This window comes from Babylonia areolata, chromosome 7 (genome assembly GCF_041734735.1).
Source record: "Babylonia areolata isolate BAREFJ2019XMU chromosome 7, ASM4173473v1, whole genome shotgun sequence".
NCBI lineage: Eukaryota > Metazoa > Mollusca > Gastropoda > Neogastropoda > Buccinidae > Babylonia > Babylonia areolata.
Genome location: NC_134882.1, coordinates 32,270,256 through 32,342,344, shown reverse-complemented (window position 1 = coordinate 32,342,344; position 72,089 = coordinate 32,270,256). Strand labels below are relative to the sequence as shown.

At 39.1% G+C, this 72,089-nt stretch overlaps 4 protein-coding genes and 1 long non-coding RNA gene across 5 annotated transcripts in view; 1 reads left to right on the top strand and 4 right to left on the bottom strand.

Annotated features, from left to right (window-relative positions):
• LOC143283968 (ras-related protein Rab-33B-like) overlaps positions 1-3,379 on the top strand; it is a 6,784-nt gene extending 3,405 nt beyond the window's left edge. The window contains exon 2 of the mRNA XM_076590448.1: positions 1-3,379. This exon is cut by the window's left edge and continues 206 nt beyond it. Coding sequence (XP_076446563.1) covers positions 1-310 — 310 coding nt within the window. The 3' untranslated portion in view covers positions 311-3,379.
• A 7,157-nt stretch (positions 3,380-10,536) lies between these two features.
• On the bottom strand, positions 10,537-14,610 carry LOC143283969 (uncharacterized). The gene is made up of 3 exons (XM_076590449.1): positions 14,581-14,610; positions 13,669-13,926; positions 10,537-11,081 (listed from the first exon to the last, which is right to left on the bottom strand). Exons 1-3 carry the CDS (start codon positions 14,602-14,604, stop codon positions 10,683-10,685), a joined length of 681 nt encoding a protein of 226 aa, XP_076446564.1. The 5' UTR covers positions 14,605-14,610; the 3' UTR covers positions 10,537-10,682.
• Positions 14,611-31,675: 17,065 nt separating this feature from the next.
• On the bottom strand, positions 31,676-37,160 carry LOC143284232 (uncharacterized). Its single transcript, XR_013055508.1, has 3 exons — positions 37,110-37,160; positions 36,380-36,475; positions 31,676-35,015 (listed from the first exon to the last, which is right to left on the bottom strand). It is a non-coding gene; the product is annotated as an uncharacterized LOC143284232 (long non-coding RNA).
• A 1,090-nt stretch (positions 37,161-38,250) lies between these two features.
• On the bottom strand, positions 38,251-48,840 carry LOC143283827 (dolichyl-diphosphooligosaccharide--protein glycosyltransferase subunit TUSC3-like). The gene is made up of 8 exons (XM_076590201.1): positions 48,681-48,840; positions 46,645-46,814; positions 45,791-45,908; positions 44,298-44,380; positions 43,138-43,195; positions 41,259-41,399; positions 39,109-39,198; positions 38,251-38,325 (listed from the first exon to the last, which is right to left on the bottom strand). Exons 1-8 carry the CDS (start codon positions 48,750-48,752, stop codon positions 38,251-38,253), a joined length of 807 nt encoding a protein of 268 aa, XP_076446316.1. The 5' UTR covers positions 48,753-48,840.
• Positions 48,841-52,258: 3,418 nt separating this feature from the next.
• Positions 52,259-68,666, bottom strand: LOC143283967 (kelch-like protein 8). Its single transcript, XM_076590447.1, has 10 exons — positions 68,528-68,666; positions 66,489-67,361; positions 65,834-66,017; positions 64,547-64,798; positions 63,268-63,411; positions 62,560-62,671; positions 60,196-60,364; positions 59,182-59,341; positions 55,068-55,269; positions 52,259-54,816 (listed from the first exon to the last, which is right to left on the bottom strand). The coding sequence occupies exons 2-10, from the start codon at positions 67,125-67,127 to the stop codon at positions 54,690-54,692; spliced, it is 1,989 nt and encodes a 662-aa protein (XP_076446562.1). The 5' UTR covers positions 67,128-67,361; positions 68,528-68,666; the 3' UTR covers positions 52,259-54,689.
• Between the last annotated feature and the right edge of the window lie 3,423 nt (positions 68,667-72,089).

Here is a 72,089-nt window from a genome sequence, read left to right as displayed (position 1 = left end):
TGTCAAGCAGGTAGCTGTCAACACCAACATGGCACAGAAATTCGCCGACTCACACAACATGCCACTGTTTGAAACGTCAGCAAAGGATGACGGGAAGGCAAATCATGTTGATGCCATCTTTATGACATTAGCACACAAACTGAAGAACTCGAAACCTATGATGCATCCTCGCATGGCAGACTATGTTCCTGGAGACACATCGGCAGGTTCGGAGTTTGTTAGCTTGAGAGGGAGTTGTCGACGCAGAGGTTTGCGATCTGAGAGACAGGCCAGTGAGAATAAGATTGAAAAGGATAAGTGTCCTTGCTAAACAAAGTCAGTCAGATTTCTTTGTCTTTTAAAAAAAAAAATTTTTCTTTGTTGTTGTTTTTTTGTTCAGGAAAATTGCTCTTTTTTTTTCCAGATATTTGTTCCATTAATTTGACCATTTAGTGTTGTTACTCTGCTGATGTCAGGATTTTATCTCTCTGTAGCCCAACTTTTTTTTTGTTGTTGTTGTTGTTTTTTAGCATTGACAGCAACAAACTTTGAAATTAATAATTCCTTTATATTATAGACTTTTGAAAGCATGTTTAGGTTTCATATCATAAATATAGGGCACAGGTTTTTGTTTTTTGTTTTTGTATTTCATTGTTTATTTCAATATTTGTTTGTTTGGTTGGTTTATGTTTATTACCTGTTTATTAATGTTGTAGATCTTTTAGTCTGTCTGAATTAATAGTGTTTTTTGTACTTTTTCCTTCAAACAGTAAAAAAAAATGTTATGTGATTATAGAAACATTCAGTTCATACACAGTACTGCATTTTTCCAAGTTGCTGCACGATTGCACAACATGATATTCTGGTAATCATACCAACCAGTTAACAAATAGTAAAGAGTGGTAACTCTCTCCATTCACAGGGTACGCAACTTCAAATCAATGCTGTATTTGCTACTGATTCAGCTTGCACACGGGTAAATAAAAGGTACATTGGAACAAAGCAGACACTTCCTCTATAAAGGAAGTGCCTCATTCAGTCATTGTTTATTCGAGTCAAAAAACCATCGAGGCAACCATATTCTGTACTCTGTATCTTCTGTGTAGCTTTTCCAGGATTAAAAGGCAATGCTAGTCTTGAATAAAAGGTAATTTGTGTTTGCACATTTCTTCTGTCATCACTGCAGTGTTCACATGTCAGACAATTGGTACAAGGACAATCCTGGCGCTTTCTTTTTTGAAAAGTTGGATATATATCTGTGTGCTAGCTGAATTGGTGGCATAAGCAGCACTGACTTAAGTAGTGTACCTTGTGAACGGAGAGTTACCACTCTTTCCTATTTGTTAATCATTTGTTCTCCTGGCCTCGTTGTTTTTTCATTTCATACCAACCGGTGTTTCTTTTCAAAAAGATATTTTTAGATTTTTAAAACGGAATGTGATCTATTTTTTCTCCCTCTTTATAATGTATTGAGCAATTTTCAATGTTTCTGTCTTTTTTACCTTGAAAGAAAAAAAATCATGTGTTTATTAATGAAGTTTGTGACAATTTGCATTAGCACTTTTTTCACCATTCCATGTGTAGTAACTACTATGAGTCGTATGACTGATAATTTATGTGGATCATTATCTGCTTGTGTGTGTGTGTGTGTAAATCCAGCTCTTGTAATTGGCAAACAATTTTTGTTCTCTCCTCAAAATGATTTATTTTTTTCATTTTCTCTTAGTGGCTGGTGATATTATTAATTTATAAAGGGACCTGTCAATTTTGATCTTGTGGTATTATTCTTGTTCCGTTTGTGATTTGGTATTGACATAATAATTGTTCTGTTAAACTTGTGTTTAATATGTAAAGTCAGTGAAAACAAGCTGAATGCAGTTAAAAAGTGAAAGAAGTTTCAAGAAATTAAAAACAATGATATTTATTTATAGTCTGTTCATCTAAGATGATGATATTAGATAATTAAAAACAACAATAACAGCAACAACAACAACCACCAAAAACAAGGCTCTGTAACACCAAAAATAATGTAACACTGCTGTGAACAGTTTTGTGTATTACTTTGTGTTTCTGATGTCACTGTCAATCATAAAAAGAGTGGTTTGCTTTGGACATTATTACTTTTTAAGAAAATTCTTTTGTTTAAATGTTGCTCAAAATTTGTATTTTTGAATTTGATATTAATCAGAATTAGTGATGATTTCCATTGTCAAAACTGAAATTAAGGTCCAAGAAAACTTCTTTTTGGAAAGGGACAATGTGTTTTCCAAGTCAGTGAAATTGAATTGATGCCAATGTACAACAGATTTACGTGCTTGCTAGTCATCTAGTTTGTAATATTCAGCTTTTCATGACATTTTTTTTTAATGTGATTTTAACCATTCTTGGACATTGTAATGCATACAATTATAATTAAGTTTAATAGTGGATCAGAATATATATACTGAATGATAATGGTTTTTATTTTTCTTCTTTTTTCATAGGAGTAAATGAAAGCAACAGTGGTGTATTCACCATTGTTCAGACCTATCAAACTGTAGCCAAAGATTTTCCTTCCATGTCCATGAAACCATGTGTTAATTGGAAATAGAACCAGCATGGTGCAGTCTGTTCCAGAAATTCTTGCCAGGTATCAGATCTACCTGATATTTTTTTTCTTTTCTGTTGGCTTAAACCAAGGAGCTGAAATGAAAAGGCTCTGTGAAAAGAAGTTAAAAAAAAAAAAAAAAAAAAAGTACACTGATCTTTTTTATATGATTTATTTACCCCTGAAAACAGTATGGCTGCCTACATGGCAGGGTAAAACGGTCATACATGTAAAACCCCACTTGTGTACATACAAGTGAATGTGGGCACAGCCCATAAACGAAGAAGAATATTTTTTTTCTTTTTTTTTTTCTTAAATTAATTTTTTGTGATTGTCTGCACTGTTCCAGTGTCATTATCCCCATTAGTTTCAGTACTGAGATCGTCCATAGAGAGCTACTGATGATTGGTTGCCAGGACACCACACCCCAGAGGAGTCACTGCACTGCAGCTGAGTCACTTCGGTGGTAGTCAGCAGTGCCTGGTCTGATCCTGCTCAGGCAGGATACCAGCTACTAAGCCCAGTACTGACGACAGTTATCGCTGAGTCATGGAACCAGACTGAGTGAGCATTACCCCAGAAGTGAAGACCACCACCTTGTCCCTACAGTGGCCTTACTCTGTTCTGAAATACAACAGAAGAGGGCAAAACTGTATTTTTGTTGTCAGTTTTGTATTGGATCAAACCATTACTTTTCTGTTTTCACAGTGCCTTTTCATTTCAGTTTTGAAGATTTTTTTTTCACCCTCCCTTTTTCTGTACTATTTTTCAATGCAATGATTTATATATATATATATATATATATATATATATATATATATATATATATATATATATATATTTGCTTGGTTGATGTTATGTACTGTTTATGGAGAACTGGTTGTCTGTATCATGCAGAGTGTTTGGTGGTTTGACCCTTTTTAACTGTGATTTTTTTAAAACTTTATATTATCCTAAAGTAATAAAAGCAGAATAGTGATTTTTTTTTTTTTTTTTACTTTATATTATCCTAAAGTAATAAAAGCAGAATAGCTGACCCCCTCTAGCACTACCTATTTCTATCTTTATTAGAATTCATTTTTGCTAATTGTGATCTTGTTCTTTAATATGATGATGCATTATAAACAAGTGTCCAGCACTGGCGTGGTTTCCATAGACACCTGGACAATGATAGTTAAATTTGTCAGTTGTTAAAGGTGTTGTGGCGTGTGCCTTGTCAGATTAATCTGAACTGTGGACAGAAGTTGGGTTGTACAGACTTCCAGTATTGTCTGTTACACAGTTGTTACAGACGTATGCCAAAAAATGAATGCTCTGACCCTCTGGATAATACTTTTTTCTTTGTATTGTTTTGTTCAGTTTCCATCTTTGTATCACCAAGGTATGTTGCATAATTATTTAAATGATGTGGCTGGGACTGTAGGAGTGATATGGGTTTAATAAAAATGTTAAAAAATTCTTTTTTTTCTGAAAGTGGCACAAAATCTTGCTCATTGGAATTGTGACTGTGTCAGTAGTAAAGATTATTTGTGGATGTTTCTGGTTTTAAGTTGTTTTTGTTTTTGAAGATGCTGTCAACATGATCCGCATATCAGTCATGCCTTGATGTTTCAGTTTGATGGATTATCATATGTTATTGGTGTGATTGGTAACATAACGTGCTCTGAAAACCAGGTCTGTATCATAACAGAATGGTAACATTGTATTACTTTGGTCATAACCACACAGTAGTGTATGCAGAGTAGTTTTTGTTTTGCCACAGAAAACAGTTGTCTTTTGTCAGGACATTTTCCTTTCATTCTGTATTATTTTTTGTAATGTTTGTTTTAAAATATCAGCAGTGATGTGGTTAACGGCTGTACTAAATTGAAAGATCAACAGTGGTATGGTTAACAGCTGTATGAAACTGTTTCTTTCTTTTTGATGTCAGTTTGTGTGAAAGGAAAGCGGTGTGCGCTCTGCACATAAACTGAAGGAGAATGTAACCTCTGTTTCTTTTTTGAAATGTGATTTACTTCTCAGGACTTGCATGAATAAAATTTTCTCTCCCAAGGACTTTTATAAAAGAGATCTTTTTCCCAGCACTTAAAAAAAGATGCTGCATTTTACCTTTACTGTTAAGAAAGGAACTTGTCTTTTTGAAGTAAAAGTTCCACAAATATACAGTATGAAGGGTTACACATCCACACACAATTAACTGCTCTTGCGTATCACCTTCATCACTCATGTCCACTTGTCATGGGTTCCACCAGATGCTTTGCTTTTTTTGCAGTGCTGTTGCCAGAACTTGTTAAACTGAAGATGGTGGCTCTGTTGCCAGAACTTGTTAAACTGATGATGGTGGCTCTGTTGCCAGAACTAGTTAAACTGATGATGGTGGCTCTGTTGCCAGAACTAGTTAAACTGATGATGGTGGCTCTGTTGCCAGAACTAGTTAAACTGATGATGGTGGCTCTGTTGCCAGAACTCGTTAAACTGATGATGGTGGCTCTGCTGCCAGAACTCGTTAAACTGATGATGGTGGCTCTTTGACTTTGGTGTCTTGTTTCAATCACAAGTGAGCAAATAACCATCTTCAAAACGGCTAACAATACACAAACAAAAGCCAGCAACAGCCTCTCTTCAAAATGCTTGACAGAAGTATGTTTGAAGCAGTCAGGTCCAAGTGAGATATGTTCCCTGGAGGTAGCTGTATTCTTGTCTTCCATACATGTTCCTAAGACAGAATTGGGAATTTTAGTGTCGAAGATGGAGTCGCCTTTTTTCGTTGTTTTTTTTCTATTTTATCATCACTGTTCTTTCTGTTCATTTGCTCTGTGATTGTTGTCCTGTTTTTCCATATCGCAGAATCTTTCCATTTTGAAATGTGTGTGCCGATTGCTCAAATAGGAACAAAACAAGGGGATTTTGAAATATGTCATGATTGATCCAAAGCTCTAACAGAAATTCTTTAATGAATCTCATCTGTGCAGAATAGACACAGTATGTTTATGTTCTGATCGATCAACACAAAAATGAATGATAATCCAAGGCCTCATTACTTTCAGATATGTGTGACAAACCCAGCTTCTTGACACATCTTGACCCAGAATGGATGATGACTTAAGTGATCTGGGAGGTGTGGGGGGTGTTGTGCCTGTCCTTACTGACCCGTGTTACAGACCGTAAGAATCCCTGGTTTGGGGATCATCTTAGAGAAGACACTGGAGCAGAGGTTTACTATGGGTGCGTGACACACTGTGCTTTCATGCAAATTTGTCATGTGAAACGTCTTTCAACAGAATGCTGTATTTAGCATTCATGATATGTATTTTTACAGATCCAATGTACATATTGATGTAAACACTTGTTGAATCAGTTCCAAAGTATGGAGAGTTTAGCATGTATGGTTGGTCATTGCAGTTGAGACACAGTGGCAGTGTATGGAAGGAACTTTAGAAGGCTTTTCTGATTTTGTAGTACAAGGGGTTTTCCTGTCAGACCTATATTTTGAAAAGAAAAAAAAATATATATATATATTATACATATATATATATCCCCCCCCCTCCCCCTGTTGTGTGCTACAGTTTGGCTATTTGCTTGTATGCGGTGATTGAACTAGTCCTATGTACTCAGTAGTTTTTTGTGTGGTGCTTTTGTATAATTTGGCTTTACATTTTTGAACATTGTGAACAGTTTATCTTCATTCAGCTTGAAGGGAATTACCAAGTTGGTGTTCAGCTTCAATATAGACTAGCAATGAGAGCACAGAGACATTTTTTGCATATGTCCACATGCATACATACTGTTATCCTGTTTGGAAGGAAATTTGATATGGATGACTTACGGTGTTCAACTTCAATACAACATTGCAGCAAGAGCACAGACATTTTTGTGCATATACCCACGCACATACCTGCTCTTACAGTAAACATGCAGAAATGCAAGCACATGATGTACACATGCTTGCAAATATGTTAACTGCAGTTGCACAGTTGTGTTCAATATTGTGTTTACCTTTTTTTATTTAATACAAAATATTATGTCTGCCTTAAGAGAAGTTTAGTATTTTGTTCCCATATAAAGATGATCAGAACTCGATTGAGGAATTCCTTCTTTTTTTTTCTTTGGTTTACCCCCCACCCACCCCCCATCTCCCCACCCCCCATCTCCCCACCCCCTTTTTTAATTTTTTTTTTTTTTTTTTACATTATTTGAATATAATCATTTTGTCATTGCACTACATGTTTTGGATATCATCTCCCTTAAATTATATTAAGAATGTTTTTTGTTATATTTAAGGAAGACATTTTCTTTTTCCAGAAACAGATGTTTTTTTTTTGTTTTTTTTTAATAAATGAATTGATAAATTGAACAAGCTGGATAAAAGTAAATCAAATGTTGAAAGAACTGTTCTTTGCAACATGATTTACTCAATCTTGTTTTTGTCTGAAGTGATCAGTGATTTAGTTTGTCGTTGATATTACAAGTAGGAGACTTCCCTTGGAAATACAAAGCAAGCAAACATCCAGGAAAGTCACTTTATTTAAGCACGGATGGTGTTCTTTGCTGGACTTTTTCTGACTCTTTATCTGGCTGTGTCTTACATTCCAGATGGAAACACCATCAATAGTGGTAAGAAATGTAGAGGAGAGATGTATGTTGGAAATGTTTCTCTCATTGTTTGGAATACAGACACCCAAAAAAGTGTAATCATCATAATTGGGAGTGACTGATATTTGTAATTTTACTGAAAACTTTGCGTCTGGGATCTAGGGGCTTGTTAACCGAAATGCCTGTCTTTAAACCAAAACTTAATGAAACAAAGATTAAGTTTTCTGGGGTTTTTTTTTTTACATTGCCAAAACAACATAGAAACTGTTAGTATACCGGAATACTCCAAGTCATGTATTTTTGTGAAACGGCCGTGGTGTTTCATGGTGAAATTCATACATTATTATACTTTATAAGCACGGAGGATTGTTTCCCCTAATTTCTTTCTCTCATATTCCAAGTATGAATAATTGTGGTGGAATGGAATTCTTGTTTGGAAGAAGTAGAAATGAAATATTTTGTCAAACCACAGTTGGAATCCATTCTAGTTTTATTTTGTCAAATCATAGGGGAAAGCAATCCCCATCACCCCCCAGTCACTTCTGTAAACATTGATGACTGAAGTATTAATATCTTTGATGGAAAAGGATATTTGAGAGGTTTTAACATCACCAAATAATGCAACAGGAGTTTCTACATACTAAAATATTTCAACTTGTAACTGTTCAGCCGGTGAATACCCATTCCCTTTCCTTGTCTGACAAAAAAAAAAAAAGAAGAAGAAAAAAAGTGACATGAAATATTTCGCCTTTTGAAATTTTTGTGTGCGTGTCTTTTTACCTTTATAATGGTGGGTGTAGCATCTGAGATACACACACATATATATATATATAATTTTCATGATGCTTTTCACTTTCCCTTCAGCTTCTACCAAAAGCTTGTACTTGTTTGACACAATTTAAAAAAAAAGAAAAAAAAAGCCAAACAGCGAGTATACAACTCTCATTCATGTTGAAAGTATATTCTTGTTGATTTGTGTGTTAATGCACACTCAGTAATTGAAAAATTATACAAGATTGAAAGAAGCTAGTGCTCCTCAGGTTACACATATCATGCTACTACCTGCCCCCTTACCACAGTCTCCATTAACTCAGTGACCTGTCAATGTTTTGTTTTCTTTCCAATACCAAACATTTTTTTGCATAACATTTCATTGGTTTTGGCCTACCACCCTTCACTTTTAGTTTACTTCTTGGTTGTTTTCTTTTCTCTCCATGGGTGCTTGATTTTATATGGCAGTTGTAGTTTTCTTTAATTTCTTCATTTGTATCAATTATTTCAAGCAGATGACATATGTATGTTTATGAACAGTTAGTGAATGGAAATGAAAGTTGAAGCTTCTGAGAGGTGGACAGATCTGAAAAGATAGTATATATCTTGAAAACAAATTGTCCATGTTACTGAGCTCTGTGTGTTAATGTTATTTAATAAATGTAGATTCACTTTTTTTTTGTAACATCTGGTTTGGAAATGCAGTAGTTGTGTGTTGTCTAGTTTCTTTTTTTTTTCATATTTTTTGTTGTGTGCTGTGTAGTTTCAATTTCAAAAAAAAAGAAACTACACAGCACACAACAAAAAATTTCAACATACCTTTTTTCAGAGAATTTTGTAGACACTTTGACTGATTGATTTGTAGTCTCTTGTGCGTTTTATTAATAAGAGTTTTCTAATGAAATCCATTGTCATTATCATTCAATCAGTAGAATATCTGAACAATCACAGTAACTTGTTTAGCAGTAGTCATAAAATTCCTTGTCAATTTTAAAGAGCTGAGAGTGAGAGGAAAGGGGCAATCATCATAAATGTTTGTAAGGCACAATGATTTGTTCCTGTGTTGAGCTATATAAATTGTAACAACTGTATTTTGTTACAACATGTTGCAACAGATTTCTCATATTTGGGCATCGTCCAATGGCAGTGGAGGAGCACCACTTTTTTCCCTGTCTTTTCCGATCTGCATATTTGTTTTCCCGTCAAAGTGGATGATCGTAAATGTAGGTTCTGCCACAGTTCTGTTGTGTGAGCTGTCATGTCTGAAACAGTAGCATCCAGACCGTCTGTCAAGGGAGGAAAACCTCTGGTTCCTGTGGAATATATCTGCAATCCCTCACTCCCCAGTCAACTAGTACAGCACAACATACTGGACTTTAGCAAGCATAGGTGAAAGATCTAGCCTTTTCAGGCCACTCTTTCACTGGCAATGCCCTCATTCTGCAGGTTTAGAATGCAGTATTCAGGGATCTCTTGATGTGGACCCAGTCCCTGTTCTCTTTCCATGTAAAGCTGAGGGTCAAAAAGAAAGGTGCTAGAGATATTGATACTGAGTTTCTGAGTGCAGTAGTAATAAGTAATTATTATTATTACTACTACCTTTTTCTGTATTATAATTATTATTTATTTATGTAAGCTTATCTATTATTTATTCACTTTTTTTTCTTTTTCTTTTTCTCAAGGCCTGACTAAGCGTGTTGGGTTACGCTGCTGGTCAGGCAACTGCTTGGTAGATGTGGTGTAGCGTATATGGTTTTGTCCGAACGCAGTGACGCCTCCTTGAGCTACTGAAACTGAGTGCAGCTTACACACATGAAAGAACTCATCACAAGATTGGCCGTCCCTAGGGAGGGAACAAAACAAATGTACATGTTGACAGTAGAAGGGAAAGGTGCTGCACTGATCATATGCTCTCCCCAGGGAGAGCAGCCCTAATCCTGTGCAGAGAAATTTGCAGTGGCAGTTTCCAGCACTGGCTTGCGTTCAAAAGGCTGGGTGTTGCTTGTCCAAAAGCTCAATTTAAAATACCTGTTACCTGCTCAGTTGATCCTTAAGAACAATCTTCATGAAATTTTCACAACTTTGCAGCATTAAAAACAGAGCAGAAGGCTTGTATGCTGTGTCAGAATGAGTGCATATGACAGAGACTGAGTAAATGGTGTTACTGCATGACATTTGCGTTTGTTACTTGAAATCATAAAATACTATGAATACCAGTTATATGCAGTTGTTTAGAAGATCCTAACCAGAAAAGTATGATATTGTTACATTCATAGACATGCATAATTCCACATTTTCCTCATACTGTAAAATCTCATTTTTTTTCAGGAACCTGAATCACTATGTTTGTTTTGACACGTCTCATGGCAATGCAACTGCAAGACAGAATAAAATGGCTTATTTTTTGAAACTTTTGGCTGTAGAAATTGCTTTCGTGTAATAAAAAAACAAAAACAAATGTAAGAGCCTGAAGAATCGTCTGCAAGTGTTTGTAAAAATGAAAACATGAGGCTGAAAGAGTGTTTGCATGTGTTACAACACACACACACACACACACACACACTCGCTCACTCACACACACACACACACACAAACACTCCACTGGAGATTTCTTTAAACAGTCATTCGGTCTTCCACAATGAAGCATCTCTGTTACATGTGATTTCATACACACCAGTACATCATGAACTTTTACAGTAAAATGAAAGCCCCCTCCATCCCAACCCCCCTTCTCCACTCACAACTGACAACACTAGTACCAGTCCCGGTCTCCTCCGATATTGTGGTTGCCTGTGTAGCGATGCTCCTTCCCGTCCTGGTTGTACTTGTACACGTACTTGGCAGGGAAATACTCGCGACTGAGACTGAAGTCATTCAGCACTTTCCTGGTGACTTTTTCCACGGTCTCCTCATCCATTTCCCACAGCTTTTTTTTGTCCTCTTCCCCCTCTGTGACACACTTTTCTAGAGGATGCAGAGTCTTCTTCACTTCCAGCTGCCCGTCGGCGTGCAGGAGGCAGTGGTGGAAATCAGACTCATCCGATGGCAGGCCATGTGGAAATGTGACAGGTACAATTTTGACCAGATGTTTCACTGACTCCAGCTTCTTGTTGACCTGAGGGGTGTTCTTATGAACCACCGGTTCGTACTTCTGCAACAGATTAATACACCACTGGTTCGTACTTCTGCAATAGATGAATACAGCTGAAGACCCCCTGCCTTGGAAAATGTTATCAGAAAGTTAACAAGCCTGGTTCTATTGACACAGTTCAGCTTAGTTCTGTCACAGTCCCAGTGCCACACACAGGGAGAGACCTATTATTGTGTCAATGTTAGGACACCATGACTGAGACCACACATCAGGAGGACTGCACTGCTGCTGAGTCACTTTGGTGGTGCTCAGAAGCAAATCCTCTGATTCAGCAACTGTGGAGCATCACATATTAAGCTTCCTACTGACCATAAATATCATTTGGTTGCAGAGCCAGGTGTATATCCTCCCCTGAAGCAAAACACTCCTACTGTGTCCCTCCAAAGTGTCACAATAAATCTGCAAAAACTGAAGATTTTGACAACTGTTTTTGTATACTCCCTTTTTTCTAGAATGTACACACACATGCATACATGAGTATGCAAGCACGCACACACGCACACTCACACAAATTACACATCTGATATCACAAAAGTGAAAAAGATGTTAAATTGATGGAAGGAGAACAATACTTGTGATTGTTGACACAAATCCCTAGAATGAACCGCTGTCACTTACAGTTACAATGATGCAAACAAGACGAATTTGTTCCAACCTTGCCTTGAAGTTGAACATCCCATTTTTTGCCAGAGCCACGGACAATTCCCCAATGTACATTATTTCAGAATCTGAGTGCAAGCACTGAACAGTGTAAATGTGCAATTCAAAACAGGCTGTGCATTACATACCCTGTGATTAGTGTGTGTATAAATTTGTGTGTGCAGGCAGGAAGAACGGATTTTAGGAATGGGTGTGTGTGCTAACCTCTGTGTGTGTGACACATGTGTTTGTGTGTGTGTGTGTGTGTGTGTATGTGTATATGTGCATGCATGCCTGTGTGAGTATAGTGTGTGTGTGTGTATCAGTGAGATTGCTGAATGTTTCTGGGTATCTCTGATCCAGAATAGTGTGAAAGTGAGCACATAAGCATGTATGCTTGAACAGTAAACATTTCTTTTGCTGCAGTCAACAACACTACAACAGCTACAAGAACAATAAACATCCACACACACACACACACACACACACACACACACACAACTCCACACACACACATTTAAACAATTTCACGTGTGTATGTGCTTTTGTGTGTGTGTGTGTGTGTGTGTGTGTGAAGTCAAGTCAAGTCAAGATAAGATTTTATTTCATGATGGTAAATTGATTAAGCAACAATTGCTTTTTTACATGTGTGTGTGTGTGTGTGTGTGTGTGTGTGTGTGTGTGTGTGTGTGTGCGAGTGATGTTCCTGAACTCTGACCACTGATTCTGCTTGTCAATTCATAATGAACACAGAAGTGGATGATCAAACTGGTTTAACTCATAATTACCACACTGCTTAGTTTCGTTCCTATACCATCTGCAGTAACTGAGAAAATAACTGTTAAAATCAACCATACAGACACACAGACAACACACACACACACATACACACACACACACAAGCATGAGTGCCTGTTTGCATCCAACAACTCCCATCCACAAAACAAACACTGATGTGACCAGAAACAAATGTAACTTACTAAATTAAAGCAACTAAAACGACAACCATGAATCTGATCAAGAGAATTAAAAAAGTCAGGAATATCAGTAGAAGAAAGAAAAGCTAAAGAAGTTAATAAGGAGTTGTGCATGCATAAGACTGCATGCTTATTTGTTTTCTTACATTTATCAAAATAACTGTTTCAACTCAAATCTGTATGAAATTTCAAAAACAATTATTTGAAATTTCCTCTCAATTTCTTATCACCATAAAGAAACAACTTTTACACTCAGTCTGTGTCTTATCTTTATCATTTTACAGAAAGAGGTTCAGTAAGAGTGGTCTTATCTTTATCGTTTTACAGAAAGAGGTACAGAAACAGTGGAGTGGTGACCTATTGGCAATGAAGGGAGAGAATCTGAGTGCATGGGGTGAACTCCCACACTTGCCAGTTATTTCTACCCTTCTACTAGACCCTGAATGGTGGTCTGGATGCTAGCCAGTCGGCTGAGATGATAAACAGGTCCTTTGTGTAACATGCACTGTGCACACATAAAAAAACCCACTTCAACAAAGGGGTTGTCCCTGGCAAAAAAACAAACAGAACTGCAGGCAGAAAAATAAAGGATGGCACTGCATGTAGCAACATGTTCTCCCTGGGGAGATCAACCCAAATTTCACTCAGATAAATCTGTTGTGACAAATAATGATAAGACACAATACATTTTATTCAACATAACACATAAATGAACAGTCCGACATTTTTCTCTATTTTTAATCTCTTCTTTCTTTCTAAAACAAAAATTATACAAGTGTATTACCTGATTACACATCAAAGATTGAAATATTTTGAAAGTATATATATCTTCTGTAGGAGAAAGACTTAAGTCTTACTTAAAAGAACCATTTTCTTTTAAATAATCCTCAAGGTGATTATTCAAACGAAAAAACAATGCAAATAACACACACCTACACACACATACACCTACACACACAGTATCAAAATACCTTGACTTTATCAAGACCCAAAGATTTCAGGGTTTTTTTCTCCCAGTGAGGTCGACCATAAGTACTTCTCACACGGGACACCATGTGTAGCATGGCAGGTGGCTGCTCCATACTTTTCTGCTGCTGCTGCTGCTTCATCTTCTCCAGAAGTGGTGCTGCCCAGGACAGATCAGCAGGGTCACGCCACTCTGGGGGCTTCTTCTTCCATCGTACAAACACAGGCTGTTGTGTTGCTGTCAAACGCAACAAGTGTGAAAACTGCAACAATCCACAGTTCACAATGATACATTAAGAAATCATATGACATATTGTCATAACTGTAGTATTAACAATCCTTTGAAGAAAAACAACAACACATACAATATCAACACTCTTTCCCCGATCTTGGCCCAGTATTGTAGAACAAATTCTCAGTCTATCATGCCATTCCCCAGTTCAGTTTAAAAAGCCTCTAAGAACTAACCTTTTTCAAATTTGCCAACCATCTGAATTACAAATGTGTTTCTTGAAACAGAATGTGTGTGTGTGTGTGTGTGTGTGTGTGTGTGTGTGTGCGTGTGTCTGCGTGAGTGAGGAGTGAGGGAGAGAGAGAGACACACACACACACTGAGAAAAGAATTTTTTACCTTCGACGCTAATAAGCATTTTGTGTGTGTGTGTGTGTGTGTGTGTGTGTGTGTGTGTGTGTGCGCGTTACATCCTCAACATAAAATGACATACAAGATAAAATCAAAAGTACACAAAATAGACACATAAATGCAGGCATAACAAGCTTTGCACGTGTACTATTCTACTAAGTTAATGCAAAAATAATGTTGTGTAAGAAAATGTTGTTCTGGATAAATATAAATCTTGCATAGGATGATTAGACAACAGTTATTCATGGTTGTTCAAACGTGACTTTCACCTCACCTCGCTTCTTAGTACGGCAGCCATTTTGAATGCCGGGATGTAAAGATTATAATTTCGTTTCGTATCCCTTCTCCCTGTTTTGAAACATTTAGTTATTTTGCTAAAAGAATGTAAATAAAACGAAATATAGAAAATATAGGAAAGAATGATAAATGTGATCTTTTCTGTAATACCAAAATTCAAGAGTTAGCTCTGTAGCAATCGTCTTTTGAAAGGCTGGGGGATCGTTCATTATGGAACAAGTTTATGGTTTGTTTGAAACAGTGTTGATATACCAAAAACTAGAGTTAATTCTTACCAAATATATGATTTTAATCATACGTTAATCAAACTCGTTTTCTGCTAGTCTATTACCTAAAACATCAATGTCAGTTATATCAGAGGAACACATTATGATGATGTGAAGAAATCAGTGATTAGATCTAGAAAACTCCCTACAGAAGTTGTCAGAGAGGGAAAATCAAATTTGTACTTTTCCCCGTGATTTTTTTTTTTTTTTTTTTTCGCAAAGACAATTTGGTACTGTTTACGCTGCAGCATTTGTTACCAACAAATGACAGCTTCAAGCACAATCATCTGCTGGGAAGACAAATATATTCTTGTTATTACACTGGTAATTTTTCACTAGATTTGATCACTGACCACTACTCAAAACGTGTATGTATGTTTGATCACTGACCACTACTCAAAAAGTGTATGTATGGTGAAACAAATGTGGACCCAGGGAAGCACAGACCTGGGTAAGTATAGACCCAGTGGATACATACCTTGGGGAACATAAACCTTAGCTAGGGAACATAGGTCTACCCCCTCCCCCCACGCCCCCCCCAAAAAAAAGGTGTGGGCCACAGAGTGAGGGGTACACAAACCTAGGTGAACATAAATTTGGGGAATATATAAATATGGGGGAACATAATTGATTTTGGAAGAAAAAAAACACACAAACCAAAACAGATACTTTGCCTGCATATCAACTGTAATTCCATTTGATTGTTGTCTGGTTCCATTTTGTTTATGTTTGTTTCTTCAAGAGAGATCTCTGTCTAAACCTTTTTTTTCCCCTTATTTTTGTGTGTGTAATTCTCATGTACTTTGTTGTTTGTCATCACCATTGATTATCTTTTATCCTCTTATCCTTTTCTGTATTTTCCTTTTTCATATACTGCTCACTTGCATCAGTTTTATTGTTTTTTATTTGTTTGTTTGCTTTATGTCTCTGTCATCATACAGGTATTCTTCAGATTGTGTGTGCACTGGTATCCATTAACTGGTATTAGACAGTTTGCAGCTACCAAAATGTTAAAAGAAAATATCAGTGCAGGCAAAACACCACAATGGTATTGATGCATCTTTTTCTTTTCTTTTTTTTCCAATCCAAACTACATCACTGTTAATCAGTTACATTTATGTAGAGTTCTCATTATCTTTGGTTTTTGTCTTTCTCAGCTCAGATTATATTTTGGGGGTGGTGATTTTATCCACATTGGAGAGTGATGGAGCAAAGATGATATCAGAGCACATATACACACCAGTTAAGTTTCAAGATGTAATGACATGTGAAATAGTTCACTTACTCTTCATCACATCTGCTTCGTCAGGAGATAGAAGTCTGGCATAAGTACATGGAAGTATATGTGCAAATGTTTAATGTGCTTCTGTTAATCATCAGTTCTTATATAATTACAATTAGTACCAGTGAAAGTAAAAATAAGGTGTTGATAAGTGCAGTAACAAAATACATTCAATAAATAATACCAGATAGGGTGAGAAGGAAAATGTGATGAACTGTGTTATCTTTTCTAAAGCTAAAAACCTGTGTTCTGTTCTGCAGCATTACTGAACACCTGATGCCTACAAAATCGGCTATAATGCTGATGCATACAAAAGGTCAGATGCCAGCACCTATATAGCTCCAAAAGATATTCAGCAACCAGCTTTCAAAAGAAAGTTCTTCATCATGGTATCATGTCACTCTCCAATAAAAACCTGGATTTGGACAAGACAAATGTCACTGAAGGTTCCTCTGCAGATGAGGCCAAAGGGCAGAACTCCAGATGCTTTTTCAACTCATTGCCTGACTTGGTAATTCAAGACATTTTCAACTATCTCTATTGGAAAGAGAAGATCTATGCAGTGGAAGTCTTTCCATATTGGGAGCGAGTCCTGAAATCCAGCTTAGGATGGAAACGGTTTGAAAATGATCGGGGCTATGCCCACAAGCATGAGTGTCTTGCATCCAACCATTATGTGCTGGAAGAAGTAACCTGCATTATTCAGTATGGGCAGTACTTCTCACATTGCTTCATCTGGATCTATAATTTTTTGGCGTCAGACAGCCCCGTAGATAATGATTTTTCTTTGCTGAAGTATGTAGAACTTTACTGTACCCGGCTCAAATCTTTGAGCATTTATCATCCGTCCCACCTGACAACTTCTGGTTTGAGCTTATCCTATGTGCAGTACGTTTTGCCTCTGCAGAGCATTATGAACTCTGGGAATCATGTTCGTCTCAACCTGTACCGTCTGCTGTATCGTTCAGTTGAATTTGGAACTGGTATCCCAGATTTGCTTCGTTTCTACCAGACCAATAAATTACTCCGAAAGGTAAGATATTCATTATCATAATGTTTCATATTTTGTTTATATGTAAAAGATTTATTTATTTATTTATTCAATTTTTAAATGAACAAATATTGCGAATTGAGAAGATATTGCAACACCAGTAATACTTCAAGTATGCTCAGATAACATCAAGAGTGCACAGATAGCATCATGAACACATGGGTGACATCAGTTACAAAACAAAACTTAGATAATCATCTACCAATATGTTGTGTTCTGTTAAGCATCCTGTGGAATTCTTTTATCTTTAAAGGTAACCTGGTTCTTTCCATTTTTAGGTAATTCTTTAGAGGAGCAAACATGTGTTAATGTGTCAGAAACGTAAGACTGTTTCAGATTTTATTTATTTGAGATGATGAGTTTCTTTCATCTTTAAGGTAACCCCTACCGAACCCTCCTCACCTTTCTTTTTTTAAGCTAACAAGCAAAGCTCTATGGGTCAGAAAGTCTTTACATTAACAATTTTTTGTTATCAAAACAAAAAGAATAATCAGGGCATTATCAATTTCATAAAATTTATTTGTTACAACCTGCACAAGTTTGCCTTTTTACCGTCACTATTGATTGTTGGCCTAAAGGCCCAGTTTATTCTTTTCAAAAATATGCATATGTTTTCCTTCAAGATGATGATAAGAATTCTGGACATAACTCGGTTACTTGATAACCATTTTAAGCATGTTTTCTTTTGATTTGGAGGAATGTGGCAAAATGGTTAAGATGCTTCTCTGCCAGTACAATGTCCGTAAGGGTCACCCTCTTTTCCAAGTTTTACTGGAAAATCAAACTGAGCATCTATAGTAATTCAGATGAAACTATAAACCAAAGTCCTGTGAGCAGCATGCACTTGGCGCACTGAAAAAGAAGTCATTGCAACAAAAGTGTTGTCCTCTGGCAAAATTATGTAGAAGAAATCCACTCTTACGGGTACACAAAATATATATATGCATGCACTCGCAGTCTGACAAACACTTTCAGTAATGCTGCTGTCAGACATCTGCTTAGCAGATGTGGTTTAGCATGTAAGATTGTGTTCTGACATACTGATGCCTCCTTTAAAAACTGAAACTCTTGTCAAAGACAGAATACAGTGGAGTCGACTGCTTCCATTGCAAAACTTTAAAACACCAGCAAGGATTATAATCAGCTCCAAGGATTGCAAGTTGTTTCTGAGCCTGAGTCTGCCCTTTTATTGTTCGTTATTCCTGACATGGTCATGGAAATTGTCAAATGTTAAAATATGGAGAGCAAAAGAGTGCATAGAAACTGACACTGGAGTTGGGGGCTTGCTGGGAAGCTTTTTCTTCATTGGAACAATGAAACAGAACTTCATACCCCTGAAATGATATGGGACACATTATATGGTCTTGAAATAGCCAGGGCAACAATGAGCAGAAACATATTGGTAGGTCTTTTCATTTTGCAAGGACAGAATGTGATCACTTTGGTATTGTGTTCAAGGCCCTTTCATCACAGTTGAAAAATTGGTGCCATCTTGTGGCAGATGACCCTTCCTGAAACACATGCCCCAAAAGACAGCTTGGCATAAAACTAATCAGAGTGGTAGACATCAAGATTTTTTTTTTTTTTTTTTTTTTTTTTTGCTGCCCCATCATCTGCACCGTTTCAGTGGCATTACTCCCACGCCACTCATTTAGATTCCCCCATACACGGCCACACCCGGGTTCATCCGTCATAGTTCCAGCATCAGCAGTCCGCAGGGAACCATCGATGTTAGGTCGCCAGGAGGCCACACACCAGAGGAGACCCTGCACTGCTGCTGAGTCACTTCAGTGGTGTTCAGTGGTGCCTGTTCTGATTTAATGTACTTAGGACTTAAGACACCACCCACTAAGCCCCCTACTAATGACAGTAATGGATTAGTCGCCAAAGATGCATCTGTGAAGTGGATGGCACTCGACTGTGTGGTCCCAGTCTCCCCATTTAAGCCCATAGCACACTCAACTCTGGGTCGAAAAACTCACCTCCACTGGGATTTGAACCCGCATCCTCCCAGCCGTCAGTCCGCAATGCCAACCACTTCACCACAGTGGCTGGTACATCAAGAATTTTTACCTCAGTAAAACTGTGGCATGCTGGAAGAGTTGGATGGACTCATTGTTTGGGATTGGGTATGAATTAACGTTGTGACAGACCTTGTGAGTCACCTGTTGCGCTGACCCATTGGAATAAATTGTGTCATTCTGTTTTGATAATTTAAACACGTAAATCAGTTTACCAGGAAATATATTATGTCGCATATTCTAATGTGAATGGTGTTCCTTGTAGATAAAATCCTTGGACTTTTCCCATGGCTGCAATCTGGCACCAAGAGTCGAGTCTCTCAACATCCTGATGATCTGCACGCACCTTCACATTCTGAAGTGCCCAATCCAGAACCTTAACACCACCATCATCCAGCAGATGTTGTACATGAGCCTGGAAGAATTGTACCTGGTGAATGACGATCACACAGTGAAACTCAGTTTTGCGGAAAAGTCTTCTATCAGGTGGAGTCTGCTTGTGACCAGACCCAATTGCCAGTTTAAGGTGGTGTATTCATAGTTTTTGAGACATATGATATGATTCCCCATTAGTTCTAGATGTATTTGCTTAACAAGCTATATCTGCTTTAATCTTAAGACAAAGGACTATCTCCATTATCTTTTCAGAAGTCATCTAATTTGACTAAATTGCCACTGTAAAATCAGTCTTACTCATGGGGAAGGTTCTTACTTGATTATTTCTTTTCCCATGTTCCATGACCTGTCTACAGCATTATTCTCATGTCACTCATATCAACTCTCCCACGCACAGTCACAATTTGAATGTTTTTTTTCTTTCTGTTTTTTTAATTTTTTTAATTTTTATTTTTTAGCACAGCACTCCTCAGAAGCTGTCAGTGTAAGGTCACCATGGGGTCATCCAGATGAGAAGATCCAGCACTATTGCGGTGTCATTTGGTGTTATTCAGTAATGCCTGTTTGTAATTCAGTACTTACAGAAACTGTTCTGATTCAACATAATCATGTATGACACCATTTGAAAAGTCCACTATTCCTTCCCTTCTTGGTGACAACACCTAAATTTGTTAGTATCTGTAATTGGGGTTTTGCATGTGTGACCATTTTTACCCTGTCATATAAGACAGCCATACTCCATTTCAGGGGCAGGGTGGGGGTGGGGGGGGTTATGTTGGGTATGTCTGTGTTTCAATTATTCACTGACTACTGACATGGACTGTGAGCATATTAGATATTTTGCAGGTGTATGTGCTCAAAAGTAATGAAGGCAATAGCAGGTCGGTACATATGTTGACCTGGGAGATCAGAAAAATCTCCATCCTTTATCCACCAGGCACCGTCACTAATTTCCTGTTGATGATAATAATTGCTGAGTTGTGGAGCCAGATTTAAGAGAAATCCCTCTGGAGTGCAGACAGTGATAATGATGATGCTATGAAGATCCATTTTGCAATAGACAACACAGTGTAATACTCCAAACTTTTTGTGACATATCCCAGTGTCAGCTTTTTCAAGAGATAAAGCATTTGTAATGCTGGTCAGCAAATAATTTTAACTATCTCATGCATGCAGGACCAATGGAGAAGTATGTATGTATCAATATGTGAACTTTAATCAGTGTTTAGATGTCAGTAAATTTGTGAGCACACGAGTCTCAAAACCCCATGGTCTTCACATTCACTTCTTTACTCACTCCATGCCAAGAGTTTTTGCCCTTGCCAATCCCTGAAAACCCAGGGTTTGTATAGGATGGGGAAAAAATTGTAAAAAAAAACAAACAAACACCCAGACAATTGATATTTAGTATATGTATGCAAGGAATGTTGTTCCATATGTGTGCAAAAAATCAAAGTATTTACTCACCATCTTGATGTTGATCGCGGTATCCATATTTTGTGTATTGTTTAGCCTTTTTGCACCTGTCAGAAAGGTACACCAACATGTTCCACATCACATTCTAACACTTTGAGGAACTGAAGACCTAGTGCATGCAATGAAGTATGAACAGGTGGTGAAGAAAGTTGAAATTCACACATACAAAAAAAAAAAATATTGTCTCTACATAATGAAAATCAAAGAACAAAGAAAAAACTCAACCGGCTGGGTGTTGACTGGCCAGTCAGCTGACAAACCTGGTATGCCAGTGAAGGGATGTGCAAGAGGGAAAAAGGAAAAATTGTCAGTCCAATCACTGGTGAAAACACTTGCAAAATCGTCCGTTTCCTCAGTGGTTTCGTCGTCTGTGTCTCATCTGCTGGCACATATTCCTCACTTTCCTCTCCATTGTAAACACTCTCTTCAGCGTCCGAATCTATTTCTAGTTCATCGGGATCTGGTTCAAATTCACTGTCCGAAGAATCAACATGATCTCCTTCGACATCAGAGCCTTCAGTTTGGATCATTTCCAAAGCATCTTCGACGCTGAGTAACATTTCACCTCTCCGACCGTGTCGAACACTTCGCCGTGACGCCATCTTGTCAAACAACTTACAAAGCTGACAGGGGGCACGCTTTGTTATCAACTGCGGTTGAGCTTATCGCGACACACACGCAGCTTGTGTGAATGAAAAGCTGACCAGAGGTGACGTAAGATATCACATCTGCTTTTGATTTTCGCATCCGACGCGTCACTCCGACAGCACGACTTTTTAAAATCCAAGTCCGCATATGCGGACACTGGCATCCAACGCTTTCTCCGACGATGTCTGCATATGCGGACAATGGCAGCGAGTGAGTTAAACATTCTCCTGGATGGCTTCAGCGCAGCTCTTCTGCTTATTGTAAATGCAGAGTATAAAAACTTTGCAACAGTCACATCATCCCAGTATTTCCGCAGCAGTTCCCACTGTCCAAGCCTGCTAGTTGTGTAGCACTTTCTGGTTGTGACATAAACCTCACATATGTGATGAAAAGTGGTGTTATTAGCTAGCACCCCCCCCTGGCAGTAAACACCTGGCCAGGTTTTCAAAGGACACCTTTAAGTTCTGATTGACAAATCAATATCTTATCATCATACCAAATAACAATTTTGTCATACCAAAGGGGACCTGTTTCCATTCATGCACAAACATTGGTACTCTCTGTCTGCCACTCCTTGTTTGGTTTATTTATTTTGTTATTCAAATATTTAAATGTAATCATTTTTGTTATATGTTAATGTTGTTTTTCTTATAAATGACAGTGCTGTCAAGTGTTACGCTAACCTTTCTAAAAATTTCAAACAAGCAACCAGTTGTAATTTCAGTGTGTGTTTTCATTTGGTTGTCAGGTACATTACATCTTCAGGAACAGAACTGTACATCCTGTCCACATCTGCCCCAACCCTTACACTCGGTCCTTGGTGCTGGACAGCCTGTGTTCCAGTGTGTCTCGGGCATTGCTGCGAAGCATCGCTGATATCTACAGTCACTCACTGCAGTGCCTGGCCTTCACTTTCTCTGAATGGATGTCTGTGGTGCCCTTCTCTGATCAGGAAGATTTAGCCAGTAATTTCCAGGTGAGTAGCTTCACACTTATCTGAAGTGTTCTTGATGGTTTTCCATTTTGTGGATGGTAGGATCGACAATTTAGTATTGCAAAAATTGCTCCTCTCCCACGCCACCCCCCTCTTTCTGTCTATAGCTTCTCTAGCTTTTGTCACATGGATCTATTAGTTTTGCCTTTTGTCCGTTTGATTCAGAGTTATGCATGTGAATGTCTGGTGAGAAAGCGCTTTGATTTGTTTCCACACAAGATTCAGTACAAGTTCCAGCTGCTTTGGCCAGCGCAAGTTAAAATTGGAACAGGCTTGATCAGATAAGTTATAGTTAAAGGAGTTGGAGAAGTCATGATTTGGAGCCTTTACAGAGCTGGCCAGAAATTGTCATACAAGTTGAAGCAAACTCAAAGCAGATTCAGCTTGTAGTTATTGTTAATTTTGTTGAATAGCTGCTAAAATTTGAAGTTTTAAGTGAAATAAGAACATGGATGTTTGACTGCAATATCGGTTGTCTGCTCAACAGTATGTTGCAACACACCTGATGAATCTCAAGTCTGTCGTCCTGAACTTAACCATCCCCTGCGAGGCAGTGATTGCCATTGCTGTGCACTCCTCAAGCCTGATCAACCTTCTGGTCCATGAGCACAGGATTTTCTTCGATGGGAAAACAGCAACCAGCAGTGAGCAGTTGTCCAGTCTGAAGCAGATAGTGTCAGATGCTATGGGCCAGACCTGGTCCCCCATCTCAAAGGATGACAGTATCTATTGCCTTTCTTCTGTCAGGCAGAATTTGCTGTTTGAGGAGACTGTTGACCAGTGGGAAGGGTTTTGGTAGTATACATCATGGCCTTAAATAAAAATTACAATTAACAACAACAAAAAAAGAAAGAAAGAAAGAAAAAAAATCAAGTGGAGAATGATGGTATAATTTCTCTGGTTGACTGTCAGCTGAGCAAATTATCATACTTATTCTATTTACTTTTTACTAGCTGGTAAACTTGAATAGATTCATACAGATTGAAAAAAAACAAGCAAAGCATTGCAATATTTCTAAAAGTTCTTATCATACTTACTCTATTTACTTTTTACTAGCTAGTAAGCTTGAACAGATTGATGCAGATTGAAAAAACAAGCAAAGCATTGCAATATTTCTAAAAGTTCTTATCATACTTACCCTATTTACTTTTTACTAGCTAGTAAGCTTGAATAGATTCGTGCAGATTGAAAAAACAAGCAAAGCATTGCAATATTTCTAAAAGTTCTTATCATACTTACTCTATTTATTTTTTACTAGCTGGTAAGCTTGAATAGATTCATGCAGATTGAAAAAACAAGCAAAGCATTGCAATATTTCTAAAAGTTCTTATCATACTTATTCTGTTTCCAGTTTACTAGCTGGTAAGCTTGAACAGATTCATGCAGACTGAAAAACAAACAAAGCATTGCAATATTTCTAAAAGTTCTTTCATAAGCTGATATGTGTTTACTGGGTCAACAGGTTACCAACTTTACCAAAGCAGATAGATGGATAATGTATTGTATTACTCTTTTTGTCACAACTGATTTATCTATGTGAAATTTGGGCTGCTCTCCTCAGAGAGAGCATGTAGCTACATTGAGAGTGCCACCCCTTCGTATTATTATTCTTTTTTCTGCCTGTAATTATATTTGTTTTTCTATCAAAGTGGATTTTTTTACATAATTTTGCCGGGGACAACCCTTTGGTTGCTGTGGGTTCTTTTATGTGCGTTTAGAGCATGCTGCACAAGGGACATTGGTTTACGGTCTCATCCGAATGACTGTTGTCCAGACCACCACTCGGTCTCGTGAAGGGAGAGGAAATACTGGCAATTGTGGGAATTGAACCAGTGTGCTCAGATTCTCGCTTCCTGGGTGGACACATTACCACCAGGCCACAGTTCCACTACAACGCTAATATGTCCTAGTAATTGTGTCATGGTTATAGGATGCTTGCAAAATAGTGTTTATATTTTTAAAAAATCATTCATTATTCAAACTGAGTTTGATTTTCTTGAATTAATCAAACTATAACATTTTTAGAGGAACATTGTTGCTGATAACAGGAATGATGCATTCGCAAAGAGCTTTTGATTTTGTGTAACAGTGGTGATGAAAAAATGGAATAGTTCATATCTTGAGAAAGTTATGGACACATTTTGTACTGCTGTCATCTGAATTGTGGACCAATTAAAAAGTCTGATTTTATTTTTGTGGAGTTACGTGTTCCTTGAAATCTAGTTCTTAGGAACTGCAAACCCCAGATGCCCCATACTCGTCTACACCAATGCTGGATTTGTCAGAATCATAACTCCCATTGTACAGGGAACTGTTGGGTCAGTGTGAGCCATCCATCAGAAGAAACCCAGCACTGCATGCCAAAGGACTCTGATGGTGTTCAGTTCTGCCTGTTCTGAATCAGTACATGCATGGTGTCAGCCCCCAGCTGAAAACACTGATAGCCTAACTGTGAAGCCAGACTGTATGAGTTGCTCCTCTGGAGTGGAGACCATCACCCCAACCACCCCAGTGACTCTTCCCATGAGCCTACCAACACAGAGACTGTGACACAAACTCGCCGCATGCATGGGAATGGAGAAGAAATCAAAACTTGAGGACATGTGTGCAGTGCATAAAAGGGTACAGCTGCTCTTTCTTTCATACTGTGTTTGTGGGCTGCAGCTCCCACTGTTTAGCCTTGTCTAGAGTGGGTCTTTTCTTGTATAATAATAATAATAATGGTATTTATATAGCGCTGGATCTTGTGCAGAGACAAATCAAAGCGCTTTCGCACCAGTCATTCACACGCATGCATAACTAATACTGTAGAAACTAAAGACAAGGAAGGGCAGGCAAGGGAGGCTATTTTGGGAAGAGGTGGGTTTTAAGGCCAGACTTGAAAGAACTGAGTGTGGAGACTTGACGAAGCGAAAAAGGAAGTTCATTCCAATCGCAAGGTCCAGAAACAGAGAAAGAACGGCGGCCAATAGTCGAGTGTTTGAATCTGGGTATGCGTAAACAGAGTGGATCCGAGGCCGATCGTAGTGAGCGAGATGGAGTGTAGAGGTGAAGGCAGCCGCAGAGATAGGAAGGGGCAGTTTTGTGAATGCATCTATAACATAGAGTGCTGATCTTGTACTTTATTCGGTGTGAGGCAGGGAGCCAGTGGAGATGTTGCAAAAGAGGAGTGATGTGCTCAGATCTTTTCTTTCTGAGGACGAGTTGGGCAGCAGAGTTTTGTATGCGCTGAAGGGGCTGAATGGATGAAGCAGGCAGACCAGACAATAAAGAGTTACAGTAGTCAAGGCGAGAGAGAATGAGAGAAACGACAAGTCTAGATGTTGCGTCAGTGGATAGATATTTCCGGACGGCACTGATGCGTCGCAGTTGACAGTAGCAGGACTGACATGTCTGACTGATAAATTTTTGCATGGACAGTGTATTGTCAAGGACAACACCGAGGTTCCTGACTGACGTGGAAAGAGGGATGGATGTACTGCCAAGTTTGATTGTGTCAATTGTGATGGAAGACAGTTTTTGTTTAGTTCCTATGATCATTGCTTCAGTTTTGTCCGCGTTCAATTGTAACTTATTTCGAGTCATCCAGTTTTGAATGTCCAGGAAGCAGTTGGATGTTTCTTGCAAGAGCGACAACAATTTTTCAGGGGTATCACTCTTCTGGAGTTGAGTGTCATCAGCATAAGAATGATGACTGATATTATGGCGGTTGATAATTTCAGCGAGAGGAGCAGTGTACAGTGTGAAGAGCACTGGGCCTAAAACAGATCCCTGTGGGATTCCATGTTCGATTTTAACGGGTTCAGATTGGAAATGATCAACAGTGACAGACTGGAATCGATCAGTGAGATAAGATTTGAACCAGTTTAGAACAGTGCCGTTGATACCAAATGTAAAATGAAGACGGGAAAGAAGGATTGAATGGTCTATCGTATCAAAGGCGGCTGACAAGTCGAGGAGAGCGAGAAGGGAAATTTTTCCTGAGTCGGACGCTATCAGTAGATTGTTCAGAATGTGGAGGAGAGTGGTTTCGGTGCTATGGTCAGCGCGATAGGCAGACTGAAATGGGTGGATGAGATTGTTGAAACAAAGGTGGTTGTTAAGCTGCTTGAGGACAGCTTTTTCAAGGAGTTTGGACATGAATGGAAGATTAGAAACTGGTCGATAGTTTTTCAAAATGTTTGCGTCAAGGTTGGGTTTCTTCAGAAGAGGCCGGACGATTGCAGTTTTGAAAGTGGATGGAAACGTTCCAGTGAGAAGGGATGAGTTGACAATATTAGTGATTGTGGGGAGAAGATGTGAGACACATTGGGAAAAGACCGAGGCTGGTATAGGATCGAGCTCACAGGATTTTACTGTCATTTCTTTTAGAATTTCATGAACTTCTGTTTCAGTCAATGGATTGAAGGAATGGAGAGGAGTGCCGCTGAATTGAGGATCAGGATGAACAGGCTGGAAAGACATTTGGTCTAAGATGGTACGAATATTTTGGACTTTGTCGAAAAAGAAAGAGGAGAAGACATTGGGGAGTTCAGATAAAGTGTAGGTAGAAGGAAGAGGAGTCCTTTTTGCAGTTCCGAGAAGATTTGACATGACAGAGTAAAGAGATTTGGTGGATGTGGCATCGAGAACTTGAGAAGAAAAGAAGTTTGTTTTTGCTGATGAGATCATATGTTTGACTTTATTTATTTGTTTTCGGATTATTTGATTGTGGACTTGCAGTTTTGTTGATCGCCATCGTCTTTCCAGTTGGCGACGTTTGCGTTTTGCAAGTCGAATGTCTTGTGTGTACCATGGGGCAGAGGGTCTGTCAGGGAGCATGCGGGTAGTGGGGGGTGCATGTTCATCCAGCAGTTGAGAGAGGACAGTGTTGTAATGTGTGGATACGTCGGTAAGGGAAGAAATTTTGGAAAGGCGTTCAGCAGCTTGAGAAGAAAAAGTGTTAATGTTGATGGATTTCAGGTTGCGACGAGTAACAGATTTTTTGGTTCTGGTAGGTTTTGAGATATTAAGCAAGAATATAACAGCAGAATGGTCGGAAGAAAGTTTGTCAGTTACAGTCACTGACGCAACCATGGCATCAGACTCACGTGCGATTAGCCAGTCCAACGTATGGCCAGATCTGTGTGTTGGTTCTGTAACGAACTGAGAGAGAGAATGAGTGGACAGAGATTGACATAGGCGTTTGACATCAGTGGAAGTCTGGTTGTCGAAATGAAAATTGAGATCTCCGAGGATAATAAGTTTGCCAGAATGAAGGTTGTAGTAATCAAGTAGTGTTCGGAACTCATCGTGAAACTGAGAAGATGTTAGGTTATTTTTACGACAAGGCGGAGGACGATAGAGACAACAGAAGATGATTGAGTGACCGGGAACACTGAGAGTGACTTCTAGCATTTCGAAGGTATCATGTGGAAAGGCGTGGTTATGGGAGAAGGAGAGGGAAGACTCCAAGATATCTCTGTAGACGGTGGCGATGCCACCTCCACGAGACAATCGAGGAAGTGACATAGTTTTGTATCCTGGTGGGGTCAGTTGTTTAAGTTTGGGTTCGTGACCTTGTGACTTTAACCAGGTTTCGGTAAGAAATACGATATCAAAGTTTTTTTCAAAAATAAAATCAGAAATATAGTCAGTCTTTTGATCAGGGCAGACAGACATTGAACAGACAGGCGTGAAAGAGATCAGAGGTAAGGAGAGAGGAATCCAATGGTGAAGCAGGTGAGTCAGGCAGACAGACAACAGAAGAAGAAGATGGTGACTGAGCAGTGGAGGACAATGGGAAGGAAGAAAAAGGTCCGGGAGTTGAGACCGGTGTGGCAGGAGTAGGAAGCGGAGCAGAGGCTATAACTGGCACGGGGGATACATTGCAGTTCAGAATATGACTGTTGTAACTGTGCCATAATTATGTATGCAGCTTCTCTCTTCTTTCTGAGGGTGTGCACTTTTGTGATTCTGTGACCCTCCAAAGACTGACATGGATTGTGGGTTCTTTAATTGCATATAATACTACAAAGAGCATTTATAAGACAGTAGCAGGTCTGCACTTAAACTGACCTCAGAGATCAGAAAAAATAATACCCCAGAAAATGGAGTATGGCTGCCTACATGGTGGGGGTAAAAACAGTCACTCATGCAAAGCCCACTCATACATTTTGTAAGAGTGAACATAGGAGTTGCAGCCCACAAATGCAGAAGAATAAGAAAAATAATGACACTACTGTTTGAGTCTCTGTGAGAATCCTGCACTAAAACTTCTTTTCATGACCCAGGCCCATAGTAGTAATCTGCACTGTTCATCAGAACTTTTGGAGTAACACTTAGATTTGTCTGTGAAGTGGATGGCTAGACTGTTCTCCAAGTGTTCCCATTTGCACCCAGAGCACTATCAACCCACCATAGAAATGGGCCAGAGGTGGAAAATCCCACAACAATATACTCCTGATGGGCAGTAGTTTCTCCAAAGGGGAGGTAGGTATGCATGCTACCAGCAAGCAATGGCTGTCTGGCTCTGCAAAAAGTTCAATTGCAAGGTAAAGAGCATTCCGATTTAAATAAAAAGCAAATATTTCTCTATAGATGAGAGAGGACTTCTAGCAAATTAGGCATTAAATCTATACTGGAACAGATTGAAAAAAAACAACCAAAAACTTCTTCCACTTTCTTTTAAAAACAGACACAACACATGACATATTACACTGCTGCTTCTCATCCAGCCAACTGCACATGGCTCTAGGGGCAGTGGAGCAAAACAAATATAGCTTAAGAACTTTTCCATCATTATGATGTATGCAATGAAATGTCAAAACTTTCTTTTCTTTTAAGATGCAAAAACAAAACCACCACCCCCACAAAAAAAGAAAAGATTTTTTTTATATAAACAACTCCCCCTCTTCTCATGGAAATCCACTGCTAGCATGCAAAATCAACACACAAGTACTCATATTTAAATAAAGGCACACAACACTACTCAGTTCATTCAAAATATCCAGTATACTGAATCAGTAAAATAACACAGAATCAGGGATTTGAGAGAGGGGTGGGGGAAGGACTGTGAAAGCCTCTGGTGTGATGGAAATGTGACACCTCATTGAGGGGTATGCAGGCTAAGCCCTCCTGTAGCTGACAACAACAACAAAAGTTTACAAACACCAATAACAGTGCAGGACTCACCATGTTTTAATTGTTCTGCAGGGGATATTATTTAATGCCATAGAAACACACAAAAGAAACTGTTTCCTACAAGCCTAAGATCTGGTATTAAAAAAACAACATTCTGCTCATAATGGAGATGAATCTTTGGTACTTTGGCTGTTGTGTTATTTAGATTGTACACGTATGTGTGTGCATATACTCACGTTAACAGGACTGATGTAAAGAGTGTGGCAGTTTTTTTTGTTTTTGTCATCAAGTACATCGGCAGTAGCGTTGCAACAGTCGTCAGCGGCATGATGGCTAAATGCGACCCCCTTCCCTCTCCCCCATTTTCTCTCTGGAATTGCAGAGATGTCTGAAATGGCCTCTGGGGCTTTCCTGCACCAATCATGCCCAACTGACGTTTTTCTTTCTTTTTTTTTTCCTCCAGTGAAATGGAAAAGCACACTTCCACATTTCTGCGTAGCTCTCATGTTGGGTTACGCCGCTGGTCAGACATGCTCAGCAGACGTGGTGTAGCATATATGGATTTGTCCAAAGGCTGTGATGCCTCCTCGAGTAACTAAACTGAACTGAACTGAATTCCTGCAGAATACAACAGCACCAACAGTTTGCAGTTATCACAATGAATATTAAAAATGTGACAGGAGTTAAAACTTTGGCAGTAACAGAACACCAGTTTGTGGATGCAAACATCATACTTTTTTTCAGACTGGAAAACAAACATCAGGGAAATAGCATGAAAAAGAAAAAGGATTGACACAAAGAAGTCCTGACATTTTTAAAAACAAGAGCATGAAATGGGTACTTTCCCTCCTAAAGCTGACATAAACAATTTGCATAGCAATACTTGCAATTGAATTATTGAGTATATCTACATTAGAATCTTATTTACACTGATCAGGGAGCAGGCTATCACTTCCATAAATGGACAGCTTGCATCACAAAATCTGGTCAGTCTGTTTCTTAAAATAAAAGTGAACATACATGTTTGTGTTTTGTTTAATAATTAGATGATTGGTTCTGTACTTTTCATTGTCATGTACAAGCACTTGGACATCATCACTGGGACATTAGCAGTCTTCTATTGTTTATACTGGCTGCATCTCCTCATCTACAAGTGGGCTTTTCACGGGTATGCAGGTTTTTAACTTAGTTTTTAAAGTATTGTGTTAAGGGTGGAGATTTTTTGGAATTTCCCAGGTCTTCATATGTACAGACTTGCTTGTGTCTGAACTACCCTTTGTGTGTATACACACGCAGAAGATCAAATACGCACATTGGAGATCCTGTGATCCATGCGGGCGTTTAATGGTTATAGAAACAAGAACATACCCAGCATGCATACTCCTAAAAATGGAGTATGACTGCCTCCATAGTGGGGTAAAAAACAAACTGTTATTCACATAAAAACTTGCATGTGTACTTTAGTTTAACGTCTTTTCACTGTTTAGTGATATTAGACGGGTACAAAAAAAGAAAAAGGAGAGGCATGGGGTACATGAGAAGAGGTGGTGGGATGACTATAGTGAGTAGTGGAAAACGAAGAGCTATGAAGGACTGTACTAACAGTGAATTATAACATGAATTACAACAGTGAGTTAAACATCTACATAACAGTAAAAAAAACATGCTAATGATAACAAAAACATGATCAGTCAAAGGTAGATACCGACTGGACTTTGAATCAAACATTCAGAAATTTTTTGAAGTAATGAATAATTATTCAAAACATCTCGTAAGGACAAATATGTGTTTAGTGGAAACTGGTCAACTAGTTTTTGAAAGAACAGTTGTCTTGCTTTTGGACACTGGACAAGTATGTGGTAGACATTGACTTCTTTTCCGCACAGACACTATATTTTTGCAAAATTTAGTTTGAGGGGCATTCAAAACGGGATCGATGAATTAAACTTCTAACTGGTCTTGACTGGGATAGAGAAATCATTTTAGAAAGCTTGGGGTTGCTTGCTATAACTGTCTTCATACAGTGACGGTAATACTGGCAGTCTAAATCTTTTAGCCTATGTTCATGTCGATCACTTGACACTTTTTCTATACACCTATAACACTCTTGTAGATCTAAGGGAAACCTGAGGAGGATTGAGCCTTCGCTGTTACGCGCTGCCTTCCTGGCGGCCTGATCTGCCCTCTCATTTGCCAAAATTCCACAGTGAGAAGGCGCCCAAATGAATGATTTTGAATCTATGCAAAGTAGGATTTGACTATCCCTTTTATGAAAATCCATAATGTAGTTTATGGCCATAAGTATGGCGACAAGCTCAGCAGAATAAATAGAAAGATATTTGCCCAGGTGGTACATTTTCTCACAGTTCAATTCCGGTATCACAAAAGCTGCTCCCGCGTTGCCATCATCAAGAACTGAACCATATGTATAGATTTTATGATAATTTCTATACTCATCTTCTATATGAGAGCATATAAAATATTCGGTTAATCATTTTTTTGCAGATTTCTGTAGTTATATAAAAGTTTGGTTTTCTCAATTCCCAGGATGGTATGGTTGAGAATGACAATTTAACAGCAATATTTTAAAAATCAACTTCTGAATCAATGACTGAGCGTGTGTGTGTGTGTGACTGAAACCTGACTGAATGACACAGGAGACAAATGATGAGCGCCCAAAGGCAGCTCTCAGTTGGTTTTACCCAGAGAAGCAGCCTGTCGTGTAAATGACTGTATAAAGCACTTAGCTTGGTCTCTGATCGAGGATAGGTACTGTATAAGTATCCATATTCATCCGCCATCTAGGCAGCTACCCTCAATTTACTGGCGAGTGCATGCTGAGTATGTTCATGTTTCCATATCTCTTTGAACTCTTGACATGGATTACATGATTGTTTTTCTTTTGTGGATTTATCTGATGATTGTGAACACATGCAAAGCAGATTAAGGCACTAGCATGTTTGCACACCATATGATACTTCTGACACAGATGACACATTATTAACAGTAGGAATAGTTGGATCACAACCATCAGAATAAAAGATCATCAAATGTCTGAGAAAGCCCCCGTGACAGCTGTGTATGAACATAAAGAAAGATGAAGGACATCTCTCTTGGTAAAATATATCAACATCATCCTTTCTCCTTCATGAAAACATCAAAGAAACTTTGGATTGCGAGCAATATAATATTAATGCAGAAAAGCCGGAAACTGCAGTCAGCATCTGATCACTGGAACAGACTGTTGGTACTGCTCATCTTTTTTTTTCCCCCTCATTATTCCTTACCAGTAGTAACTGAAACCATAGATGCAACCTGCTCAACATCTTTCTAGTTTCACCTGCATCATGTGGCATAAGGTACAGGTCTTGGTACCATTTACAGGCAGAACAGCACATATTTTGTCTGAGGAAGGTTTAAAGAAAGACAAAGCTAGCGTAAATCCACAACTTCCAGGACTTGCTCTGGTGACATTTTGTTTCTCTTTCACATTATATTTTTATAAAGTTAATGGTTGCTGAACCTGAAAGGCTGTCCACAGAAGAATATTTAAATTGCCTTTCCACCATTGTCAATACCATAATCAATGATAACAACCAGAGAAAAAACAAGTAGCCTAACAACATGAAAATATTTCCATCAACAGTAAACATCATAAGGCACAGCTTTCAAAAAGAAATATTGTCAAAAAAATGTATAAAACTGATAAATTACCAACAAATTACACACAGTTTCAACACAATGATGAAAGCACAATGTTGCACACATTTAACACAAATGCGCAGACACACACTGCACACTACATAGATTAAAAACAGCTCTTGTTAACCTGACTTGCAACAAATTTTGTACCTTTGAAAAGAAAATTATTGACATTGATCACTTGCCTGTTATACATTTTATGCTTCAGGAAAAAATCAGTGGTTTTGTGTATGGGCACAAAAAATGTGCACCACTCATTTTTAACATCATAATTTCCATAGGGTTTTACATGATGGTTCTCATACATTCCAATTTTGGAAGAAAAAAGTCCATTATGCCAAACCAAACAATATACATATTATGCGATGTCCACAATATATAAAAACGAGAGACAATATTTCACTTTTCTATTGCCAGTAGGCAGATTTTACATGAGAACAGATGAAGCACTGTGAGTATGGAAGTCGAACATGGAACAGTAAAGAGAAAAATTCCTAGAAGTTTCCCTTCTGCCACTGACATCAGCTGTGCACTGAGGAGATGCAATCCATCTTCATTCTGGAGACAATGGGTCATATCTTTTTGACTGTATCCTGCTTGTGAATAGGAACTGTGAATAGGGTAGTCAAATAGTAAAAGGAAAAATTCCTAGAGTTAGCTTTGGCTTTGCTGAAAATCAGTTCCCAAATAGACTTTCCAGAAAGCAAATAAATTAACAAGCAGCACCCACACCTATCCACATCACTGTAAATTTAGAACTGTTAATAAACTGTGCATGAAAATTCCACTAGTTTCATTGGCTAATGATTTCAGCACTAAAAAATTGCGAGTAAAAAAAAATTACATCATATCTCATTAGTTTCAAATGATTTCATTAACATCAAATGGTCATTAGTTAATGACCAATCTAAAGATATATAATTATTTTCCTACGCAAAAAATGTTTATCTTTTTTTTTCCTTTCCTGAAAAATGGAGTTACAAAAGATTCCACAACGGTTATGATTTGTCTAAGTTCTAACAGTCCAAAAGAACAACACATACATCACACTATAGTGGCAGGCAAAATGTTAAAAAAAACAAAACCAACAGGAAACAAATTTTACATTGCAAACTCAAACAAAAACTCCAAGATACTTCTCACAGTCATTTTGTGCAGTCACAGCCCATTCACATAAGTAACAATGATAAACCACTGCCCTTTTTCAACAACAATACTGTAGACAACTGAGCAAACAATTATCCTGGTTTTGACTTCCAAGTGTAGAATAACATACACCTCACAGAGATCAACGCATCACTCACAGACCACTTGTATAACAATATCAAACATTTTTTTGTAAACAGCCTATGAATGATAATAATAAATATTATGCTAGAATATTGCAGCAAAACTCTTTCATCAAACATCCATGGTGTCCAGTTGCATGGGGAATCAAGGCCACTTGAAGAAAGCTGGAAGAAAAAGAAGGATAATGCATCATTAACACAACTTTCTTCTTCTTCTGCATTCACTCGTATGCACACGAGTGGGCTTTTACGTGTATGACCGTTTTTACCCCGCCATGTAGGCAGCCATACTCCGTTTTTGGGGGTGTGCATGCTGGGTATGTTATTGTTTCCATAACCCACTGAATGCTGACATGGATTTCAGGATCTTTAACGTGCGTATTTGATCTTCTGCTTACATATACACATGAAGGGGGTTCAGGCACTAGCAGGTCTGCACATATGTTGACCTGGGAGATCGTAAAAATCTCCACCCTTTACCCACCAGGCACCGTCACTGTGATTCGAACCCGGGACCCTCAGATTGAAAGTCCAACGCTTTAACCACTCGGCTATTGCGCCCGTCAGCACAACTTTCAGCTCTGCTGAAATCAGATTGAACAGTACAGATATTTTCTTTAAGTTAATTATATAGAAAAGGGTACAGGCTTGTTTTCACATATGTATAATAATAAACAAACTACAGTGTTCTCCTCAAGTTGTATATCAATGATGAACAGTGAAACAGAATCCAACATGCTCATGTACAAAGACGAAGGCAGCCTTGAACACATACTCTAAAGTAAATGTGACAACATGACACAAATAATAAAACTTATTTCAATGCCTGTTTTAGATTATCAGAATCAGAAACTGATTGACTCAGTGTGGTGAAGTTTTTGATACATACAGATTAAAAGCATAACAGTAAAATTTGGCAGTGTAACAAAACCCTACACAAATGATTCAACTTTAAACAGATGCAATAGCTGGATTATTACACAGCTATGATTCCATTCTTAGAGTCCAATGGGTCTATAACTTGAAAAAGGGCATCATATGATGGAAATTTTTCTTTATTTCCACATCACCATGCATGCAGATCTATTACTCCTCTAATCCATGTGTGTATACAGAAGATCAAATATGCATGTTAAAGATTTCACTGGGTTGTAAGCTTTCGTGTTAAATCGACAAGTATGTCAGGTTTAGCTACTGGCAATACTTAGTGAAATATGAATTTTTTTTACTTATCTGTTAGGAATGTCAAAACTTTGTCAGTTGCTTTGCTGTTTCCAAGTCATGTCCAAAAACATTTCTGAGAAAACTGGAGCAGCAAATGAAACTTACAGCTCAAAACTGAAATGACATTATATTATGATAAGGATTTAAAGTTCTGACAACCACCATGCAGACATTTTTTTTTTTAATAAAAGAAAGAGGTACACTCTGTGTTCAACACTGAACATTTTCATTCTTTTCACCTTTGGCATGCATAAATAATACAATTCTACAATTCTGTTCAACACCTCCATCAGTCAGCCACTTACCAAAGGTTCAAAACTTGACAGAAGATGGACAGTCTGGTCAGTCATCAACTTGTTACCATGGCAGACCAAAAGCCACGCTGAAGAACATCCAGCAAACTAGAGAACAGACATCAGGGAAATAGCATGGAAAAAAACAGCAACTTCAGGAGGGCAAAAAAAAACCAACAAAAAACAACAACAATAAAACCACCACAATAATACTGCAGAAAACTGAAGTCGCCTCAGTGAACAAAGTCTAAAACCCTTCCATAATTCTCCCAGCTGCCACCATGTGCTGTTATTGTGTTGGGCATCTGGAAGATTTTTAGGTGGGCTTCAAACTATGTTCATTGAGCTCACTTCAGTTGTGTTTAGTCAGCCATTGCATGGCAGAGAAACAAGGGCCTTCAAATGGACAGATTTTGCTAAGGTATGATAACATTACACCAAATGTGAACAGAATGTTCCACTGGTCTTTTTATTATGTATTCAATCTACAATTACTCCAAAGGTAGTTAGGTACGGCCAGGTCAGATAGAGAGGTGAACATCTGAAGCAAAATCTAGTCACTGCTGCATATATGGTTTAAGACAACACCATCAAAATCTATTCCACAAAAATAGACAGACCTGCAGAGAAAAAGACAGATGATGCTTCATGAATTCTAAAAGTGTATCATGTAATTATCCAAACACAGGAGGCTGCATGGAAGGAGACAATGATTCACTTTCCACAAAAAACAAAACTTTACCTGTATGGGTAACCCATGTGCTTGATTTTGAACACATACAGCAGAAGGCAGAAGAAAACAGCTATGCACCCCAGACCGCAAATGGCCACAACTGAAACACATTTTATTTCAAGGTATATCTATCTGTATTGAATCATATATGCATATAACCCTTGGATATTAAGTATATTGAGTCATACATGCATATAAACCTTGGATATTAAGTGTATTGAGTCATACATGCATATAAACCTTGGATATTAAGTACACTGAGTCATACATGCATATAAACCTTGGATTTAAACTAACATGTTAGTGGAGGAAAATAATGGCAAAAAACCTTTCCATCATTACAAAAATGACTACAGAGATGCTATGAAGTTTTGGAAAAAGGACACACACATCACACTGTGCACACACACAAACAATTATAAATCATGGAAAAAAAACAACAACACTAATGGTGTTCTTACACGATTTTACCAATATATACATTTGGTCTCTTTGCTCTTCCAGTCTCTCCTCCAATCAAACATTAACATGCATAAAGGATATTCAGATCCCAGCCCACAACAGGCAAACTATCTTCAGTGGTTTTCAACACATATCAACTCACTTCTCTTTGTCATCAGTTCACATTTCAAGAAGCACGCTTCATTGAGGAGGATGAACCCAGCCACAATAGCAACCTGTACTCTTGGTCAAGGAAGAAATAGTTATGTCCACAAATCAACCATTCTGAGAAACAAGTATCTTGTTCTTCTTCTGCGTTCGTGGGCTGCAACTCCCACGTTCACTCGTATGCACACGAGTGGGCTTTTACATGTATGACTGTTTTGAAACAAGTATCAAATGTGATGAAAAATAAATCTGAGAGGCTGACAAAATGAATGGTTGAGGCTGTATTGCCATTGCTGTCAAGCTGCAAGAACACAGCCATGAAAAAACACCAGCATATTTCATTATCTGAATAGTTTATGGACAATCAAATGGAAAAAAAGAGCTCATAATGATTAATGTGATGCTACTTGTAATTCTTGAGAAGAAAAAAATAAAGAATTTCAACCACCTATGTTCACAAAAGCATATCAAGCTAGAAGATCTGCTGTTCATTTACACAAAGCACTGATGTAGAAATATTTCTCTAAAAAGAAAGAATGCATCAAAGGATATGCAAGAAGATGACAAGATAGGTCTCAAACACAAACTGGCCCTGGAAGTCAGCGTAAATGAAGTGCTGCACACCAATGTATCACATTTTATCACATAATCCCCTGACAGAATGTCATCTGCAGCAATGTCACACAGATACATAATAACATGGTATTTCATTAAACCAACAACAAACACACAAACATAGTCATGTTATTTTGGTGAAAATCTATATCATATCAAGAGTATGCTTACATCCCAGCAAGTGACAATTCCACTCACACTGATGCAAGTAGAAGAAACTGTGTCATGAATTAAGTCTATATTTTATTGATACTTCTGCCCATGTGACCCTTCAGATAGATAACTACGCCCCCAACCCCTCCCATCCCCCATCCCCTTATCCCCGCCCAACCACCTTTCCAACCTTCTTCATTCGAGGGCTGCAACTCCCACATTCACTTGTATGTACATGAGTGGGCTTTTACATGTATCTATGTACCCATGTTTTTGCCCCGCTATGTAGGCAACCATAATCAATTTTTCGGGGGTGTGCATGCTGGGTATGTTCTTGTTTCCATCCACCGAACGCTGACATGGATTACAGGATCGTTAACGTGCGTATTTGATCTTCTGCTTGCTCTTACACACAAAGGGGGTTCAGGCACAAGCAGGTCTGCACATATGTTGACCTGAGAGATTGGAAAAATCTCCAACCTTTACCCACCAGGCCCCGTTACTGAGAATCGATCCAGGGACCCTGAGATTGCGAGTCTAATGCTTCAACCACTCAACTACTGCGCCCATCCCTTTCCAACCATGAAAGTATCATGATCCAGCTGTTACTATGCCAATATGCCAAGCTCACCGTCTCTCCAGTTTGCGGGTTCTTGTACATTGGTGGAGGTTTGAGGATTTGATTCCACATCTGGCCAGATGTCATAGCAAATATCATCATCTGGAAGCATACAGTGTTCTGAATGTACAAACTGCTAACTTTTAACGACTGAGACATCTGTGAGGTACAAACTTAACACAATACTACACCTATATTAGCATATCTCACACACACACACACACACACACACACACACACCACACACACATGACACACACAAATGCAGCCAACTGTAGATGTGATGATTGAAAGTAATTTCATAACTTTCTGGGGGTTTTTTAATACTGTTTTCACATGCACACTAATACATACTATGAGTGCATAGACACACAACTCAACCATAAGCAAAACAGCTTATCTTTATCTGAACACACAACTATACATACACAGACACTATTTCCCAAAGCAAAAATGGATATGTCTGTCAGCTAAATAATCATGACCTTTATTAAAAAATGTATGTAGTCACACTCTAAGCTATAAATTCCAACTTTTTTTTATCACTAACTGATCTTTTTTTGTTGTTGATTACAAACAATAAACAATTAAAAACACACAGGAACAATAAGGAAACTATGTTACTGAATAACTCACCACATACAACAATACAAATAAAGACCAGCCGCCGTGGCGAAGTGGTTAGTGTCGTGGACTGACGGCTGGGAGGATGCAGGTTCGAATCCCAGCGGAGGTGGGTTTTTCGGCCCGTGGCCGGCTCCTACCCAGAGTTGAGTGTGCTGTGGGCTTAAATGGGGAGACTGGGACCACACAGTCGAGTGTCATCCACATCAAGGATGTGTCTTTGGGTGTGTTGCTCTAATTACCTGACCAACACTGCAAGTGTCTGTATCTCTCGGGCCTGGTTAACGCCGGGATATCATTATGACAGGAAGCGTAGAGTACAGTCTTGTCATGCAGTCCCAAACCAAAATGGACCTCCATAGCAACATCGTCATCATCATTGTCATCCTCCTCCTCCTTCATCGTCATCAATATAAACAAAATAGTCTCAAAGTCTGTGGCCTTTCATGCCCTGCTCTCATGGTGACCTCAGTTTCGATACCCCTCCATTTCCATGCTTGGAGTGAGTCCTGTCAATGTCGTCAGTGTTGGCAGATTCATGGGGGGGCTGTTGTTTGAGGGGCGTGGTGGCGGTCTCCACTCTGGGAGGGACGCTCACTCAGTCTGGCTCCGCGACTAAGCCATTATTGTCGTTAGAAGGAGGCTTAGTAGGTGGTGTCCTATGTACATTAAAACAGAACAGGCACCACTGAACACCACCGAAGTGACTCAGCAGCAGTGCAGGGTCTCCTCTGGTGTGTGGCCTCCTGGTGACCTAACATCGATGGTTCCCTGTGGACTGCCGATGCTGGAACTGCGACGGACGAACCCAGGTGTGGCCGTGTATGGGGGAATCTAAATGAGCGGCGTGGGAGTAATGCCACTGCAACGGAGCAGATGATGGGGCAGCCAAAAAACAAACAAACAAAAAAACAAAAAAAAAACCCAATACAAACAAAGACACAATTCCATTTGTGTGCACAAATTCAAAGGTTCATTTGTTCCTTAAAAAATCCATGTTTGTACAGAAACTGCATCTGCGAAACCAGCAAGGTGCCTGCACCATAAGCATGGTGGAAGTGACCCCAAAGAAACGCCAGAAGCTGTAAAGCGTTTTGAACACACCTTATTCTGCACAAAAAGATTCCAATGCACACACACACACACACACACACACACACACACTCACACACACATCACTCAACAGTATGATCTGCAATCCCTTTCCAAAGGAACCTCTCCTACACACTTTCACTAGCTCAAGCTCAGTCTGAATGCCTTTGAATTTTTGCATACTCTTCTTCTTCTTTGATCGTGGGCTGCAACTCCCATGTTCACTCGAATGTACACGAGAGGGCTTTTACTTGTATGACCATTTTAACCTCACCATGTAGGCAGCTATACTCTGTTTTTGGGGGTGAATTTTTGTATACATCTGCAGACAAACGAAACGGTGGGCTTACTAAAACAGTGATACTAGAAAGAACGCACACACAGGACAAACGAAACGGTGGCCTAACTAAAACAGTGGTACTGGAAAGAACACACACAGGACACACCAGAACGGAAACAGCCCAACCAGTGGGGTCTGTGAGGAAGTGCAGACTGTTGCGCTTCACGTAGAGGAGGGCAGCCACCACACACACCAGCAGTGCCAGGCACACCATGCTTGTGTAGTTGGGAGGTCGGACGATACGGATCTGTTCAATGAGAATTGAAAATTAATCACCACTGTTTGTTGTTATATAATTTCTTTTTTCTTTTTTTACTAGAAAATTAATAATTGTTGTTATTCAGTTTTGTTATTACAAGAAAATAAATAATCAATGTTTGTGTTATCTGTTTTGTTGTTCTTGTTATTTCATTCTAATCTCAGCGCTGATTTTGATTAACATGGGGATTACCTTTTGATAAGATTTATTCATCTGCTTTATATATTTAGGTGTTTGTCTGACCGGTTAGTTAGGTTATTTGGGTAGGTTGTGTGTGTGCAGCTTCATTATTTATGAGTTTGTTAGTTCTGCATATTTATTCATCCAGAGAAAACTGAAGAGAGTGCCTGATTTATTATGCGTGTATATGTATGTGTGCATGTGTGACTCTGCACTTAATGCAAGTGTGTGTGTGTGTGTGTGTGTGTGTGTGTGTGTGTGTGTGTGTGTGTGTGTGTGTGTGTGTGTGTGTGTTCTATCCCTTCTTCTATCTTCCTACTCCCACACTCCCACCTTGAAATCATCTAATTTTTCAAACAAACTTAATTAACACACTTACAAGTTTGAGTATGAATATCATTCTATTTGAATATACATGAAAAGTTAGTACCTAAGACCCTGAACCTTTCTGTACAAGTGTTTCCACAATATTGAACAACAACAAAAAAAGTTATGTGGAAGACTGTATCATTCCAAACTTGCAAATGAAAAGGGCGAATACAACCAAAATGAAAACATGCTCCTTGTGGATGCAAAAGAAACAGATCTTAAAAAAGAAAAGAAAAGAAAAAGCTCAATGTCTTTGTGGCATCACTGTACTGCTTAAAACCTCAGTGCTGGTTACAGAGATAAGATAAGATAAGATAAGATAAGATAAGATTAAGATAAGATAAGAATAACTTTATTATCTCCAACTGGAGAAATTTGGTGAGGTGCATTATCACAACATAGACAAGTAAACAACATGGGGACCATAACTGTAAAAGTCAACAACAGCTTTTACGAATATTACGAAGATACAAATTAAAAAATATCACATACACCATTTCATACATACATCCACACACTGCAGGTAATAACTAGTATTCTTAATGTAAAAACAGAAAGAATTAAGAAACATTATTTGAATATAATTATAAGCATAGCCTACTACTGCACATTGATTATAGACAGATAAGATAAGAATAAAGATAAATTGCGCAAAAACTGCAACCAGATAATCAGCACCCACCCGCACGCACCCACCCCCCACCCACCCCACACACGCGGATTACTTGATTAAACAAGAGTAATAAACATAGTGAAAGAGTGGAAGTTTAGCCTTCTCATTTGACGTTTTGTTGCAACCAAGGCCTCTTTACTTCTAGCTTTAGTCCTTGCTTTCTTCTTCACCAAATGAATCCATCCAAGAATACAAGTATTTGTGACTGAAGCTGACATGTTAGTTTGTGCAAAGCAAAAACATTGTGAAGGAAAAAACAAAGAAAAAACAACAGCAACACAGACCTCCTACATGTGGACACACAAAAAAGTGAACTAAAAAAAACCCCAAACTAAGTGAATAAATAATCACACATAATCAATTGTGTAGAATAGATTATGAAATAAATAATGATCCAAAGCACACAAACAAGCGTGCAATTTGTTAAAATCCATCTGTCTGTCTTCAGTGAACATTTTGGATCCCAGATTTCAATCAACTAACAACAAATCAAACCATATTCACCAGTATTTGTGTCCTCTCTGCTACAAATCGGACAATCTGCTCAGCAGCAAATCCTAGCCTGAAAAAAGAAAATGGGATAGATGAGGTGCAAGTTAACGGAAAAAAATGAACTGTTCTGTAATTCAAGCTGTTTGTTAGCTTTTTCATTTAAAAAAAATTCATTTGTATGCTAGTTTGTTTGCTTCTTTCTCTGTTCTTTACAGTATATGTTTCATTACATCAGGGTGTAAAACATATATGATGATTGTTTTCGTTTCTTTGGTTATTTTTCATACTTATGGCAGTTATTGTTTGAAATGATACAATATGGATACTTGTATAGCGTCCATCCTCAGTCGAAGACCAAACTCCAAGCGCTTTACAAACACCAAGTCATTTGAATATGTACAATAGCAAGATGCCTTAATAAAAAAAAAAAATTGCATGACAGTGGTGATGGTGCAAATTTAAGTGAGTATTCACTAATGTGTGTGTGTGTGTTCCATCCTCCTGTGCACATGCTTCCATGTATGCGAGGATATGTGCATGGACATGTGAAAAGCCTATACAACTACTGAGTTTATACTTGAAGTCACTTTTTATATGCCTCCCATACAACATAACATTAAGTTACCATGTTATGCCCTTCATTTGAACTGAAAGCAAAATACTATGTGCACTGTGCCCATGGATTTTCACATCATCTGCTGGCTTCTTTAATGAAAACACTCACAGATATATTCTTTCTACTTCATTCACACACTCATATGCATACAAATACACATACACATTTGTAATGTGCACACACTTGCACACCCACACACAAACACACACACACACACTCTTGTACACATGCACACGAGCATGCATGCACATTACCTACATAATTATGATTCATAAGAAATGACAGACAAGTGTGTACAAGCATGCATACACATTGCCTACATATGATTCATAAGAAATGACAGACAGGTGTGTACAAGCATGCATACACATTGCCTACATATGATTCATAAGAAATGACAGACAGGTGTGTAAAAGCATGCATACACATTGCCTACATATGATTCATAAGAAATGACAGACAGGTGTGTACAAGCATGCATACACATTGCCTACATATGATTTATAAGAAAAGACAGACAGGTGTGTATGGTTTCATACTATGATGCCCACTGTACCTTTGAATTTCCATGATGTCTGTCTTCTTAGGTTTGCCTTTGGATGGGTAATGTACAAATACTGGAGCAATGTTCATTCTCAACTGCAAAACACATACAAACAAACATGTACAAATACCAAATGCATACAGACACACATACATGCTCAACATGAACATATCTCTGGCTCACAGCAAATACAAAAAAAAAAGAAAAGAAAAAAAGAATCAAATTCATGTACAATTTCTGAAAACAAACTGCCAGAGACAACAACACAATACTGCAACATTTTCTTTTTTCAAGATGACTGTCAGCACTGTATGAATTTCACACTTCTAACTCACATACAGAGTTAAGCCACATCATATGTGTTGATGCGTTATACAGACACTACTCACAAGAACTGAACACCACTGAAAGAACTCATAGAAACCTGACACCAAAAGCCATTCATGAAAAACTGTGACTCCAGTTATGACAATAAATCTGTGTGTGGCTGGGTAAAGGAAAGCTGGATTTTAAAAGGTCTGGTAGCCTTTTACAGCCATCAGAGCTCGGTATTCAAATCTACTGTGTCTAGGGCTTCGCATATGAAGGCAGAGTCCAATCTTCTCCTTCCGCCATTTTAAGCTTCCCCAACCAAGTCAGGTACCCAGTCACTCCTGGGTAGAGTGAGGAAAATCTTATTCTTATTCTTGTTGCTTATAGTCCAGCCGACCACACAGGGCCATATCAGGACTGTCAAACTATACAAATGCTTTACCACCCCAACACAAAACTGTCACATCTACAAAAAACACTAAAACAAACCCACAAAACACAGTTCATGACACAGTATCCCAACCATTTAGTTCCTTATGGCAAATAAGACTAAGCCATGCTGAGGACGCCAGCCATTCCGCTTAATTTATCATCCCCAGATTACAAAAAATCGTAAAAAAGGAAGAAAAAAAACCCAATACTTAAAAGCCAAACAAAAAATACATTAAAAAGGCCATATTGGCAAATAGCACTGCAGAATGTGCAGCAAGTGCCCATCCCAGTGTTTACATCTCACTACCTAATCATCAGAACAAAACAACACAGACAGTACATCGCAGACCGCGGAAAAGAGAAAAAAGTGTCAAGGCTTGCTTTAAAAAGGACAGGGGAATGGACTGGGAAGGCAGAAACAAGAGACAACAGTGAAGGAAGAAAAAAAAAGGCAGAAACAAAGAGAGGGATAGAAAAGAGGAAATTTCTAGCACAGAATTTCCAGAAGGCAGAGATGCTATTTATACTGAAAGACCCCCGGCATCCCCATGGGGGTAGTGAGGAAAATCAGTGTCAAAACTAAAATGCCTTAACTGCATTTAGTGGGCCACTAAAGAATCCATGGTGAAGGGCTACACAAACAACCAAACAAATCAATGAACAAGCTAAAATACTTGTTAAGCTTTAAAGTTCAAACTAATCTCACACCTCTTAAAAGATCAACTGATCTTAACGTTACTTTATATAAACTATGAACTCACATGCTCAAAGACCTCAGGGGCTTCATCTACGTCTGCCATGGCGAAGAACATCTTGCTGCAGTATTCTTTTGAAGAGTGCCATGAATTGGCCACAATTTTAAACTCCTCCTGGGCTTCTCTGTAAATTGTGATACAAAACATTGGAACAAACTGATTGGAGATTTATAATGGGATTTCATGTTTTATACATGGTGTTAAAGCATTTCAACCAGCACTGCTTATGATAGAAATACAAATCTAGAAACTTTTCCTGTTGACAGTTTTTATCGCTATTTGTGTGACAGGATGTATTGAATAATACAAAACTGAGAGAACACAGGTATCAAACTGATAACACTGTCCTAATTCTATTGCTCAAAATCAAAATAAATGTACTCTATATTGATACCTAATACAGATATGAACTATATATATAATTAATATATACATACTGACTTAACAGACAGACAAATCACACATGTATGCTTGTTTTATCATTCTAAAACTGGATTTTCACAAGTGAAATAACATTGATGAGAAAATCACATGCACAAAAAAAAAAAGAAAAAAAGAAAAAAAAGAAAAGTCTAAAAGCTTCTTTTCATCAAATAATAGACACTGGTAAATGTTCACTAACTTGACCTAAATATTTAACAATCTTTACTAAATGTTCACTAAAAATGCCAAAATGTTTGACAAGCAGATACGCAAACTGATATATGAAACTATATCGACATCAATATTTGACAAAAAATCAACTGTGACACTTCCTGATAAATGTCCTAGTAAGTGGGCAAAGAACTGAGACTGTTCAAAATAGTTAAATCAACATAAAGATTTTTTTTTTTTAACACAAAAGACAAACCATCGCTTACTTGCACATAGGACACTTTCGATCAGACTGTGATGCTGTCAGCAGTATGATGACGGAATAATTGCGTGGCCCTGCCACAACATAGCGATAAAACCTGTCCCCTTTCAGACGGATGACAGAGTCTTTCTTGTTTAAGTCTGTTAGACGATGCACTCTGTCAGCAAGAGTATCCTGTGCAGAGCAGTCAAAACCATGTGTGAACAATCAACAACTGCCACAATCAAGTAGTAATTAAATACAATTGGAAGACAACCTGTTTCTAATCTATGGTCGGGAGGTACTGTTTAAGCAGCATGCACTGTCTGCTGTTGTCTTAGTCAATAAAAACCTGAATTCTGGAATTTCAGTAATTTTGTCCATTTCTACACCGTACTGGGGCTGAAACAACATGCCTACTATAAGTTGAAAATAAAAACAAATACACTGCTCTACTTCCCACATGCATCACAACAATGATTTGCTTCCTGCATTATTTTCACAGGTTCTCAATCCGCTCTATTCGGTGTCCAAACACCTTTTTGTAGGATTTCTCTAAGTATGAGCAATGATCTTAAAAACAATGCTTTGTTTAGTTTGCTGAGATTTTTTGTGTGTATGATTAATAGGGCAATATGTTTCCTGACTCTGCAAGACAAATGAAATTAATGAAATAAAACAATCATCATTATCTGTTTCACTAATTCTCACCAATTGTAAAAAAAAAAAGAAGTTAAAAAAAGTTAAAAAACAAAACAAAAATAAAAAAACAAAAAAACCCCATAAAGCAACAACAACAAATCAGCCAGATCAAGCCAAACTGTGAAAGTGAAAAGATACAATGTTTCATTCATAAATAAATTAACGAGCAAAATATAAAATAATGAACAAAATATACATAGTGTAAATAACTGCAAAAAAGTGAGTGCTCAACGTCTAGCTATGTTTAGACTTATGAAGTATATTGAATTTTACAGGAGAAATATAAGACTGATAGAAAATCTAGTGACATTCCTTCAAACTTTGTGAACTTAACTGCGATCCCTGCCATGGTTGCCATGCTGACAGTTTCCAGTACATGACAGGAACAGCAGCTCCCAGTTCTGGAGCACACCCCATATTTACAGGAAATCCCACCTATCTGCGTGGACACCATGTAGAGAGGAAAGAGAATTAACTGGCAGAGGGAAAAAAAAGGAGGGTCATGTCACTGAGATTGTTATGAACGAGACATCTATAACAAGTTCGCTGCCCTCTGGAAGTGGTACTACAGATTCTACCCCCAACCTCTCAGTTTAAGCTTGTTTCTATCCGTCCCCCTAGCATTCACAACTCGACCCCTTCAACGAGATTATATTTTTTCATCCCTTCTAGCCCAGATATATGGCCATACGTTGTTCTTTGAGAGAGAGAGAGAGAGAGAGAGAGAGAGAGAATGATGGACATGGTCTTCATGTGAAGGCCTGCATGGTGTTGGGGTGGAGGAGAGGGGAATGGGGTGAAGTGACTCCGCGAAGCGGGAGCCGGAACGGACGACACAAACCTGTGTTGATCTCACTTCTGACCACATGGGTCACTTTTCTTCTGAACCATTCCACCTCGATACATGTGTAAAACGGGATTTGTCTTATGCCAGTCAGTCTAGCTAAACAAGACGCGTCTGTCTTTCCCCCGCCTGCCCCCAACCCCCCATCCATCGTGATCCTTTCACGAGCAAACACAGAGCCTATCCATTGGACGTTCAGTTGGTCACATGCACAAACACAAGCATGCGGACAGTGACAATAATTATAGCAGACGAAAATTCATGACGACGACGTTTTTCTTCTTCTATCACCTTTGAAACAACAACTAAACGAAGAAGACTGCTTTAATGTAAACCAAAAACAACAGACGATTCGATGTCTAATGTGCATAATTTATCTAATTCGTCGACTTATTTCCAAGTCGAAAGCCTTCAAATGTGAACGTGTATGTGTGCTGAGATGATGCTTTGATGCAGTTTAACACCTTCACCATCCCTTAATCCTGACTTAATACTGTGGGGAAAAAAAATCTTACCTCTTTTTTCAGTTTTGTATTTGCAAGCGTTACCAAGCAGATAGTGACGATCCATCCATACAACCTCGTCATGGCTATCTCGTCTGCTTTCAAGCGGCTGGCAGCGTTGGTGTTTCCAGTTGTTTTATTCGGGACAGACAGGCGTTAACTATCTCCTACACAGGACAACCATTATTTCAAACTGACACTGATCGAATAATGACTGATTTTTTTAATGGTAATCTGAAAGAATGTTTATGTCTCAGGATTATTGATTCAGATGATGGAGCGAATGACGTGGCAGTAACAGGTGCTTCGATTGGATTAATTACAACCATTGAAAACAAAGAATGCGTGTTGACACTCAAGGAGCCGAGACCGCGATGCGCAGGATAACGGTTCCCTGGGTACCCAGTGAAAAGGTACCCCAGGGCAAACGTCGTGTTTATGGTGTGTCATCAAATCACACACACACACACACACACATACATATATAATCATGCACCTGCACATATTCAAATCAGTCAAGCAGCATTTATGGTCCAGCTGGCTATGTGTGCCAACATCTTATCTCTATTAAACTGAACAACTCTATCAGGTGTGTTTGTGTTAATAAAATACTCTGTCCGCGCGCGCGCGCGCGCGTGTGTGTGTGAATTTACACTCCTTTTCTATCTTTTAATGTTCTTCACACTTACACTTAGAAATACTGGGCACAAAGGGTTAAAATCATATCTTTGCTAAGGAGAACACTTTAACATCATACCAGAACAGACCACCCCTGTGAATGTGGCAGTAACTTATTGTCAAGTAAATCTTACAGAAAAAAAATGGCTTAGCTTCAAACGGCAAGCCTGTTTCATTCTGTATTTGCATTCTAAGATGATTAAATAACTGCATAGTCAAAGTGTGTGTCTTAAAGTATTGTATTTGGGTCAAATTAGTATCTGCAGTCTAAGAGTATATCCTTAAGTATTGTATTTCAGATAATTTGATTATGCAGCATTGTGTTATTTTAAATGGACACATATAGAACCATATGGGGTCTTCCAAGAATGCTGTATTTTCAGATAGTGTTGATGTATTTCTTGATTTGAACCACTGCATTGATTTCACTCCTGGAACTGTTAACACAGTGAAGCTCAGCTGAAGGTCAAATTAATATAAAGATCAAAGTAACATAGAGAATGAAGTTCTCAGATAATAAAATAAAAGTTATGATTCGGCCAACAGAACAAACCAATAGGCAGTTTATATCTGTTTGACAAGAGTACATCACACACACACACACACACACACACACACACACACACACAGAGTTATTTATGCAGAGATCTCCATTACAAAGTACAGCACTTAAAAAAAACAACAACTGGTGTGTGTACTAGTAAACAGCTTCAGCTGATACGATCACAGCAATCTTGTTGTCCAAGCATGTGCATGTGGGCATGTGCATGTGGTACACCCTAACAGTAGCATCTCCTCACCTTGAACAAGTGATAAATGAAAGAAATTTAAGTTTAAGATCTGGTCATCTGTTTGCTCTATGACGATATCAAAAGTACCTCTTTTTTCTGTTCTGTAATTCTTGTATAACTCCAAGGAACTGTTGATGGAGGGAAATGGAAGGGAAGACAGAAAAAATGATGGACTGAAAACATTGCAAAAGGGACAAATTTTGTTATGCAGAAACCTGGGCTTCAACACACAACCTACAGACCTGGAGGAATCTGGTGAACAGTTCTTCTGTGTGGTGACCTGATGACTCTTCACAGTGTTGAGGGAGAAGAAGAAAAATAATTTTTATGATGGCCTTGGTTGATAACTCATGCGAGTCATGAAGGTTTTGCCTTTCTTGTTTAGATTTGCAGATGCCCAGTATTTTCTCTGTGTCTGATGAAATTGATAGAGATTGATGGCCTGTACTTGTGATGAAGCAGACTCATTCTATGTGTGTGTGCATCAGGGTTAGCATAGGAAATATTTGTCCATTCTTCCTTCATGTGTTCTTGAAAAAAAAGCACAAAGTCCTGAATTGTTAACAATCCTGCTTGATGGGCTTTGTCAAGTTTATACTTTGTTTTATTATATCATGAATTATGTGTATATTCAGATCAACACTAGAGCATCATTGTCAACACACACACACACATACACACACAACACACACACACACACTGTCTTCTTTTCCAGTGTAGCAGCTGACGATGATGTAGTCTGTACAGCTGAGAAGCACTGACACCAAGGTATATTTAATGTTTTTGTGTTGAGTACATTTGTTTTGCTGCACTTGATGAAATTTCTGTGAATGAGAGAACAAAGTTATTCTTATCTTTGGATAATGACCCAGTACCCAGTGTATGGATTTTGGTCATGGTAGAGTGTAGCCAGCTGCCAGCTGCTGGAAACACTGACCTGCCACAGCTGTTTCTGGGTGCAAACAAATCTGCATTGTCCGTGTCGCTCAGGGCTCCTCTTCAATCAGTTACCTGCTCCATATATGTGTCTCTTTGGTTGCTGCTTCAAATTTTTTATTAGCTATAACTCCCCAACTATGCTACAGTTTGACTGCAAAACTGGATTTAAAAAACAAAAACAAAACCATGAAACAAGAAGACATTAGGACTGGTAAATATGCAAAATGTTTAGCTTACTCGGCTAAGAAATCTGGATTTGCATCATCACTGATGACAGAGAGAACAGACAAACCAAGCAAATTCCACAGCTTCCACCTCCTGAGCAAGCTTGGGCATGTGATAATATATCAAAAAAAAGGAGGAAAAAAAGAAAAGAAAAAATGAAACCTTCAGGTCTCATGTATACGACAGAAAGCACATGTGTGGGGAAAATATGCCCCTCCCCACCCCCACCTCCCCACCAAAAAAGAAAAAAAGAAAAAAAAAAGCATTGGTCATGACAGGCCTAAGATCATTTTGAGAATTTTCTTCATGGTTCAAACTGAAGATGTAGAAAGAAGAATTTCAGGTACTGCTTACCTTCATCATTTACTTTGTGGTGTTGCATTACATCTCATGTGCAGTATCTCCATAAAACGGGTTGACAGGACTGGAAAGATCTTGACAACATCTTGCCAAGTTGCCAGGTAAAGTTATGCAGCTCAACCAGTGCAGGGAGAGGGTTTGCTCACATACATTGCAACAACAAATAATCAGAAACAGTGAGGAAGAAAACATGGAAAGAGAGAAGGAGGGTTGGGGGTAGGGGGTGGGGGTGGGGGGTGGGGGTGTGTGTTCGAGAAGGGGGGTTCAGAGATCGACAGTGGGAGAAAAAGACAGAGAGACAGACAAAGAGAGATCCCCCCCCCACCCTCCACCCCCTCCAAAAGTAATGAAAGACTTTACGATATACAACAAAGGTATTGTCACATACGAGCAGACTGACTGACAGAAAAATAACAACAGCAATGAGTAAAAGTCAAAAAATGTATTTAAAAAATATTTTTTAGATTCACAATAGACATTCAAAATACTGCAGAAATATGTACAATGGACGCATATGAAAGCACAGCAAAGAAGATGAATTTTGCCTTTTGTCAAACTGGACTATGAAAATAATCAAATCTTCCTAACATCAGGTGATTAATTTTTCAACAGAATTTTTACTTCTTATACCACATGACCACAACACTGTATTATTTTTTTCAAGAATACTAACCCCTACCCCTTCCCCCAAAAACAAGCAAAGAAAACAACATTAAGAAGAAAAGCCCTTGCAACAACAAAATCACAACCCCAAAGCACTTTACAATAATAAAATGACAAAGACCAGCAATCGATTAACAACCCTAAAGCACTTTACAGCAATGAAATGACAAAGACCCTGTGAGCATAGCTGTATTTGAATATAAAGATCTGAGTCAGAATATATCATTTTAGCATTATTGCATTTGCTTGTATTTTCACACTTTTCATAACATGTATATATATCCACCAAATCCATCACCAGTGTTACTATTCGCAAAAACTGGGCCAAATACCATTCATCATCATCGGTCTGACAAAACATAGCCATGTCCACAATCCTTTTAAAAACAATTAATACCAAAATGCTATTACTTAAAAACAATTTAAAAAAAATAAGTAATAAATTAGACAAGACAAAATGCACAACATTTATACAAACCACAACATCAGCAGAAGAAAAAAAAAATCAACTTTCCAGTCAAATACAATCAAACTATGATGTTCAGAAGTACTGAACAAAGAAAAAAGAATGAAAGAAAGAAGTCAGATCAAGAATTAAGAGATCCAATGCCCTTGCAAACAGCCTTCTGGAGGTTAAGTTTACCTGTGATAAAAGAGAACATGTGTAGGGGCATGTGAATGTGTCTGTTGTAAAACAAACTTCACACTGGGGACTGTCTTTTCCAGTGTAACTGTTATGTAATGGTGGAAATGATCAAGGAATACAAAAAAAAAAAAAAGAAGGATACACACACATTACCCACTGTGCATGAACCATTCACAGACACACACACAATCCCCCCATGTCAGCAATTGTACCCCATGCACACACAGAATTCCAGCTATCTTTCAATGTTTGAATTTTCTGAAAAAACCACCAAGAATAAGGTGAACCAATGAACAAGATAATGTTAAAAAATGCTTGCCATCAATACCCCAACATCTTCAAATGCAAATCAAACATGTCAGCTGTATACCCTGTGAGTGACTGAAAAATTACTTTGAGTTTTGATTTTGGAAACTACTGGTATTCATCTTTCAGATGATTGTAAATCAACCACAACCTTCCAGCAACAAAGCCATTTTCTGAGTCCTTGTGTTACATCCTGATTGAGCAGAATGGTTTTATTTTACGACAGGTACCTGGAAACCTGTATAAGTTCTGGTACTAAATCTATCCAGCAGAATTACTGCTGCAGAGCTTTCAATATCTGACTCTTTATTGGTGAAAAACATACAAATAACATCAGATTTAAAGATACCATGTGATTCTTTCAATAGCCCATAACTATTTTCCAGAAACAAAAACCTGATCGCTGACAACTGCTGCATGAGAAATAAGTCAGTTTGCGTCCTTTCAGCTAGAGAAATGGTGGATCTGTAAAAGATTTCCATCAACTTAAAGGTAAAATTCGAACACTCATCAGGCTTTAAAGCTGCGACTTCTAAAGATCTGGAATCCAATTCTGTATAACATTTTTTCAGTGCTGTGAGGTCAAGCACTTTGCACTGTTTTGAGATCATAATGCTCCTGTGCCATTCTTTTTCATGTGATTCAGCACAAAGAAATGTTCAGTTCTTTAATCCTAGCATTTGTTGGGCATAAAAAGCTATGAGTAATTAAAAAAAAAAAAAAAATCCACCAGAATCTGGTTCAGCATGAGTTAATGTTTCACAGTGCTGCAATGTCAAGCACTTTGCACTGTCGTGAAGTCATAACGCTTCTGTGCCATTTTTCTTCATACCATTCCATACAACAGGGAAACGTTGAGTTCTTTACTCATAGCAGTGCTGTAGGGAAAGGATAGTTTACACTGTGTATTTCGATTTCCATCCTGAGTTATAGTTTCTCTTCTGTGCTATAGACTAGACAGTATATGTTGCTGTTCTGGACATTTTCCAGTGTTTTTTTTTTATCAGCAAGAAAGCAGTTATGGAGTTAAAAAAAAAATGACTAGATGTTTGATCAATTTTTTTTTTTTTTTATCAGCAGGAGAGATGTTATAAATGTCACAAATACATTACGCAATATTTTGCAAAGGAACTTAAACACATTGCATCTGTGTAGGTCTAGATTTTAAACCACACAGCATATTGTGTAGATGTGATGATCTTACAACACATTGCAGCATGTGCAGTACTTAACACACTGCAGCTGTTCAGAACTGAAACACTTCAGCTGTTCAGAACTGAAACATACATCAGGTGTTCAGAACTTTAACACACAGCAGGTGTTCAGAACTTTAACACACAGCAGGTGTTCAGAACTTAAACACACTGCAGCTGCTGTTCATGATTTAGACACACTGCAGCTGCTGTTCATGATTTAGACACACTGCAGCTGCTCAGCTGTGCTGTGCACTGACTGCTGGCGAAGGAATCGAGGAAGGCAGCTGCAATAGGCCACGCCCGCTCCTGCCCGGAACTGCTGGATGTGTTTCACTGTCTCCCACCTGTAAAGAAAAAAAAAAGGAAAAAAAAAGAAGACTGCACATCAAATAACAAACTAAGGGTTTGTTTAGATGTATAGAAACATTTATGTGCCACCCCAATCTATTTTCTTTATCCAAACTCCAGGATCCCAAGTTGAAGTAATGTTCTCACTTTGTTCATAATTATTTTGTGACCAATCTATGTAAAAACAGCTTAATTCTTTCTGAAATACTGCATGAAGTGGTATTCAAAAACAAAAGCAAAATCTCACTTGTTTGAGTCTGGGTCGTAAGCTTCCACTGAGTTGAGGTAGTTGTAACTGTCATGGCCGCCAACAGCATAGAGTCTTCGGCCAAGTGTGCTGAGCCCCACCCCTCCACGGCAAGTGGTCATGCTGGCGATTATGGTCCACTCATTGGTCTTGGGGTCGTAACGTTCCACAGAATCAAGGGGAGAGCTATCATCAAATCCCCCTGAAAGAGTAGGCACAAAGTGTATGAACACTGGATATGTCTCAAGTTCCAGGGACACACAAACACACACACATATACACACTCGCATGCAAACACACACACACACACACACACAAACAAGTTAACGACAAAAAAATATACAATAAGCTGAGGAAAACTATGACATCTTGTCTTCCTTGGAAAATACACACCTGTTGAACTTTTGGTTTGGTAATTATCATTGTCATTTCATTTATTTATTAATTCATTCCACCATATTCATCAGTTTATGTTACAATCAAATAAATAGAAGAATGGTTTAAAGTTTAAAAAGCTCGATTCTTGTCAAGGTTGAAAACTTTGAGAACAGTAAAATCCAAAATAACTCTGTAAATTCCACATGGAGAACAGAGTGAAATGGAATATTGCTGTTGATAGCAAAATAAACACAATATGGACAATTTGAGAACATAGCAACTGTAGGAAATTCCTCAATGTATTATAACATTTTCTACTGAAATAGTGATGGGCTGTGAAATTACACCATGCTGTCAAACTGGTTTAGTTTGTTAGTTCCCAACTGCCATCCTTTTGTCTTTCAGGCAATGCAGTTGCCTTCATTTTCTGACTTATCAGGATTCTTTAAATTCACGTTTAACATTGACACACATCCCTGGTGATACAACTTCCAGTGTTAAGCATCACAGAAATGTAGGGGGAAGGGGAGAAATAATGCTGATAACACTACAATGACACCACACTATGTGGAGCATGACTGCCAATCTTTCCAGTTGGATTTGAACTCACAACCTTATATGACCACCGATACCCTAAAAGTATGAAATGTTATATTGTATCTGTAATGAAAGACCAAAATGAAGGATTCCACTGATTCAGAGAATGTATGCAGTCCAAAGTAAAAGTCCAGACTTACAGATAAAGCAAATGGCAAAATTTAGAAAATCAAACTAATTAACAATAGTTTTGTTGTAGTTGTTTTTTTGTTCTATAATGACCGAAACACTGTCAACTTTCTATCAAAAAAAAAAAAAAAAAAAAAAAAAAAATTCCATGCAACTCACACACTCTACAGTTCCCTGCACAAAATCCAAATCACTCACACACATTAACAACTCTCTGCTAAACCCAAGTTATTCACACACAGTCCAACGCTCTGCCAAACTCAAAAGTTATTTATCTGTCTGCCAAAATCAAAGTTGTTAGCTCGCTGCCAAAATCAAAGTCATTTATCTGTCTGCAAAATCAAAGTTGTTTAGCTCTGCCAAAATCAAAGTTATTTAGCTCTCTGCAAAAATCAAAGTTATTTAGCATTCTGCCGAAATCCAAATTACTGTGTTTTACTGATTACAAGGCACTACAGATTACAAAGCACATCCTCCAAATTAAAAAAGAAGATTTTTTTTTTTTCATCAATACATAATTCACATCATATCATAAGGTGCACATGAAGATGATAAGCACGAGGTGCATCGACAGTTGATCGCTGTCACTGCTGCATCAATATTTGCATCTTCGGCCAAATTCTCTTCACATCTGCTCACTTGTCTGCACGATTGATCTCCACCTTCTTTAATCCACCCCATTCCAGCTCCCCCTGGTGTGTTGTCTGTAAATGTGAGGTGTTTGCGAGCTGTTTCTATTCTGAATCATGGGAAGTTTTCTTTTTTGTGTGTGTGTACTGTTTATGTCTTTTACACCACAAATGAATTTCTCTTGCTGAGATAATCAAGTATTCTGTATTCTGTTTTCATAGCCACAAAAGTCATACCAACAGATTGGGAGGCTGCCCTCAATAGGATTCTAACCATGCATAAGGCACACCATATTATAAGGCACTTAGGTTTAAGCTGATGAAAAAAAACCCAAAAAACAACTGCCTGATACAGTATTCACACAAAGCACAGCGTTCTGCCAAAATCCAAGTTATTCATGTACAGTATCTGCCAAAGCCCAAGTAATAAACACACAGCACAGCTCTGCCAAAACCTATGCTACTAAAAAAAACACATCTCTGCCAAAATCCAAGTTACTCACAAACAGCACAGGTCTGTGTAAAAATACAATTTACTCATACACAGTACAGCTTAAAAAGAGAAACAAGATCTATTCTGCCATTGAAAAGAGTACCAAAATTATCAAAAAAGCCAATGAAATCAAACCTTAATGAAAGGATGATTTGTAAGTGTAAAAAATAGTTTGAGTTAGCCATACAGACTAGTCTTCTTTTAATTGGTACATGTTATCTGAGTCTATGTGAAATCAATGCCATTTTATGCAGTAAATAGGCCACTGCTCTTATGAAATCAACTCTGTGTATATAATATACTTCTCTTCGGTTGATGAGCAGCAAGCCACCAGAGGGCTACCAATCTGTTTCAGAGACTGTTCCAGATTTCATTTCCATTCAAACTAGCAATCACACATTTAGGGTCATAACATTACTGTACCTTTTTTTCGTTCATGTATTTATTGAATATAAGTGTTATATCTGTCAAGAAAAGGTACACACACACTCACTTTGTTGTACATATGATACAAAATGTATGAAAAAGAAAAATCACCACCCAGACTCCTTTGTATGCAAAATGACGGGTACAATAGCAGAGTGGTTAAAGCGTTGGACTTTCAATCTGATGGTACCGGGTTCGAATCTCGGTGCAACGGCTGGTGGGTAAAGGGTGGAGATTTTTCCGATCTCCCAGGTCAACATATGTGCAGACCTGCTAGTGCCTGAACCCCCTTCGTGTGTATATGCAAACAGAAGATCAAATACGCACGTTAAAGATCCTGTTATCCATGTCAGTGTTCGGTGGGCTATGGAAACAAGAACACACCCAGCATGCACACCCCCGAAAGTAGAGTATGGCTGCCTACATGGCAGGGTAAAAACAGTCATACACGTAAAAGCCCACTTGTGTACATGCAAGTGTACGTGGGAGTTGCAGCCCTTGAACGAAGAAGAAGTATGCAAAATTACACAGGACCATCAGACAGTGAATAACTGATATTATTATTGTCATCATTTCTGTCATGTTGGGATGCAATATAACACTGAGAATGGAATGATGTACAGTCATCCCTATTTTAAATGTCATACACTTTCAGACCATTTCATTTAAAACTAGACGTCATCCACACCTGTTATGATTAACTTTGTACAGTCTCTGTCCTCTGTCTATATTTCACCTGGCACAAATCTTTTCAAACAATAAGAACCCACCTCACTTACAAGTACATTAACGACAGCACAGTTAGAAAAGAACAATTAAACATGCTTTCATGTGTATCCTCAGTTGAAGTACAAACCTGGCTCTGTCTGATTTGGCATTCATTGCAATAAATAAACCAGCAAAATATACAACATGAAATTATGACTGTGGTACAGAGACTTGATAAAAAATGGATATGATTCTCTCTCCCATTTTTATCATGTTCATGGGCTTATGGTGAAAGAACAGAAGTGGAGTGATGGCCTAGAGGTAACGCATCTGCCTAGGAAGCAAGAGAATCTGAGCGCACTGGTTCAAATCATGGCTCAGCTGCTGATATTTTCTCCCCCTCCACTAGACCTTGAGTGGTGGTCTGGATGCTAGTCATTGAGATGAGACGATAAACCGAGGTCCCGTGTGCAGCATGCACTTAGCGCACGTAAAAGAACCCATGGCAACAAAAGGGTTGTTCCTGGCAAAATTCTGTAGAAAAATCCACTTCGATAGGAAAAACAAATAAAACTGCATGCAGGGAAAAAATACAAAAAAATGGGTGGTGCTGTAGTATAGCGACGCACTCATCCTGGGGAGAGCAGCCCGAATTTCACACAGAGAAATCTGTTGTGATAAAAAGAAATACAAATATAAATACAAATTTCTCAGTGAACCGACAGAAACAACACAGAACCAGCTGGTTCCTCACCCACAACAAAGAGGAAGCCGTCCAGAACGGAGCAGCCTGACCCTGCCCGTCGTTTGTGCATGTTGGCGATGAGGCTCCACTTGTTCAGGAAAGGGTCATAGCGCTCACACTTGTCCAAGGAACTCACGCCATCGTTACCCCCTATGCCATACAGGTGACCCTGGCAGAGAGAGAGAAAACAGTTGTCACTCGCATACTTCAGCAGTTCAGTCCTGTGTGGGCTGTGGAGCCATCACAGTTTTCTTTATTTACTGTATAATTTTTTTCGTGTCTTTTTCTAATTTAAGTACCCCATTCTTTCAGTGTCTGATTTTTCATGACTCTCAGTGATTTTATCTAATGCTGCTTGTAACAGCTCCCACCCCACCTTTCACCCCAAAACACAGCTTCACTTAATCCAACCTATTTTCATGTTCCCTGTGACAGCAGACTGCAGGAAACTATCAATATCAGGCCACCTTGAGGCCACACACCAGAGGACACTCAGCTTGGTTGCTGAATTATGGGTGTTCAAGTCATGCCTGTTCAGTGTTCTGATTCAACATAAGCAGGACACTATATATGTATATTATATTTCATAAGCAGGACACAATATATCTAGAGCCCTGCTGACAAATGCCTGTTCTGAGGCATAAGCAGGACACTATATATTTAGAATATATTTCATAAGCAGGATACTATATATTCATATTATATTTCATAAGCAGGACACTACATATTTAGCCCCAGCTGACAACACAACCACTCAGTCATGGTATCCGGCTGAATGAGCACCGCTCTGGAGTAGACACCAATTTCATGTCTCCCCAACAACTATACACATACATCTGCCAACTTTTAAACTCGTATTCAAGACCACATGGATACCCCGAGAATCAACAAAACCTGCCCTGTCACACGCACAAACCGTCACCCTTACTTCACACAAGTCTTCCTGTCATCATCCCAACCCCTTCTCACAGTAACAGATGTATACCACGTCCTCACCACAGCACCACACAACCAGCCCCTCACCTTCAGGGCGGTCAGACCAACGCCGCCTCGCGGAGTGAGCATGGAGGCCACAAAGGTCCACATGTCTGTGGTGGGGTCGTACCGCTCCACCGTGTTGAAGCAGGTAGTGTCGTCCAGACCCCCCACTGCATAAATGGGTCCTCCCAGGCTGGCTAGGGCCAGACCTCGCCTGTCACATGGGGTGGGGCAAGGCCACAGTGAATACATTTTATGGGGGGTGGGGTATGACCACAGTGAATACATTTTATGGGGGGTGGGGTATGGCCACAGTGAATACATTTTATGGGGGGTGGGTTATGGCCACAGTGAATACATTTTCAAGGGGGGTGGGGCAAGGCCATAGTTAAAACATTTTATGGGGGGTGGGGTATGGCCACAGTCAATACATTTTCAAGGGGGGTGGGGCAAGGCCATAGTGAATAGATTTTATGGGGGGTGGGTTATGGCCACAGTGAATACATTTTCAAGGGGGGTGGGGCAAGGCCATAGTGAATACATTTTATGGGGGGTGGGGTATGGCCACAGTGAATACATTTTCAAGGGGGGTGGGGCAAGGCCATAGTGAATACATTTTATGGGGGGTGGGGTATGGCCACAGTGAATACATTTTATGGGGGGTGGGGTATGGCCACAGTGAATACATTTTGTGGGGGGTGGGGTATGGCCACAGTGAATACATTTTGTGGGGGGTGGGGTATGGCCACAGTGAATACATTTTGTGGGGGGTGGGGTATGGCCACAGTGAATACATTTTATGGGAGGTGGGGTATGGCCACAGTGAATACATTTTGTTGGGGGTGGGGGCAAGGCCACAGTGAATACATTTTGTGGGGGGTGGGGCAAGGCCATTGTGAATACATTTTGTGGGGGGTGGGGCAAGACCACAGTAAATACATTTTATGGGGGGTGGGGTATGGCCACAGTGAATACATTGTGTGGGGGGTGGGGCACAGCTGCTGTCAATACATTGTGTGGGGGATGGGGCAAGGCCACAGTGAATACATTTTGTGGGGGGTAGGGCAAGGCCACAGTGAATACATTTTGTGGGGGGTGGGGCAAGGCTGCTGTCAATACATTTTGTGGGGGGTGGGGCAAGGCCATTGTGAATACATTTTGTGGGGGGTGGGGCAAGGCCACAGTAAATACATTTTATGGGGGGTGGGGTATGGCCACAGTGAATACATTGTGTGGGGGGTGGGGCACAGCTGCTGTCAATACATTGTGTGGGGGGTGGGGCACAGCTGCTGTCAATACATTATGTGGGGGGTGGGGCAAGGCTGCTGTCAATACACTGTGTGGGGGGTGGGGCACAGCTGCTGTCAATACATTGTGTGGGGGGTGGGGCAAGGCTGCTGTCAATACATTGTGTGGGGGGTGGGGCACAGCTGCTGTCAATACATTGTGTGGGGGGTGGGGCAAGGCCACAGTAAATACATTTTGTGGGGGGTGGGACAAGGCCACAGTGAATACATTTTGTGGGGGGTGGGGCAAGGCTGCTGTCAATACATTTTGTGGGGGGTGGGGCAAGGCCACAGTGAATACATTTTGTGGGGGGTGGGGGGATGGGAAAGGGCAGATAAAAAGGAGAATGGAGAGTGTGTGTGTGTGTGCATGTGTGAGTGTGAGTGTGTGTGTGTGTGTGTGAGAGAGAGAGAGAGAGAGAGAGAGAGAGAGAGAGAGAGAGAGAGAGAGAGAGTTGATATGTGCACATGCAATCCACACATCTAAAAATGCACACATAACAAAGCTCTAGTCATCAGCCTCCCCTACCATCTCAAAGGGCATCTCACAAACATAATGAGAGAACAGGTTCTGAGTCAGTGATATGAGGGGTCTGTGCAGCTGCGTAAACTGAAATGGTACAGATGGTGTAGTAGACTGTGCATGCATTGCATGTTCTGTTGCACTGGTGTATGCTGTGCTACACTGCATTGATTTTCCATGCAAAATTAGCATGATCTTTTCAAGACTGCAATATCATCAAACCGATGACAGCTACACAGCAGTCATGATGATAACTACACAGCAGCAGTCACGATGACAACTACACAGCAGTCACGATGACAACTACACAGCAGTCACAATGACAACTACACAGCAGTCACAATGACAAATGCACAACAGTCACAATGACAACTACACAGCAGTCATGATGACAACTACACAGCAGTCACAATGACAACTACACAGCAGTCATGATGACAACTGCACAGCAGTCATGATGACAACTACACAGCAGTCATGATGACAACTACACAGCAGTCACAATGACAAATGCACAGCAGTCATGATGATAACTACACAGCAGTCATGATGACAACTACACAGCAGTCACAAAGGGTGACAAATGAACGTCAGGATTACCGCAAAGTTCCCATGGGGGCGATGGGTTTCCACTTGTTGGTCTTTGGGTTGAACACCTCTCCACTGTTCAGGTGTTCATTGCCGTCATGCCCTCCCACAGCGTACAGCATCCCTGGGAACAGGCATAACTACAGCATCAACTTCCCCTACAAACATGCACGACTGTGAAACAACTATCTTCTTCTTCCCTACAAACATGCAACACTGTGAAACAACTGTCTTCTTCATCAACATCGTACCAGACTATTTCCAGACCATTAGACAACTGCCTTAAGCATTACCTTATTGGTGGATAAAATTAGTAAAAGAACAGGTTGAGAATTCCATGGAACATCATGAAATAGCATGAGTTCCAAAATCACAGATACAAAGAAAAAACAGCAACCACTTATTGCTTGGAAAAAAACTGAAAAGTGACAAGAGTTCAACATGTGAATACAGATAAAAATTTCCCACTCTCCACCTTAATCTTGCTGCCTGTAAAAATATATCATCATATTCAAGGATGTCCATCTAGTGGTTTAATTTCATGTGAAACTGCATTTTCCTCAGAAGTGTACATATATCATTCATTCACAAAATCACGTATCCTCAGTATCATCTAAAGGCACGCATACTAACCCATATTATGTATAAGCAACAATGTACAGTTGACAAAAGTCAACACCCTCATTCACAACTTATACAATCCAGACTCCAGCAGCTTACCATTAGCGGAGCAAACACCCACATGCCTTCTGCGTGTGTTCATCTCAGCCACCTCAAACCAGCGGTTCTTGCGGGGATCATAGCACTCCACTGTTTTGAAAGGATCTCCTGAGGCGCCCCTCCCACCCACGCAGAACAGAACGCCTGTGATTGTGAACAGAAATTATTTCCCAGTTTAACAACTGAAACTCTTTAAAAAGCTAAAAGCTTTCAAAATACAAGAGAGAGTATGCTGACAGAAAGGGGAGGTGACCGGTGGGAAGAAATCTGAGATGACAAGTAGGATGCGCGTATGAAAAATAAAAAAGCAGCTTTAAAAAATATTGAGAATTCATTTCTACTACACTACATTAACCTACTGTGATCTGATTTATTCCACTGAGTAGTTTTACTCTATTCAGAAACAAAAATCACATCATAGTAAAAATTAATGAGAAAACGAATAGAATGAAGAGATGATTATAAAAAAGAATAAGAAAAAAAGAAAAGCGAGAAGTCAAAATGTAGGAAGAAAGAAACATAATCATTTACCATAAACCATCAGAAAATCAATGATGGGAAAGTCAAAAACTGACAGTGATAAAATGTTAACATAACCCACAGACTGATGAACTGGCAACTGAATGGTTATCAAACACGCAAAACATTTCTTGTCAGTGGATAATCAACATAATCATTTTTTTTGTAAAACAATTTAAAAGAAACACATACTTAAAGAAAGGGGACGGGGGGTGAAACAATAGTAAAGAAAACAAAAACTATGTTTTAACCTGACAATAACTGTAAATTTCTAAACAAAACCTTTCCTGTAAAATGATGAGAAGTGGCTAAATTAATATCCTAATTATCTAGAGATAAAGAAGTGCAAAGCCTGAAAAGAAATCATTTTACCATTGATTTTCAAGTCTGCAACTCCAGAAATTAAAAAGGAAAAGAAATCTTATTTTAAATCAAATTAAGTTGCTTATGACCAGATGACCGAAAGGGACAGAGACTTAAATCAACACAAAAACAATGGTCAGTTATTTGTATGTTCATTTTAGCAAACTTTTGGGGGGATGGTTGTACACACAGTAAAGAAAGAGATAAAGAGGGAAAAAGCAAAATCCAAATCATGGGTGAATAGACTTGAAGGTTGATAACAGATGGTATATTTTACTTTGCAACTGTCCAAAGTCCAAGCAAGGAAAAACATCCATGTTATATATATATGACACACAAATGAATACAGAAATAACCAGTCACACAGAGCCACAGACACATCCAACACATTCAGTACCCGCATAGCTCTTCCTGGGTCTGGTTCTCTCTGAGGCGCTGACGTCTGGCACCAAGCTAACCTGGGACATCTGGAAATATTTCGCCTCGTCCAGAAAGTCCCGACATTCCAGATTTTTCTTCACCAGCTCTTCTTTCTCCACTGTCTCCATCAGGTAAGTCATGGGCAGCAGAGGCAACCGCACTGTCGACATCAGTGATGCCAAATGCTCACGCCGATTCTCCACATCATGTTTGATCCACTGTATGATAGCTGGTGGGAAGAAGAAATCACAGTGTTTATATTCACCTATTTGATATTTATGTACCCCTTTCATTTGTTTCAATTTGATTCTCTGTAAATATTCACCCATCTAATGTAAATATTCACCCATCTAATCTATTTATCTACCCATTTATCTACACAATGATGAAAATGAAAAGTATTCATACGTTTTTAGTGCATCACAGGCATATGATGCTAACAGAAGTCAAATCAAGAGGACGATTACAAATGGTTTGTATTCATGAAAAAGAAGAAGAAGAAGAAGAAGATCTCCTGCAATGTTTATTTGTAATATTTCTCACTGCTGCCACTTCCATCTCTAGAGTCATTTCAGCCAGCAAAAATTTTCACACTTGTTTTCTCTTCACAAGCAAAAAGTCTTGTGTAAGTTATGTATACAGACCACAGTGCAATCTAAACACATGCAATGTAAGTCAGAAAAGAATCAGCACTCTGTCACCTATAAACCCTTTCCTATCCTCCTCCTACCTCTAAGTCCAATTCACCACAAACTCCCAACTACTCTCCCTTCCCTCCAATTAAGGAGGAAGAAAGACAAGACATTAGTTATCACTGTCACTGCACAAATATGAACTGACACAGACACATGTACACAAAAACAAGCACACATTCACCTGACATATACATCTGATGCTCACAACACACCCACCCACCCACATACCCACATACAAACACGCAGGTATGCATGCGCAAAAAAAACAACAACAACTGCAGTAACAGATACTAAAATACACAAACTTCCCCACCAAATAATAATTACTGAACAATTTCTCAGAGAGAGACAGTGACAGAGACAGAGATACAAAGACAGAGTGAAACATATGCACAAACAAAAGAGGGGAAAGGGAGTTGGGAAGGAAGTGGGTTTCAATCTCATGTTGTTAAAAGCCAAGCCAACTGCAGGGCCATCATCTCAGGGCCGGAAAAATACGCAACAACAACACCCAAAACCATAACCAGGAGAAAGGCAGAAAACATGAAAGATCAAAAGGATGAAATTACCTTCATATACCTGACTCTCATCATCAACACTGAGGTACTCTGAGGTGGTGTACTTTTCCAGCATCTTGGCGGGAATCTTGACAAACTCATCCGTATCTTTGACATCGGTGAAGTGATCCAGAATGTACTCCTCTGTCATCTGCATCAGCTCCTGACGATTGTGCTGTTCAGCAAAGTTGTGCACCTGGGGAAAGGTGGAAGGAGTTATCATATTAAAGGAAACTGCTATTTGTAACAATAAGTTTTGCGCTACAGAGAAACATTTCATACCAAACTTAGAAGTTCAGAATCCTTTCCCACTATTCTTTCTGATATATATAAATGTGGCCCACTCATGTAGTGGTTACAATTAAATTCATGCTACTATGTTTGACAACAACACTATTGCTGGCTCTGCATTATCAAGGCTCAAATCCTATCTCATAGACAGAACATTTACTGCAATTTGGCTATATATCAGTTCCTCCCATAAACAATTATACAATGGCTTTCCCCAAGGTTCAGTGCTGGGGCCAATGCGTGCATTCAGAACACCCAGCCACCTTTTGATGTTGTTGACAAACATTTGGAAAATCATCATGAAAACAACAAGAAATCATCAAACCATCAAAGGAAAAGAAAAGAGATTCATACCAATATCATTCCCATACTGTACCTCGATACAGTTGGAGGGATGGAGATGAGACTTCATGAAGTTGGCACAGGCTTCTGCCACACACTCCACCTGCAGGATGGAGGCGGCAAACAGCAAGGGCTGCACGGTGTCAGTGGTGATCTTCACTTTGGCCGTGTAGGCAAACTCGATCAGCATCTCCATGGCATCCTCATCCAGATCCTTGATGGTGACCAGGTCCTGGCGCGACTCAGCCATCTCTGACCGGAACATGGCGCGGAAGTACACGCTGGTGCAGGCCAACACCACACGGTGACACTTGAATGACTTGTTCCCCACATGGATCTCCACATCGCACATTTCCTGGTTCTCGTACAGCTGATGAAGCATCCTGAAGCTGTCCTTCCAGTGGCTTTTGGCCTCAAAGACGTGAGTCCCTGCACTATCCACAGTCTGGTGGCCTGTCACCACATCCTGTGGAGAGGCCATTTTCGGGGGGGCTCCGTTTCGACGGGAGGTGGGGCTGTAGGAGGAGAAATGTCCTGACCGAGGCCTTGACTTGCGTGTGGCGTTGGCACTGCGCCTGGCTGCCTGGCTGGGGAGGGCGGGGACTGGGGGGGTGGGAGAGGAACTACCTGGCAGACTATCCGTGCGGGAGGGTGGAGTTGGCACTTGGGGCATGCTAAGGAAAGGTACTGCTCCAAGCCGTTTTTTTCCAAAATAGAAGGAAGTTGAATGACTATATTCTGTTCTGACTGTGTCAGTATTGTTTGTACAGCACAATGCCTAAGTACACACAGCTTTTATTGAATCAATTCTAAACATAAAATATCAACCTTTGTTTCACCCAAAGGGTTTTATCTTGGAGATTCAAACTGGCATTCTGGGGAAAAGTCAGGCCAATGTCTTGTTAATCTGAAACAACAGAAAAGAAATAATGATATATATAGAATGGAACTTTTCATACTGTGACAAACTGTTGATTTTTACACCAAATCATCGTCCACATAGGTGGAACACAATCTTGATTTGATGTGGCACATACTTGATTTCACACAGTTTACTTTTGGATTGTTACTTTCAAACAAGACAACAAAATCATAATGATCAGAGAAGAACTTTATATTCTGAAGTGTTCTGATCAAAAGTTCATATTGGTTGAGAATAATTATATATCCAATTGTATTTGACAACATTTTCCATATGCTCTCATTTACTGCTTTCACTGAATCATTCAACTATCACTGTCAGTACAACAAAACTGTTTCATTTAATAGCCCTCCGGTTTCTGAAAAACAAAGCAAAAAACAACAACAACTTAATGATAAAAGGGAAATATGTACTGTTTTCCATTTTATTCAAGAGAGATTTGATCTTCATGTTCAGTTTTTGTTATTCCTCCCCACCCCCTCAAACACCCCCCCCCCCCTCTCTCCACCATGCAAACCAGATTTATTTAGCATGATACTTGTTACTCTCTGTTTGATGAAACCACACTAATGTTTTGCATATCAGATCTATATTCACTGCAAATCAGATTTATTTAGCATGATGAAATGTGCTTGATGAAAGCACGCACACAATGAGAGAAGAAATAAAAGAAGAAGAAACGCACCCGCCCCCTAACTTTTTAAGCACTTGATATCATTTAAATGTTTCATAGTTCTACGCCAAGTCTTTTCTGTCAGTCTGTGGGTGATTTAAAAAAAATATTTTCCTGACTTCCATGAACTTTAGAAAAAGAAAGGAAAAGAAAAGAACAAACACACACACTCTCTCTCTCGTGCACACATATATCTTCTCATAACCAACACGGTTGTTTTTTTCCACACACACACACACATGTCCCATCGCTCTATCATAGTTTCTGCAAAGCGCCAGAATGCATTCTACTGCTGAAACTCGGAAACAAAGGATGAGTGATGTGAATCAGTGCCTTGACTGCAGTTGTCACTGGAAAATTCGTTTCGTTGTTAATTTCACAAACAGTTCCAGAAAGTTTTGGAAAGAGACTGTCGAGTGTATGAATATAACATAAAGCTTTGTTAGTTCAGAATAGACCAACATTCTACAAAACATACCGACGCATACTGCAAGCGGGGTGCACAATGAGGCATTCAACACCTTCTGCATAATTTTGTCAAGAAAAACAATCATGAGAAGGAAGAGAATGCTGACATTGAGAAACGGTCGGAAAGGGTGACCTCCCATTACGTAGAGCGACAAGAGTGTCTTTCTGTCTTTTTTTCTCTTGTATATATCAAACCAATCCCAGTATTACTGGCAAATGGGTGCTAAAATAACATGCAAATTATTGTGTATTTTATTTTGTTACACCATGTCATTATTAATGCTATGCTCCAACTAACCCCCCAGTTCCCAGTTCAGGCTCAACTAGTCAGATACAGAGCCGTATTGTAAATCTAAGTTGTGATCTGTGCATTTGTCTATTCCTATTGCATTGTACCAGACTGATGATTACATTTGGCCTTTTATTTCATTTTATTTCCCCCCCATTTGTATTATCCCCCCTTTTGTTTCTTCTTTTTAAATTATCTTCGCTCTTCCTCTGTGGCCGTCATCCTGTTATTGTCATGTTTCCTGGTTTCTCTATGACTCATAAGAGTTGATGGGAATAAACAAACTCAAACTCAATCAGTATTTACCCAAGTATTACAGAACACGTCCCAACTTCCACAAATATGCAACATTAATATCTATTTGTAGTTTTAAAAAAAAGTTACTAAATTTTGCTAAATTCATTAAAGAAGGTTTTAATCAGTGTTTCGTTAGGAGCCAGTTTCAGTCCGGATTCTTTGCCACTTATGCCTTAACTGTACTTGTTGAATAGGAATTAGAACAATAACTTGTGTTAATCTTGACACCGCATCCCGTACATATCCATTTGTAACTGCATGATCATATATTTTTTATATGTCTTTTTTTCCTCTTGTATATATCAAACCAATCCCAGTATTACTGGCAAATGGGTGCTAAAATAACATGCAAATTATTGTGTATTTTATTTTGTTACACCGTGTCATTGTTACTGCTGTGCTCCAACTAACCCCCCAGTTCCCAGTTCAGGCTCAGCTAGTCAGATACAGAGCCGTATTGTAAATTTAAGTTGTGATCTGTGCATTTGTCTGTCCTTATTGCATTGTACCAGACTGATGATTACATTTGGCCTTTTATTTCATTTTATTTCCCCCATTTGTATTATCCCCCCTTTTGTTTCTTCTTTTTAAATTATCTTCGCTCTTCATCTGTGGCCGTCATCCTGTTATTGTCATGTTTCCTTGTTTCTCTATGAGTCAAAAGAGTTAATGGGAATAAACAAACTCTGAAACTCTGAGAGACTTTTGGAAACGCCACAGCGTTCAGACAAATCCATGTACGCTACACTACAATCAGCAAAGCAGATGCCTGACCAGCAGCGTAAGCCAACGCGCTTTGTTAGGCCTTGAGGGAAAATAAAATAAAACGAAGTAAGATAAGACTAAATAAAAAGATGAATAAATTAGAATAATAAACTAGTAAAAATAAATTAGAATAATTCTGAGAAAAATGATTTTAAAATGACATAGACAGATAAAGAGATAAATAAATAAGATAATCATAGAATATGTGATGTTCGTCCGGATTTGATGATGGCCATGGCTTTAACTGTGAAAACTGAAAAAACAAAAACACTGAGGTGGATGATCGCTGGCTGTGGGTCCGGAGGTGACTGGCTGAGGCCAATCCAGCTCGCTCAGTGAGTCCCATATGTGGGACACAAGTGAGTGGTTGCTGTCGTGGCAGTGGATGCTGCTCGGTGATGCGCCTGGCTTCAGCTGCACTGACGGGTTCCTGTGGTGATCTTCAGTGCTGCGCCAAGCTGGTCCGAGTCCAGAGCAAGCAATTCCCACGTGTTGGATGTCGACGCCGGGTCTTTTAAGAACTAGTTATAAAAATATACAAAAAATACAATGATATGAATGATTATGATAATAATAATTGATATTAACAACTGACGATAATGATACTAATAAACAACTGAATGATTGATCACACACACGCGCGCGCGCGCACTCAGTCACATCGACACACTGCACACACACACACACACACACACACACACACACACACACCGACACACACACACACACACACACACACACACTGACACACACACACACACACACACAAACTGACACTGACACACACACACACACACACACACACACACACACACACACACACACACACACACACACTGACACACACGCACACACATGCACAACACGTACTGGCGAGTATGAAACAAACATGCAATAATGAACTGATATATAAACAACAAAATAATTGATCACGCACACGCACGCGCGAGTGCACTCACGGTCACACACACACACACACACACACACACACACACACACACACACACACACACACTTGCGCGCACACATGCGCACACACATCAGTGCACAAAAGGTATGAAACAAATATGCAATCTCTCCAGCTTATAAAAGCATTTGTAAAAAATGTACACAGTCCTAACACTACGCATAAAAGCACAATCTGTGTGTGTGTGTGTGTGTGTGTGTGTGTGTGACACACACTGACACCACACTGACAGTGACTGATGTCGTTATGTCTGCCATATCAGCACAGAATGAGAAAAGACAATCACTTAAGTGTTTTACAGTCAGTCGCACACAGCAGAGTATGAGCGTTCTCCTGTCGGAAGATTTGCTCTATTTTTGATTCATGAAACGAGCCACGAAAAGGATTGCAAGGGACACAAGTTTTATTGGACGAGCGACAGCTGCAAGTACTGAATTATTTCCCTCAAACTACGAATGCTCAGCGCCAGCTGGTCTCACACTGGAAAACCTGTAACAATCACACAGAGAGAGAGAGAGAGAGAGAGAGAGAGAGAGAGAGAGAGAGAGAGAGAGAGACAGACAGACAGACAGACAGACAGACAGACACAGAGAGACAGAGATGGTGGGGGGTGTGGGTGAAACAGAGACAGACAGGGACAGGGAAGCTGAGACAGAGGGAGAAAGAGAGAGAGACAGAGAGAGAGGGGGGGTAAGGGGGTGGGATTCGAACAGTTTATTCATAGAACCTTGCCCCCCGAATCATGATTAGGGTAAATGAACAAAATACAATAACGAGAACAAAATCAAAATTTGACGAAAACAATACCGGAAATGAGAAGCAAAATTTCACGACATGTTAGGAAGTCACGGTTTCAAAGTGTGCGGAATGCTTTAAACAAGAAACACAACTGAACAGATGACGCACGTCACTTTGTTCAGTGCCAGATGACATCAGTCAAAAGATTTGCTTTAAAGACACATGAATATTGGTATGACTTGGAAGGAATAAACTTCAGTCAAAATTCACTGAGAGGTAGACAGCACAAAACAACATGTCCATCTTCCTTGAAAGTTTTGCAGAACTGACAAATCAGATATACCTATCTATCATCATGTTTTCTGTATCTATAGTAAAGAACAGCGGCCAGATCGGGGAGAGAGAGAGAGAGAGAGAGAGAGAGAGAGAGAGAGAGAGAGAGAGAGATTTCTTCTTCTTCTGCGTTCACTCGTATGCACACGAGTGGATTTTTACGTGTATGACCGTTTTTACCCC

What these genes read in the sequence shown, in the direction of transcription:
- LOC143283967 (XM_076590447.1), bottom strand. Translation starts at nt 67,127, where the DNA reads ATGCCCCAAGTGCCAACTCCACCCTCCCGCACGGATAGTCTGCCAGGT. An exon ending in GCCCCCATGGGAACTTTGCG is followed by an intron (nt 60,365 to 62,559) that starts GTAATCCTGACG and finishes CCCATGTGACAG; the next exon opens with GCGAGGTCTGGCCCTAGCCA. An exon ending in TTGGTCTGACCGCCCTGAAG is followed by an intron (nt 59,342 to 60,195) that starts GTGAGGGGCTGG and finishes TCTCTCTGCCAG; the next exon opens with GGTCACCTGTATGGCATAGG.
- LOC143283827 (XM_076590201.1), bottom strand. Translation starts at nt 48,752, where the DNA reads ATGACGAGGTTGTATGGATGGATCGTCACTATCTGCTTGGTAACGCTT. An exon ending in CCCCTGAGGTCTTTGAGCAT is followed by an intron (nt 44,381 to 45,790) that starts GTGAGTTCATAG and finishes TGTGTTTTGCAG; the next exon opens with TTGAGAATGAACATTGCTCC. An exon ending in GACATCATGGAAATTCAAAG is followed by an intron (nt 43,196 to 44,297) that starts GTACAGTGGGCA and finishes TTCTTTTTTCAG; the next exon opens with GCTAGGATTTGCTGCTGAGC.
- LOC143283969 (XM_076590449.1), bottom strand. Translation starts at nt 14,604, where the DNA reads ATGGCTGCCGTACTAAGAAGCGAG. An exon ending in CTGCCGTACTAAGAAGCGAG is followed by an intron (nt 13,927 to 14,580) that starts GTGAGGTGAAAG and finishes GGATTGTTGCAG; the next exon opens with TTTTCACACTTGTTGCGTTT. An exon ending in TGGGTCTTGATAAAGTCAAG is followed by an intron (nt 11,082 to 13,668) that starts GTATTTTGATAC and finishes AATCTGTTGCAG; the next exon opens with AAGTACGAACCGGTGGTTCA.